Source organism: Meleagris gallopavo, chromosome 2 (assembly GCF_905368555.1).
Source record: "Meleagris gallopavo chromosome 2, MGAL_WU_HG_1.1, whole genome shotgun sequence".
Taxonomy (NCBI): domain Eukaryota; kingdom Metazoa; phylum Chordata; class Aves; order Galliformes; family Phasianidae; genus Meleagris; species Meleagris gallopavo.
The window spans coordinates 78,532,871-78,600,090 of record NC_139405.1 but is presented as its reverse complement, the minus strand read 5'-3'; the positions used below and the strand labels follow the sequence as shown (position 1 = coordinate 78,600,090).

Sequence of the window (67,220 nt, the reverse complement as noted above, 5' to 3'; positions counted from 1 at the left end):
CTTACAGTAAAAGTCGAGCTTAGCAATTTAAATAAGCAAACAAGCCCAAATACTTAATTCCGTTATTTGCTGTTAGAGTAATATGTTCAGTGACAAAAGTTTGTATGGACAATCGCAGGAAAACAAGCATTCCTGGCTTGAAGAAAGATGGTAAGTTGCTGGTCTTTTATGGACTGCTGAACCAAGAATGTGGGAAAGCAAGGTTCGTCAGAAAAACGTGGCATGAAGAAAGCAACCGTATGATTTTGTTATGGATGTACAAATTCACCATTTTAGACAAATATATATATGTTTATTAGCACAACATTTTTGCAGTGTATGACGACTGAATGGATATCTTTAGCAGGTTACCTTGTGTGAATATGCACAAGCTTATACGAACCATCTAGCACTGAGGTCTCCGGGAACTATAGTATTCTGTGCAAAATCTAGTGTACAGTTTAAGGCATGTATTCAGACCAGCACTTCATTTTGAACTAGCATTGTCTTTTGCCCTTAAGATAGAAAGCTATTGAGGGATAATACTAATTATTATACTAAATATTATCTAACAAGTGAATCTCACTACAATTAATTTACAGTAAACTAAAATTCTAAGTAACATAAATTATGTTGATTAAGATAAGAGCACGCTACATGTATCGTATCAAAGGTCCAGCTAATGTAGCATCCTGTTTCCAGCAGAGGTAACAACCTCATTAGTACCGACATGAGTGCAGTAGTTTGTTTCAGAAACAACTGGTTAGAGCACTGCAGGAGTTTGATTCATCTCCCTTAACAGCAGCTATTTACAGTGTCTGTGCCTACATCTCAGCTAACCGTCTAGCCTCCCTACCCAAAATTAGTCACTGGAAGGACTAGAATTATTCATTTCTGATTTGCAGCCTTAAAATGTCTGCTTCTCTTCAGGGTCTGTAGGAGGAACCTGCAGTGACTATCTCAGACAGACACTTACATGACTCCCTCCGCAGGATCTTTGTGCTGCCTACCTTATGCTTTAAAATGCTCAAATATTTATACATGCAGATAGGGTGAGGAAGCCAGCGGCACTGCATCCATCTTCACTGCAAACAAATGCCAGGGAGATGCCTCAGGTGAGATGGCTTTATTCAGATTCATTCATCTGGACATCTAAACCACAGCCTAAACAAACAGAACTCACACTCAGACAGAGAATACACCAAGGAGCTTGCTGGTCTCTGGCAGAGAATGGTGATGAAATGGAAGGATTAACAAAAATGATCTGTACCTACAGTAAGGATTTCAAATAGATAAACTTTGATAAGCTGGGAAAACTACACAATGAAGTGGGCTAAACTGACGTGCTCAGGGAAAGGAAGGCTTGAGCTGGGTTTTTCTGAAATTAAAAATGTAAAAAAAAAAAAAAAAATCTAGAACTTTCATTCAGAATTGGTAGGAAAAGGTTGAGAATTGAGCTGGACAATTGGCCACTCCAGAGGAATATTAGAAATAAGAAAACTCCCATAGGGAAAGGGAAGGAGACCAAACAGTTTCCTGGAACAGTTTCCAAGGAGGCCTTATGTAGTAAGGATGAGCTTACTTGCTTTTTTGCCAGTATGTTGGGGATAAATGGAATAAAACCTGTTTTGTGTTCAGCAGAAGTACATTATATCATAACAAAATGATTTCTTAAGGCAAAATTATTTACTCAATTTTATCGTTCCCTAGAAATACAATAGCTTTAATCAACTTGAACTTTACCTTCTATTCTGTACAGAAGATCATCATTTTATGACAAAGAAGATGTGTACAAGAATTGAAAAGAGAGCAGTTAGTTAAAAGCCAAATGATAGAAGGCTTTGCTGAAAAGGCAGTTATTATACTGGAGAGGAGTATGCCACAGAATTTCTCCAGGTGCAGTGTTGATTGTGGTCTCTGATGTAATATTTTCATGTAGGATACATTGTCATGGGAAAATGTGTATCTCCCACTGAAATCTGGAAATGATATGAAGTTGAGAGGCATCATATCAACATAAAAAAATATTTCAATATTGAGTGTATAAAAAAAGTTCAGAAGGTATAAAAGAGGATTGGAGAAGCATTTGAGGATGTAATGATGTGTAACAATGCCAAGTACAAAGCAATAGGCTTAACAGCAAAGAACAGGAATCTCTGCTATTATGTAGGTTGTCATCAGACGAATATAGAAGGATATCGTGGTGTCAAGGCAATATGAAAAGAGGCAAATGTAACTTCAGAATGTGTCAGAAAGTGTCAGTGCTGTAAGCGGATCTGTTCCTACATTCTTGCTTGAATGGACCACCATTATCTGGTTTGCTTACTGAGATATTTGTCCTGGACTCTTTGCAGACAGAGGTAGCTTCTAACTGTCAGGTTTTACTTCCTTGCTCCTTTACATTCCTCCAACACAAGCCCAGAAGGCCTGAGGCATCTTTCAACTCCACTATGTTGATGCTAGACCCCACAGTGATCAATACATGTTTTACCATCATGCTATAAAAACAGCCCCCTGGCAAGCTCCAGCAGTGATAGAATCATAGAACAGCTTGGTTTGGAAGAGACCTTAAAGACCAGCATGGCTTCACCAAGGGCAGATCGTGCCTGACCAATCTGGTGGCCTTCTATGATGGAGTGACGGCTTCAGTGGATGGGGAAAGGACGGTGGATGTCATCCACCTGGACTTCTGCAAGGCCTTTGACATGGTCCCTCACCACATCCTTCTCTCTAAATTGGAGAGGTATGGATTTGAAGGATGGACTGTTAGATGGATTAAGAATTGGCTGGCTGGACGCAGCCAAAGGCTGTAATCAATGGTTCTGTGTCAGGGTAGAGGCGGGTCACAAGCAGCGTCTCTCAGGAGTCAGCCTTGGGACTGGTGCTCTTCAACATCTTCATCAGTGACATCGACGATGGCATTGAGTGCACTCTCAGCAAGTTTGTGGATGACACCAAGCTGAGCGGTGCAGTCGATACATTGGAAGGAAGGGAACCTATCCAGAGGGACCTGGACAGGCTGGAGAATTGGGCTAATGAGAACCTAATGAAGTTCAATAAGGTCAAGAGCAGGATGCTGCACTTGGGTTGGGGCAATCACAGATATTTATACAAACTGAGGGAAGATCTCCTGGAGAGCAGCCCTGCGGAGAAGGACGTGGGGGTCCTGGTAGACGAGAAGCTGGACATGAGCCAGTAGTGTGTGCTTGCAGCTTGGAAGGCCAACTGTGTTCTGGGCTGCATTAAAAAAGGGGCAGCCAGCAGGGAGAGGGAGGTGATTGCTCCCTTCTACTCAGCTCCTGTGAGGCCCCATCTGGAGTACTGCGTCCAGGTCTGGGGCCCCCAGTACAGAAAGGATGTGGAGCTCTTGGAGCGTGTCCAGAGGAGGGCCATTAAGATGATCAGAGGGCTGGAGCACCTCCCCTGTGAGGAAAGGTTGAGGGAACTGGCTTGTTTAGATTGGAGAAGAGAAGGCTCCGGGGAGACCTCATTGTGGCCTTCCAGTACTTGAAGGGAGCGTATAAACAGGAAGGGGTAACACGCTGGAACAGGTTGCCCAAGGAGGTTGTGGATGCCCCATCCCTGGAGGCATTCAAGGCCAGGCTGGATGTGGCTCTGGGCAGCCTGGTCTGGTGGTTGGTGACTCTGCACATAGCAGGGGGGTTGAAAGTCGATGATCATTGGGGTCCTTTTCAACCAGGCCATTCTATGATTCTATGATGATTCTATGACCTTAAAGTTTCAATCCCTTGCCCTGGGCAGGGTTGCCAAGTGCTAGATCAGGCTGCCCAGTCCTCACACTCACTTTGAACTAAAAGCCCAACCCACCACACAGACCCAAAGAGTGACACACTCATTATTGTTATGTCTCAGAGCCACAGGGTCCCTGCAGTGTCCCCAAAGAGACACAAAGGACATGGTGTGAAGCGTGTGCAGGTCTGTGCTGGAGGAGGTTTTTGAGCAGTGTGAATGCTGACTTCCCTGCATTCATAGGCCTGGGGCTATTTGGGGTGATGCCTTCAGAAACAGACACAAGTTCTCTGTGGATGTGTAGGACTGCCACCCACTATCCTGCTGCAGCATAGACCTCTTCTCTGTCTGTCACTAGATAACACTAATTCCTGATCTTTGTGGTTACAGCTCTTAAATGAGCTCTTGCAGCTTCTTTGGGGATACACTCCTTTTTCCTTTCGTTCCAGAGATCAATCCTAACAGGCTATCAGAAAGAGACTATCAGGTTCAACTCCGTGTGCAATCCTTCAGCAAAGTCTTTTGATATCAACTTTGTACCTTTCAGCTTCCTTGAAAAAGCAACACAAACCCCATAGGTTCATCCCACCACGACACAGCAGTAAATAGGCTGCCACATGGTCCTGAGGTTATATAAGGAACTTCTCAATAACAAAACCAGAAAGACACAAGATAACAATATCTAAAGATCTTGGGGGAAATACATAAGATTCAGAAGAGACTCAGTGCCAAGTACTCTTCAGTGTAGCCGTGGCTCACTTCTAAAGCTGTAAGCAGTGAGGACCTAAGGTCATTCATGCAGAAAGGAAAGTAAAAAGGAAAGAAAAGAGGACAGAAGGAAGAGGGAAAAAAGAGAAGGAAAAAGAAAAAGGGAAAAGGGAAAACAGAAATGGGAAAAGAAAAGAAACTGAAGGAGAACGGGAAGGAGAAGCGGAAAGGAAAGGAAGAGAAGGGGAAGAACAAATGCTAAGTTCCAACTTTTTCAGTGCTGTATGAATAAACTTGAGAGAAGGAAAGTAGATATTGCTGAGTGCTTCCTCCTGCTTGTTGCAGAAATAAAGTGATTTATTCTGCTCACTCCCAGGATCACTTTATGCTTTCACTGACAATTACACAGGGAGAGAAGAGAAATGAATACTGACACAAGTCTCTAAGGCCATCTATTATACTTGCGATCTGGAAGGAGCTACATGCAGCCATCACAAGACAGTCTACAAGGAAAAAAATTACTATATTTCATTAATTAATTCACATTCTGAATAAAAGTAAGTGAAATGCAGACCAAGAGATTGAAATTCAAAAACTCTTGCTGATGTGGAGAGAGAACAGAAGCAGTTCACTGGGACAAATTCCTAGCTCTTGATTCTCTCTATCCTCCTTTCTGAGAAAGCTAGACCCTTGCCAACCAAAGAGCTGTGCTCTGTCACTCTGTTGAATATCCTCTAGTAGCATGTTCAGTTTGAAATTGAAAGGAGACTGATTCAGCTAGTGGACTATATAGCACTACTGCCTGCTCTGAAATTGCAGCAGTGCTAACTGTATTCTCCTGACTTTAGTGGCCAGGTCATACAGAATCTGCTTCTGTTTATAATTATATAATTTCTTTTTAGACTAACAGCATCAGTACTGATAATGTTTTCAAGTTGGCTGTGGATATAATCATGTCTCTCTTCCATGCCTAAGTTAATCAGCTAGAAATGAATCTTGGTGGACAAGTTAGCTAAGATCCGTGTGACGGAGCCCCACGTCTGAAATCTGCAGCATGTGTTTCAGGAGTATTTTTCATGCATGCAGCACTCTGCTCATATAGATTAGATTGTGCAATTGGCCTTTTTTCCTGGTCAAGTAAAAAGCATTTCTCTTTTCAAACAAAAAGAATCCTGCTGGCATGTTCAGAACAAGGCCCACCTTTCCTCTTACTTTGACTCCCACTGTGTATTTTCTTCCTAAAAAAAATGGATAATATTATTTTCCTATGGATACTTGCTTTTCAGTGGGAAGAGAAGCATTAATCACAGGAGAAACCCATTATTTGAACATTTGATATCCAAACTTCTCCCTCTAATGAACTACCAGTATCTTCTACTTCTGCATTGATTTTCAATTATCTGCAAATCCTTGCTGTCACAGAGCTGACTCAGACAATCAGCATTTCACTGCAAAGCAAGTGTGCAACAGTGATGCTCAGGCAGTCTATAATGCTATTCTTTGCAGAGCCATGTAAGCAAAAGAAGCATCTCTACTGTTACAGCCCTGTAATCTTGTGTGTTCTCTTATGTTATACTACATTATCTAATTCAGGAAAATTAAAAAAGAAAAAAGAAAAAAGAAAAAAAAAACAACCAAACAAATAGAAGCAACCTATGAACAGAGCTGTTGTGAAATATGTATTTATAGTTATTTGGAAAGACAAAATGAACTCTCAGAACACAATTATATTTTTATGGCTTGTTCAGCTTGAAGAGTAATTTGGGTTCATTGAGACCTAAATTTATTCTTGAATTGTTTGTTCATTATTTGATATTAAATTGCCTAGTAATACATAGCTGTCTGCTGTTTTCAAAATAGGAAGTCACAGTTCAGTGTGTACTGAATGAAAGGGCTCCTTCTGGAGTATGTTCTCTCATCATTCTACCAGCAAAAAAAAAAAAAAAAAAAAAGGAGAAAACCACAACACAGCTAATCATGCCAGGCAGAAAGACAGCAAATTGTCTTCATGGAATCATAGAATGGCTTGGGCTGGAAGGGACCCTAAAGATGATCTAGTTCCAACCCGTGATGTGGGCAGGGCTGCCCTCCACCAGCTCAGCTGCCCAGGGCCCCATCCGACCTGACCTTGAGTGCCTTCAGGAGTGGGGCACCCACAGTTCTCCGAGCAACTGTGCCAGGACCTCACTGCCCTCTAAGTACAACATTTCTTCTTAACATCTACTCTAAATTTCCCCTCTTTTAGTTTAAAACCGTTCCCCTTTAACCTAACACTACATATAAAAAGTACCTTTCCATCTTTCTTGTGGGCCCCCTTCAAGTATTGAAAGGACAGAATGAGGTCTCCCTGGAGGCTTCTCTTTTCCAAGCTCAACAAGCCCAGCTCTCTCAGCCACTTTCATGTGGAGAGGTCTTTAGACTTTTCATCATCTTAGGCCCAAAAATGTATTTTGTGGCCCCTTCCTTTGTTCTTTAGAGTTTTCCAGCACCATACCTACACTTCAAATTACAGTTTTATCACTGTTTCCTTTCAAGTTCTAGTTGCAAGCTGCTTGTTCATCACTGTTTTGTACTCTTGACTTCTTGTCTTAGCGAATTCTTGAAGATGAGGCAGGAAATAGAAACACAGCATTTGAATTCACCGATGACAGAAGCAAGCTACTAGACACTCATTAATTATAATAATTAAGGGAACGATTAAGGAAACACTTGAAAGACTCTTGTCTTTGTAAATGGTGTACTACAGATTGACTGGCAATACAGGGAGACTGTTGGAGAGGCCTCTGTCCTCTCCTCTTCACATGCCTACGTTTCAGCTGCAAACTTGGGCCAGACTCCGTCCAGAATTTCCCCCACTTCAACTGTTCTTTATTTGTTTTACAAATAACTAACTAATAACACAGGAGCTGTATTGCTGTTTGCCAAGGAGAGCCACCCACGAGGCCCGCCCAGCTGCTGCATGTCTCTCCCTGCAGCACTGCTGGTGTTGGGCAAGTACTGGGGAATCACAGAATCATTGAATTGGAAAGGAGCTTTAAAGGTCACCTAGTCCAACTTCCCTGCAGTGAACAGGGACATCTACAGCTACATCAGGTTGCTCAGAGCCCATTCAGCCTGACCTTGAGTGTCTTCAGGGATGGGGCTTTCACCACCTCACTGAGCAATCTATTCCAGTGCCTCACCACCCTAATAGTAAAAAACTTCTTCCTTATGTCCAATCTAAATTTCCCCTCTTTTAGTTTGAAACCTTTTCCTCTTGTTTTGTCACAGCTAAAGAGTCTGTCCCCTTCTTTATTACAGCCCCCCTTTAGATACTGAAAGGCCACTCTCAGGTCTTTTCCAGGCTGAACAGCCCCAGCTTTCTCAGCCTGTCTTCAGAGGATAGTTCTGCCACTTGTTTTCAGTACACTTTGGGGAATAATGTGCCTCACCTGACAGGGCTTTCCTGCTGAATGAAGCTTGAAGTAAATAATGTCAGCTTGCGCTCTTTGTCTTTGTTAACAATCCCATGTTTTCCCTTATCATTAGCTGTGTACAAAGCTCAATGCTGAAGATGACTGTAGGCTGATTTTCCAGACTGACAAGCAGAAAATTGGCAAAATACATATTACTAAGCACATGTTAGACAGTGTTAAGCACTGGTAGATTAAAAGATCGTAAAGATGAAGTGGCACATCCATCTTCAGACAGTGGACTTTCAAAAGATTATCTGTTGCTGAGTTGTCTGACTGGTGCTCATTCCCCTTAACCAAACAAGCTTTGCACCATCATGCCTAGGAAGGTAGTGTTCAGGTGGGGAAGTGCTTATGGCCCCTCACTTATGTGCATGACTACACAGTGGGTTAAGTGCACAGCCTCACCCCAAATAGAGCAGAGCAGTCCCGTGGGGACAGCTGTCTGCAGAGATTGTGGAGCCTAGATACAAGAGCCAAGATTGCACAGCAACAAGATTGTTTCACCACCACAGACAAAACTCAGCCTATTCACCAGCCCCTGCCTCCTGAATACCTCTGGGATAGGCGTAGGTAAATTGAACTGGGTATGCAGTGAAGCCTGCAATGCTGGAACTAGGGAAATTCACTGGCTTATGGACTTATAGACAGCTACTAAAGAAAATGAGCAGGAATGTTCCCTGTGTCTGAGAGGATGAGTGATGGAGGAATGTGAGTTCAGAAAGGGGAAAGGCTCCTGCACACCTCCTGAACAGCCTCTTCTGCTACTTTGTTCATGGGCAAGATACAGGGCTGGGTGGACTGCTGGCATCACCCAGTTATAGTGTGGCTACCTAGGCAGCCAGTGGCAACAGAGGAACTTGAAAGTCATGGTCCAGTCTTGCAAAGCACCGTATGAGAGATAAAGTTGGAAGCAATTTCCCAAATGTGCCTCATGCCACATTGTAAGCTTGGCCCACTGTGGATCAGGAGTGTGGGATAACTGCTGGTGCCCACCAAGCACAGCTGCAGCTGCAGCTGGAATGCAGTCTGGAAATGTGCCCACAGAGACGGGCCCAAGCCTTGTCAAGATGAGGAGATGAGGTTGCCTTAACAGCCACACAATCAGCCACAAATTATTTTGTTTACAAGGACTGTGAAGGGGAGCTAGAGCCAAGTCCTGCTGAGACCCAACTTGGAGAACGTCTTTGCTGAATGCTTCCTTTGGCTGCAAGAAAACCATGAGTTAATGTGCCACATTAATGTTATCCAGCTTGCTTGGAAGGTTGCTTTGAAGCAGTTCTGATTTACAGCAGGTAATCATCTAACTAATTAATATTTTTTAATTGATGAGAATGAGCATAATCTAGTTATAACAACTTTAGAAGAATGTGACCAGTTTCTACTCTAAAGCCAAAGAGATGACCCTGTAATTATGGTTCTGACAGTCTGATATCAGTCTTGGGCAAAATGATGGGATGACTGATGCAGGATTTGATTCATCAGGAATTAAAAGAGGGGAATATAATTAGTACCAGTTAAAAGAGGTTTACTGAGAATAGATTGAATTCTATTATCTCGATATTTAAAAAAAAATAAGATTGCATGTTTAATCCATAAAGCTAATAGAAAAGTAAAAAATACATCACAACATTTTTCCTGACAGCCCATATGATATGTAACAGATGAAGGAGACACTGTTAGACGGACAGTGTCTGAATGTAGTTCAGAATCTGGAACCTGATGCTCTAAATGGGTGCCATAGGATTCAGCTGGGGCTGGCTTGCAGCCATATCCTGATGTTAATGGTGCTTGAAGATCACACCAAAAGGTGTGAGAGTGTGCATAACACAGACTTGGACAGAGGCAGCTTATTCTTCATGTGTGTTGAGCATGTCCTTGGGGATGGCCTGAGGGCAACTGTAAGCCTGTGGGACAAAACAAGGGGCCAGGCAAGAGAATGGGACAATCTCTCCTCTTAGACAGTGGTTGTGACAAGGAGTGAAGATGGGAGGGAGCAAAGGCCTGGCGATGAAATTTGGCCAGGTGAGGTAATGGTATTTGGTGTAAGGTGGATGCAGAGCTGGTGGTGGCACCAGACCCAGGTGTGATGGCAGCTGCAATATATATTGGCTCAGCCTCTCCTTCTTATTGAGACATAGCTGCTCTGTAATGTGATTTCCCTGCTCTCTTGCTGTTCTTTTCCACCCTCTGCAGTCCCTCTGGCGATGAGTCTTTTTGGAGGAACGTGGCACAAGTTTCCAGGAGAGGCAGGAAATCTGCTGAAGGACACTGTCTCTTTCCACGGAGAACCGTGAAATCCAGAAACTGTCTTAGACTCACCCTCTTGTAGAGAGCCAAAGTGGAGTAACATCAGTTCTACCAGCATTGTAGAGAGACTACAGCTCCTTTAGCGAGTGAATGGCAACCAGACCAGCAACCACTGTAGCTGATTAGGAAAAAAAAGATAAAATGACAACACTTGCTAAAAGGTTTAAAGCGGTTGTCTCTGTTCCCTGGAGCTGTCTATGATCCTTCAGACCAAAAGGACACCAGAACTAAGGTACTACATTGTGCCACAAGAATCTACCACGTAGCTTAAAGGGCAATATAACGTGTTACAGAAGCTAAGATGCTGCATGTTTTTTCTGAGGACTTGAGGGAGTTCAGCAGCAGAAAGAGGTAAATTAGAATATTTTTAGAAATGCAGTAAAGCCATTTTGCATTGAGAAGCAGAATGTTTAGACAGTATTCGGTGCAACAAATGCTGGTTTTCATCCAAGCTGTATACTGTAAAAGGTAAATTACTGATACAACACAAAACCTGTCTCATTGAGTTTGTTGTTCTAATTGGCTAAATCCCAACCAAATGTCTGGAAATGATTGATCTTTCATCACAGATACATTGTGAGCTTCACTTTACTGCACCGTGAGCAATCTTACAGCAGGGTATAGCTATTATAATTCACCAACTTAAGCATCAGGTGTTTCTGATGACATAAATTAGCTTTATGGTTTCAGCACTGCTTTTCCTCTGGTATACTGCAGATGCTGAGACTCTATAGTAAAAACCATCTGTCTTGCACTTTGAGTGAAATCTTGCCTCCTTGAATACACTGTCTTCAGTGGACGTGGATTTTCATCCACTTTCTCCAGTATTTTTATGAACAATTAATCATTCTTCATCACCACTGAAAGAACAACTCCATAATATCCTTGGCCCAGTGACATATCACAGTAAGGATCACACCAAATTCAGCAGTTAGCCCATATTTGCAGGGTGGGACCTATGCGTAGAGAAACAGAAGATCTCCTGCAAGTGGATATTTGCATAGCTTGCTCAGGTTGTTAAAACACAATTGGTGTAGGAACACTTAAAAACATTTCAGCAGGAGTAGCCTGGTTTCAAAAAAACAGCTTCCAATGTACTGGGAGGATATTTGCTATATTTAATTCCATTCTTTTCTGCTGAAGATTCATTTCCTTCAGAAGAAAAGTTCATAACTTGAGATTATTGCCATATTATTATGATATCTATACAACAGAATGACCGATAGAATGGTAAACCATAACTTACATGCAGTGACAAATATGGTGTAGTTCCACTCATTGTGGCCTTTAGCATGACTGACACTAAACTACTAAATATCTTGGTAAATAAACGTTAAGCAAGTACAGTGACGTAAATTTCAATATAAAGTAGCTATGGCAATCTCAAATCAGATGTGAACAGTTGAAAGCCCCCAAATTTCAGCCAGCAGAATGATGTTTGTCAGAAGATCTTCAGAAAATTTTGTAGGCACAAGTAAAATAATCCTGTCATCTTCCTCAGATACACTACACAGAACTGAGGGGGCCAGAGAATGGCAAAGATGAGCTTTTGCTTTCTAATTGGGATAGCAGAGATAACAGACCATGCAGCATTGAGTTTTAAATATTCCACAAATAATTACATCAGTTTGTTCACCTATGTTGAGCCATTCTAAAGATATGGAGGCAATGTCGCTAAAAATTGTCAATGAATCCGAAGGGGATGTTAAAGCAAATATCAGGAATGTCAGTGCTACTTATGTGTATTAAAAGCGTATTATAGGTAATCATTCAAAGTTATAGAATAGCCCAAGAAAGGCTGAGATATTTTCTTAAAAATAAAGGAAAAATGCATGCATATAAAATGAAATGTATGAGCATTTTCCATATTTAGGCCTGCTGGAGGGGAAATGAGGGGGGAAGTTCAGTTTTGCTGTGCACCTCCACAAAGAGAGCTAATTAATAAAAACTTGGTTGTAGCACAGAAGTTAACTTCCCACAACCATTCCTCCATGCTCCCATTCCTTAATGTAATTCACCACATTTAATGTAATTAATTTGGAAAGAAGGAAGAACCATTTTCCCAAAGGAATTTCCTGACTGACAGCTGTTTTACATAATCAGTGCAGACACAGCGGTGGTGGAGCACACTCCAGCTATTACCTCCTAATGGACATTTATTTTGGTCTCCTACTGTTTTCCGCAGCAAGATAGCTGGGGAGATTCAATTTAAATTCCTTCCCCTGTAAAATTAATTCTTGAGCTAAACATGTATGCCGCAGAACCTTCTGCTCTGGGGCAGTGCCCGGTCAGGCTGCCCACCCAAGGATTCCTCAGAAATATCCACATCACAAACTGCACAACCATTCAAAAAAATCCTCCTCAGTGAGAAAAAATGTAGCATCTTAGAGATTAGGCTCAAGGGGAGATTTATCTAGGGCCATAAATACCTGAAGCGAGGAGCAAAGAGGACGGAGCCAGGCTCTTTTCAGTGGTGCCCAGTGCCAGGACCAGAGGCAGCGGGCACGAACTGGAGCACAAATGGTTCCCTCTGAACACAGGTTGCCCAGAAAGGCTGTGGGGTCTCCTCCATGGAGATGTGCAGAACCCTCCTGGATGTGGGCCTGAGCCCCCCTCTCTGTGTGTGAGTGAGGTTGGGCCAGGTGGACCCTCTGCCCTTTTGGGATTCTGTGAGTGATTAATGAGGGCAACCACGTTCACATTAAGAGCCATTAAAGGCATTAAAGAGCATATGCAACTGAAATTGTGAAGTGAAATGGAAGAACATTGTGAAGAAAAAGCAAAATGTTCTTTTGTACTTTTCTACAGTGAAGAGCAAGGGAGACTGAAGGAGGACTGGAAGTTAGTAAATATGTAGAAAGTCCAGCATTCATTTCTTTCTAAATAACGTTTTACTTATTTGTAGGAGGAAAATAATCACATCTTTCCCTCCCGGCTCATTAAATGTACAGGTGGGTTGTGGAATACGTCTCAAATTTTTCCATTTTTATTCCATAAATGCAAAACTGTGTTTTTCAAACCTAATTTTAATAGAACTGTAAACTTGGTATGTGTCCTCCCGCACCATATTGTACACGGACACATTCAGCAGTAGGTGGTGTTCCCAGGGTGGAAGTAAATGTAGTTTAATATGCAAATTAAAGAGGGTTTTCTGAGGAAGGAGAGATCTGTGGGGTTTTTAAGATGGAAACTGGAGAGTACTTAAAGAGGAAAGTCTCTATAATGACAGTAACTGTTTCACTAATTTTTAAATCCTGTACAACCACTCAGAAACATGGAAAATGTACATTCTTTTCCTGTTTTGTTTTCCTTTCAAATATTCATGCAACAAATCATACATTCAAATCATATCCTGACTGTGAAATTACTGTACGTGTGCTTCACTGCTCAGATTTCCCTCGTATTTTCTGAGAATGTAAGCAGCAAGTCTAAATTCCCTTCAAGGTTTTTCAGTTCTTAAACAGGTTTAATCTCTTTTATTAGAAAATATTCACTTTAAATATTCTTTTCAAATCATATCCCAGATTTATAGCACATGGTATGGGATTTTAAAAGTCACAGAATCCTTTCAAAGCTATAAATAGCACTATAAGCTGACATTTTCTATTGGGTTTTATTGCTGTAAGCATTCTTCATAAAATATATGTTCACTTTTCTGTTTTGTTTCTTGATTTCTATGCTACAAATATTGTCTCACACATTCTTTATATGACCAGAGAGCATCACGTGAGGGACAAACGGAGTGTGCTCAGATTCCATCCAGAATGACACTGGCAGAGCATCATACAAACCCTTAGTGAAATATAGAACTGAAGTGCCAATTGCAGCTGAAAACAACCCACAAAATTGAAGTGCCCTAAAGAGCTTCTGAAGAGGAGGGTGTGGGCTTTTCTTAGTGAATGGTGGATTTTCTTTGCCTGTTTACATTCCTGTACTATTCATCAAGATTTGCATAATATACTGTTTGTTTACGTACAATCTGACAAATCCAGTAATTCACAAACAGTGTGCTTTGTTAATTATAGTAGGTGTATTGCCTATTTATGTAGTTGAGCAGCTTGAGCTAAATTGAGAGAATAAAACCAATGAGGCAGGAAAGTCCAATTAAATGTACATTAATCAAATGCCCCCGAATGCCTTTTCTCCCTAACACATTTTGTTGCACTTTATGTGGAGTGCCTGTTAGATGTCAATGTCCTTCTGTATCTGATGCTGTACCTTTGTGAATGTGCAATAATAAATGTCATTCCCAAGCGCTTGTTTTTGGATTTCATCTTTTACAGATTTTATGGTTCATTTAAATTTTAAACCAACCTTCTTTTTAAGATTAATTATAACGCAGAAGTAAAGAAATGGGAAAATGACTATCATGTTAAGAAATGACTATATAAAACACAGTCTGCTTTTGGTTTAACGTTCTTGCAGTAGTCTATTTTCTGCTTTGCACTGGGATAAAGAGACTATTTTCAAAATAGAAAAGCGCTTCAACAGAATACTTAAAATCTGTTCCCTTAATATCTGATAAACATTATTAACCTGACTCAGCTTCCAGTCTAACAGCATAAAACCAGAATAGCTTAGTGGGTGCCCATGTGAAAAGTACATTTTGCTGTATTGATCCATCTCTCAATGTAAGAATGTTGCTCTGAAACATGAAAATTGGGTTTGCTACACAGCAGTTGTCTGTGAGTCAGAGAAAAAATTTCAGTTCTTTGCTTCATTGTAGCATTTTATGTAATAACAGGCAAGAGTTTTTTGTACCAGAAGGCTGAATAAAGATCAGGAGCCAGCAGAGGGGCAGGAGGGTTGTGGAGAGCCAGTCACACATTCTGGCCCTCAGCCCTGGATGTTCCTGTGCCTCACTCTGGACTAAATAAGAATTAGAAAACAGGCAGAGGAGGCAGGAACACAACACAGCCTTGTCTCCTGCCTTTTGGTGTTCTCACCTGTATGCCACAAGTTCATGGCTCACTTCTCTCTATTTCTTCTTGTCTCCAGTGGTCTTCTGGATAGGAATAGAGGGCACATCTTCCTTCCAGCATTTGGGATCTCTTTGAGAGGAGTGACTGGAGTTTAATTCTCTTAACTTGGTGAGACACCTGGCACAAGACGTTGGTTTAGGTTTTTCACTGCTAGACCATTGTAAAAGGAGAGTCCAGTGGCCTTCTTCTCTTGAGTGAGAAATAACCCGATTAGGGCTCTTTGGGCTAAAGGAGTGTAGAATCCAACTGCAGGAGGTGAGCTGGGGGTACCTGCATCTCTGTTGATACACAGCAACCAGAAGAGGCTGGGATTGTAGCCACATTCTTCCTATAAATCAGAGACTGACTTTTTACACAGGCAGATAGCGATGACAAGGCAAAATGGTTTTAAAGCAAAAGAGGGGAGATTTAGAGTAGATTTTAGCAGGACGTTCTACACTCAGAGAGCAGTAAAGCTTTGGCACAAGCTGCTCAGAGCGCTGTAGACAGTCTGTAGGCATTCAAGACCAGGTTGGATGGGGCCCTGGGCATCCTGAGCTGGTGGAGGCAGCCCTGCCCATGGCATTGGTTGGAACTGGGTGGGTTTTGAGGTCCCTTCCAACCCAAATCATTCTGTGATTCTATGATCAGAGCTACCTGATGATGTATTAATGTGGCAACATTAAGTAAGTTCCTGAAAGCAGGTTCAAACAAGTCATCCTTTGTATTCTTTTCTACCTTGCCATTGGCCCAGCTGCTCCCAATTCAGCAGAGCGAGCTGGAGATGCTCCCCTTCCTAGATAGCTTCTGCCACCATCATTACCCTTTATACCCCCACTATCACAGACACACCTCCTTTTCCCCGCTACTTAGAGCCAGAACTTTCCATACTCTTCAGTTGAGCTGCCCATAGGCCAATCCTGGCACCAGAAGTAGAGTTCGCAAAGATCAAAACTAATTCTGTTCCAAACATCTGAGGTAATGGCACCTAGGGCAAGAAGAGGAGAGTTCATAAGAGCTAATCAGAGGACAGGAGATTCAAGGCTTGATGGAGGCAGGAGGCCCTGTAGGCAATTCTGACGGAGATGAAACAGGATATGTGTTTCTGGCCTAGTTAGCATTCCTTGTCAGTAGGATAAATTTTGGTAGGAGACTTAGAGATATTGTTTTATATGGGCATTAAACACTGTGCTCACCTATCACATTCTTCTGGCAATGATCATTTTGCTGTACAGGAAAAAAAGGAGTCTCTTCCTTATTTCTATTCAATATGACTTATATAATTGTTTGCATTACCTGAGGATTCAATAACAGGCATTAATATTGACTATTGAATTTTCTCCAGCGAGAGGATTTTCAGGAGAGGACTTCTGAATTAAGTTAAAAAGGTCTCATCATACAATTTTACATATCTAAAAAGCAATCATCTTTGCTGGTTGCATTACCACAGGTTATTTATCATGATACCAGAGGAACAGCATCCTATGCTAAGGTAAGCATTCCACTGAATAAAGAAGGTTTATTGGAGTACACATTCAATGTGCATACTAGATTTAACAGGATTCAAATCGTGGACGCCAGACCAGTAAATGTAAGCCTTCTGATTGCTTTTCCTGGTTACAGCGGGAGTAGTTTAAAGAACATGACATCCCTTAGTTAAAGAGCATGGAAATTGGACAACTTTTAAGAAGAATAGCCCTAAATATCATTTTCAAATGTCATCTTCAGTTCAAGAAACCCTAAAAACAAAGATTGTAAAAAAATCTTTGAAGAAATAACAAGATAATTTCATTTCCAATTAGTTTCCTTCTACTGTACGAAATTCTAAACAAAAAGATAAGTATATCTTTTTCTTAATGAGGAATAAATAAAAAAAAAAATATACACAGGTATATGATTGTTTTTTCCATATAACACTTTTATGGGATCTGGCATATATATTTCTTTTTAAAAAAAGAAGGCTGCTAGTACTCTGGGTTAATTTGTTTGAGTTTGAAATATTGAACTGAAATAAAATTAAAACATATGCTCTGTGCATATGTTATGCAGGCATGAAGCACTTTATGCATGAAGCATTGAGGTTAGATATTCTTCTCATAAGTAAATGAAGGTGTTTTAAAAAATGTAGATCTGATTTGTTTCTGGGGATACCAGGTTGAGCAGGTTTGCCTTGTCTCAGCATTGTTTTAAAAGCAGACTCTCAGAGAACTTTGAATCAAATATTTGATACAATCCTCTGACATTTCATGATATATGCCATAGAGGCTTTTAAGTTTATTCTTCTATTACTGTATCTTAAAAAAAAAAAGTCAGAAACATTGGCAAGAATTAAATATATGGATTAGTTCATTCTGCCTCCTAGCAAAATAATGGAGCTTGTTACATATTTATAGAGCACTCCATCCACCCCCCTGGCCTTCCGGAAAGGCAGTGTGATTTGTTGTTTTGCAGAAAAGGAAGACTGAGGGACTATGGAACTGGGATGACTGCCCAAAGTCATAGGGTGGATAAAGTAATAGAAGCAAAAGGGAAAAAAAAAAAAGAAAAAAAAAAGAAAAAAAAAAGAAAAAAAAAAAAAGCCTACACATTTCCCATAGCAAAAGAAGAATTCTCCCCAGTACTATTATTAAATTACAACAGAAAATCTTACACTCTCTACTCTCTTCCCTCCCTCATTGTCCAGTAACGTTTTGCCAGCTAAATAGCTCAGTGGTAACTGAAACCCAAACATACTCCTCAGCCTAAAAACTGCCCTGTGCTTAAGTCAACATAATTAAGAAACACTTAAATGAAAGAGAAACAAAAATTAAGATCTTTTTTCTCCAGAAAAATAAATACTGTGGGACTCATTTCCTTCCAAATCCCTACATTAATGTACTGATAATGGAGCATAGCCCAAGGTCTTACTACAGAACAACTGAAATTACCATCTCTAAGAAAATTTTAATAGCATCTTATCCCATTGCTTGGTTCATGAACACCAGGTGACTCCAGCTCATATTTTAGTACAAAAATGGACTCATTGTTCTCTTTACAGTTAACCAGTCTTCAAGCCTTGGCCTGCACAGGGCTGTATGTCTGTGCTGGTGTCCTGGCCACGTCCACCTTGTAGCTGGCAGTATCCTGAGCTCAAAGCTAAGCCCCAGCACCTGGTGTCTTTTGCTGCAGGAAGGCTTAATTTTGCTAAAGCCCTAGATGCCCACTGCTCTGGCATTTACTGAGGCAAGGAACTCACTGCTTTTTAAGGAAGGTCCCACTCTGTCTTCTCCCTGCACCTCAGGCCATCTTTTCTCTCTCCTTTTCTGCATCACGACTATTGGGAAAATTACAGAGAAAGCTATGCCTGATCCTATGGCAGAGGACTGCAAAAAGGAGAGCATTAAATGCAAATGCAGCTGAGATTTCTCCTGGAAGTAATGGGCACACTGGCAGTTTCTGCAAATAACTAGTGGTTTGAACACCTATTTTAGTCCTGAGCTCATGCTTGCAACGTCTGTGCAACAGTTCAAGTGCAGTCACTGGCAAACAGAGGTCCTTAAGTTTTGTCCACATAGAAAAGGGGATTTAAATTTGTTAAAAATCTTTATCAGGAATCCAAAGTCAAATACCTGCCCTATAAATTGATAGGAATTGTGTTACTTCTGGTCTAGGCTGGCATTAACTCAAAACTTGAGCAGGAAATCATTCTATTGTCTTTGTGTTTGTTTGTTTCATTATTCAAATTAACAGATGCACTTACAATAATTTGGTATTTTTTCTGTCTATAATATACAAATCCTGTGGAAGCCTGCCAAAGATTTTCTTAGCAACCAAGCCTCTTGCCTGATACACATGATTAACTACAACAGTCTGCTAAAAGCTTAAAATAAACCTGTCTTTTTTATTTAGAGTTTCATATAGTGAAATAAAATTAATTGGTAATGAACTTAGCACAGTTTAACGAGAATTTATTTATTTTTATGGAGGCTGAGCACTCAAGAGACATCATGGTAAAAGCAAATGTTGCCATAAAGGCAAATCTGCTGGGATCAGTCCAATAACTGTGAGCTCAGGTAAAGTAAAAGCATTCACCAGGGAATGGTATTGGCTGTCCTGTGATTAATATGTAAATCCTTTCGTTCCTGCTTAGCACATAACATCACCGTAGAAACCATCCTTCTTCAGCAAGCAGTTGTAAATTCTGTTCTGAAACCTTGACGAGGCATTTCTGGTTCCAAGTGAGTAAATATTTTGGAGAGAAGCATACAGACTCTGAGCACCACTTTCCAAGTATCTGGAAGGTGAAGACTAATTGTTTTCAGAAAACAGAAGTTGTAGTTGCTAAGTCTTCGAATTCAAATAAAAGAAAATATAATAGAGTACCACAATCTCTATCGTTTTTCTAGAGAATCCTTTTAATCTTTGCTTAGAATGCTCCCCATTGGTTTTGAGGTCTTTGAACTAGACCCACAGAACAGAATGATGGTATATAAAAAAGTAATGAGCCAACCATCCACATATGCTGCAGCTACCCAAAACCTTGCAGATATTTAGCTCTCTCTAGGTTTTAGACAGAAGTAGCATTTAAATACCCCATTTCACAGAATCATTGAATTACAGAATCATAGAATCATTTCTCCAACAGTCTTTGATTAGACGTTTTTCTGGCACTGAGAAAAAAGAGCACAACATAGCAACTATTAAGTAGGAGGAAGAAAACAACAAAGGAACAACAAAATGCAGCATTAAGCATAATCAACTGAGGACCTTAAGTAGCCCTTTGTTCGGGTCTTTTAAATGGTTTATGGGCAATGGCAGTTTTAGTGATCTCATAGGAAGGATGACTTCTCTAAACCTGCTTGTTGAAATTTAATGATATGCCTCCAAATGCAATCCTCCTGATTTGTGTCTGCTGTAGAAAACTACAATATGTCACCATAACTCTTCTCTTCACAGGTGACCCGCAAGATCTATTGAAACAGCTGCAATGAAGTGAGGTGGAGTGACCAAAATGACCAAGCTGAAGCTTTCAGCAAGTTAAATGCTCTTAAAGCTTTGCAAAGGTATGCAATCTAGTGAAGAAAAAATAGCTCCTATTTTTATCCATTTTTACAGCAAAAAGTTATTGAAAAAATAAATACTTCACATACATTTGAAGACAGAGTATGTCAGTAACCTGGAACTGAGTGGCTTGAAACCATTAGGTGTTCACATACCCATCATACTGGTGCAAAATATTGGGATTGAGAATCATACTTGCCTGAGCATGCTAATAAAATTCAATGACCAATACCAAGTGCCCTGTTACTCATGTCTGCTGCCAGGGAATGGGGAAGGGCATCCATGGCAGCACACTAGCATGCCTCAGTACACAATGCTTTTGCATGATGCCATCTCTAACCTCTCTACCTTTATCACAGAGTGTAAAATGCTCTTGAATTAATGGTCTGTTTTGGTTAAGATTTGATCTGTGCCTAAACTTCTGAATGAGTGCTGTAGAAAATGGTCTCATAAGTGGGGAATCTCTTTTCAGCTCCTCATCTCCCACAATAGAGATGTCTGTCACTTCTCATGGATCTCATATGTCCATAGGTTCTGGATTGTGGATTAATTCTGCAGGGACCACGAGAAAAAAACAGCTCCTCCATCTGGTATTTGCTGGCTGGCAGCAGAAAGACTAGTTCTCTGCAATAAGAGCATTGCTTGAGGCGGGAAGAGAGGATAACTCAAGCTGAACCACTCCACCCCTAGAGCCAACTGCTGTTAAGGATGGGGAAGGAGTCTCTTCTTTTATGTACAAGGCAATAGTTCAGTTCTCATTAATTTCAATTAGAAGTTGATGAAGTTCTTTGGTTTATTACACTGTCATTTGCACTACATTTTCAGATTGCAGTAAGACATTAAATATTCTCACAGGCGGTAACTGTTCACAGGGGATTTTACTCAGGGCAAGACACGTAATGAAACCCAGCTCATTATTATTATTAATTATTTGTATTACTTTACTGCTTAGGAGTTGTAGCGATGGATCAAGACCTCATTGCATGATGCACTAAGCTGGAACAAAAAGGCCATTACTTCCTTAATTGTTACAGATCTAAGGTCCTTCATGGCATAGCCCAGCTTAGGCGCCTGTGTTTGGACATTCTCCTTTCCAAAAAGCCAGCAATGCCCTCTGATGACCCATTCAGACTGCTCACCAGATGCTCAGGCTACCGCACAGTGCCACCAGAGCACCCTTCCTCACAGCCAACTCCGAGAAAGCCCTTGGCCTGAGGCCTAACCCCACTCACAGCAGCCCTAGGGGACCTTGGCCCACCTCTTGAAGCCTCCTTGGTGCTGAGCAGCGATGGCCTCTCACAGAAGCACCTCCCACACCACACCGTCTGCACAACAATGCAGCTTGAGAAACAGCAGCTCTCCTATGCAGAGCAAGCACTGAATTATTTTTTCAGTGTTGCACAGAACGGCCTCTGGAAGAAAAGGCAGTCATGTTTGGTACCTGGCTTCGCTGCAGAGGTTCTGAAAGTCCTTCCAGTCATATCAGATGGCTTTCCCAAGGCAAAACAATGCTACTGGCTCTCCATGGTCCAAAGCTGACGCAAAGAATTCAGGGGAGGCAGGCAAGAATAATGCAGAGGTTTCACCCTTAGACTATCTGTAGATAGTATGCCTTTTAAATGCAGGGGAAAAAAGGTGTGCAGAAAACAGTTGCCAAAACCTTAGCACTTTGCTGTCAGCCACCCACATCCCAAAAGAGAATGCTTCATTGGAGTCGTTTTAACAAGCACTGTATGTACACTAAAAACTGCTCATTCCTCTGTCAGAAACACCATGAGCTCCTAAATGTCTGATTTCTAAGGACTGTCAGTTAATCTGACCACTGGGTGACTCGGAGCACTTGGCACCTTTTGAGCCCCGACACTGGAGAGGAGCCTGAATGAAGGACCTATGAAAAGATGGGGGAATTCTGTGAAAATTCCCTGCTAGTAAAACTGGGAATTCAGCAGTTTTATGAATTAAGACCTTTCAAAAGTATTTCTGAAAGTGTAGACTCCAGATTTGCTGGGATATGAACATGGGAAGACAGTGGATTTATTCGATCCATCTTTATCTGGCCTAGAGGCTTCTCTCGTGTTGTGGTGTCTGATTATACAAAAGCACTTTGGAAGTCTCATCTTCTCACAGACTGAAAGAAGGCAATACAGTAGTTTATAGTAATGGAGACTCTCTTTTGACATATACTGTGAATTTAAATGGCCATTCAATAAGAAGAGCAGGCAGATAAAATATGTAGTTTTATATAAGAACATGAAAGGCATTCAGAGAATTACAAAATTTACCATGCCTCTGACAGCCTATGATTGGTCCTAATAAATACAACAAAATTGCAGATATGAAATTTCATTATTAAACAAATGAAAGGAGAGACATACAATCAATAGCCATAAGAAAATAAGAAACAATCAGAATTTTTTTCAAATAGTTCAATGCGTCTTCAATCATATCATGCCACAGACTTGGTTGATAAATGCAAAAACGCCAGTTTAGGTTACAAAATATATGTATATACAAGGAATTTCAATAATTACCAATTATACTTCTGCACAACTGCAACTAAAATTGTAGATAATAAAACCAGTTAACTGATGGATCTCAGGCATCAGTGTGCAGAGGGAATCATTGCCAAGGAAGTGCATTTGCAGTGTGTTGCCACATCTCTTCATGTTATTCAACTTTTATCAGTGAGCTGGAAGGAAATACAATAATGCTGATAAAGTTTGCCAATAAAGCAAAAATTGGAGGACTGCTAAATAACAAAGAGGACTGCTCTTCCCTCCAGCAGATGTGAGCACAAGAAAGCAAAGAGAACTCATTTACAGTGAAGCCAAATAGCTACATACTTGGGAAAAGAACATCATTTGTGCTTGTGGGAGCAGAGATTATGTCCTAGGGAAAAGAAAAGAAGTTGAGGAGTCACAGTCATTGGTGAACCAATCATGAAGCTTCAGCATATGGTGATGGCTTAAAGGGCTCACATGATCTTTGAATGCATAGGGGATGGCATGCTGAGTAAGAGCAGGGGCCTTCTATGAGCTCTGCATTTGACACTGTTTACTTGAAAGATAACATTTCTGGCTTCAACTGAAGCAGTGGGAAATTGTTGCTCATCACATCAGTCCTGTGCCCTCACATTAGCTGGATGCAAAAGGCACTAGGCCTGTCCATGTGAAAAACAGCAGGGCTAACAGCAATATGTTGGATCTACAGGTCCCATTAAATATCAGCGATACATGGGATTATGATATATTTGAGTACATTTAATTATTTAATTATACACTTAATTATGATATATTTGTGTAATTGTCATAAAATTTTAATAAAGCTCCTGATCAAATTACCAGATCTTTGGAAGTGCAGCTACATTTTCATTAGTGTTTTGGGCAAACCATTATAATCAATAATAATAAATAATAATAATTATTAATAATTAAGAGATAAAGCACAGAACACATGCCTGGGCCCTAGCTCCCTTAGCTTTGAAGATACTCTCATCGACATTCTATCATATCTCAGAATCACCTCTAATAATGACTCTAGCAGACACCTGCACCAACCCACCTCTGCCTGACAAGCTCCTAAGGAGAGAGCCATACAAACCTGGGGGGTGAAAGGACAGTAAGGGATTGGGTAGCCTGCAATTCCAGAGGAGATAAAGGCAACTTGCCTAGTTTAGCTTCCTGAAGCAAAGCAGTAGTTGTCCATTGCAGAAATACCTTGGAGCTAGCGGAGAGCCAAATAAGAACTATCAGGGTAATTTTGGAAGTCGGAGACTTTTTCATCACTGAAACATCAAAAACAGCTGGGTAGAAAGAAACAGGGCACAAAAGCCAACCTATGTTAAGACTGAGATAAATCAGATTAAGTCAAAGATTATATGACATAGTTTCTTGTCTGAGCAGAGGACTGGTTTGTTGATCAAAAGGTTCCCTTCTGCTCCTATGCTGTTATGCTGAAATAGGAGGTTAGGAGCAAGAGCACTTGGAGGTTATATGGGAGCTATTCAAAGGTCATAACGTGGAATAGAAGGGAAAATTTCTGGTAAAAAATAAATGAAAGAGGCTTAGGAGACCAGAGCACTATTGGGTTTTGCATGACTGCAGTGTCAGATTGAGGTGGAACGGAGAATCTCTAAAAAGCAGAAGGCTAGAGAAGATAAAGATGTACAACGTTGGGGCTGCTTTGAGGCTTTTCACACGCATGCACTGATTCTCATTGCTGTTTTCTTTTCTGCACAGAAAGCACAAACTGCAGGTAGCTTATAAGCGGTGGAGGGCCCAGAGACAGGAGCAAACATCTTTAGATCCCTGAGTTTGAAGCAGGTGAAAAGCTGCTGTATGTGGGACAAACCTCCAGCAAGAGGTGTGCAAAGAGTGTGCTGGTAGGAAAATAACCTCATCTGCTGTTGAGGCTGCCTTGAGGGTGCAGCCCCAGCCTCGACCTTTCTTAAGTACCAGAATTCTCTATGCTGCTTTGTCCTAGAGGGGCCTGTGAGGTGTCCAGGGTCCCCAGTGCTGTAGTTGGGCCTCTGGAGTAGGCTCAATGCCCACAGCAGGGAGCTTCATGAGAAAGAGAAGATGCCTCATGCCATAAGCAGTGAGTCAACACAGGAGCTGACCTCAAGCTTAGGTTTGGTTTGTAGCCACCTTCTGCTTCACTAGGTCAGTGTCTGTGATTGCTTCTCTCACTACTTTCAATTTTTGATGACCAGGAGCCTGCTCAGCTCCTTAAGAGTCACTATGTGAGGTAAACCTCATATTATGTACAGCACATACAGGCCCCCCACACGCTGCTCCAGCCATGTGGCCTGGCTTGCTTGGGAGTACTTTGGGACCACTGCTTGCCCCACAGATCAGTTGCCTGAGTGCTCTTAGACCACCTTTAAAGCAAAGTGTTTAATAAATGGTTTTGAAACAAAGTAGATGAACACATCTGAGATCAGTAGGTAACTAATTTCCTTCACATTTAGGTTGTCCTTCACTAGAATGATCTTAATTCTAAGGTCTTAGTCCCTTGAGCTTTGAGAGGAAGAAACTCTCAGAAAGGATTAGAAACATTCCTGTTGGTTAGTACTTCCCTGGGCATATCACTGTTCTTGTCATGCAGAAGAAGAAACACATGTACAAGAACTTATGGTTAGAGAGGCTGCCACTTGCCACGCTGGCTTCCATGTGAAGATAGATTAAAACACAGCACCCCAAGTCTGAAACGTCTGACTACCAGCAGAGTAACTGAGCTTCTCTGAAGGTACCTGAGCCAGAACTTCTAAGCAGCCCTAAGAAGATAAGATTCTGTGTGCTCGTTTCCATTCTGTAAGACAGAGATGCTGAAAACACAGATTTATTTCACTGACTACTTGTATTTAGCCTATCTCATGCAGCATTCAGTGTACAGCATGAACTAGCTCTAAACTCAGAGTCACAGTGGTAGAGACTTAAAATATTTTCCTGAGCGATCCAAACCACAAATTGTCATCTCCTGTCAGGAAAACAAAGATATTACTGAACAAAAAGATTACAATATGGAATCTGTATTTTGAACCATCACTATTTTATCATGTATTTTTGTTTCTTAAATCTACTTTCCATTTCTTATAGACCTCCTTCTTCAAATTTTCAAGGTTTTTTTCCATAACAACAGGTTTTAAAATTGTAGCTAAAAATTTCATGGGAATTGTGAGACTCGGTGGCCCTGAAATGAAATAAACTCCCTGAGGTTCAGTATCACAGATGTAAACATGCCTGCCATAGAAGTCTATCCAAATAAACATGAAGACTGTGAGAACTAAATTTTCTTCTGACTGGGTTTTAATTACGTAACTAGGAAAAAAAAAGAAGACATTTTATAACATTCTAAAGGAGATTTCATGTTTTCAGTGTGTTGCAATGAAGTTGCAATCTTTTGTAGGCAGAGGCATAACACAGAACCCCACCAACGTAAGGTTATGTTGAGTCTACTGAGTATCAGAGCCAACCTAGAGGTTTAATCTGCTTGGTGTTATAAAAATCTCCTGTGCAGGGATGGAAGAAGAGAGAAATGACGGGTTGGTGATTTCATACTTAGGCACTTCTGCTAGGCTCCATTCTATTCCAGCTATCACTGCCACCCTTGAGTGCTTCACGGTGCCTACAAAAGCCTTTGCAAGACATCAGAGGATGGGTTTACTTTCCTCATATGAGCTTTTCCTTTTCCAGCCCTCTCTCTCTGCCTGTGCCAGTCAGTCTGCTTGCTCCCATTGTAGGGTATAAGTACATTTCAAGGCAGCAAAAGATGTGATGAGCGTGGTTAAAGATCTGGGTCATGATCTGCACACTCACTGAACAGTCCCTTGTCATCTGCAATGGCAGAGGATAGGCTCCCTGGAGCTCTACAGTTAATTAACCTCATAAGTATAAAATATGAACCCACATTATCAGGATCACACTGATGCAATTGCACAGAGCAACATATAAACAATCATAAATAAGGAGCAAGAGAGAAGGAGAGAAGGTAAGCATCCAAATGACTATTCTGTTGATGTCCATTCATCTCCATGAAATTATAACAGTTATCTGGACAAATGAGATGCATCCAATTCTAAAATTAATCACCCTTTTTTTTTTTTTCTTCTTTCCCCTTTTTTTTTCCTCTGCAGGGAAGACACTTATTTACACAATTATCCTGCTTACATCACCGTGAACCATACACTGCCTCAAGCTGGGACAGAAAAAGTCAGAAGCAGAAAAAAACAATTAAGAAATCTAACAGCAACTTTCTTCATTCTAGAAAACAACTCACATCACCTCTCCACCTCTTAATGCTGAATGCTTTTAGCATCACTTTATCAAGCAAAATAACCACGCAGCCACATCCTCTCAGATACAGCTTACGAAAATGAAGAAGAAAAAAAAAATAGTAAAAAAAAACTATGTATGAAAGAAAGATGATAGATGTGGCTCCAAAAACATCACTTCCGCTGTAAAGCAGAAAGCTGTAGGAGAGGATTATCCAATATCTCTCTATAGGCCCAGTGACCAGTCATGCTGCATGAGAAAACCTGCACCTCTAAGACCACACTGTGAAAATGATGACTTATGTATCAAGACCTTTGTGGCTCGAAGCTGAGCATTCCAGTTCTTCTACCACCTTTATGAGTAAGGCACTGCTCAGCATTGCAGAGCATACTCATCTTCCAACATTTCTCTTGGTGATTAAGGCCATCATAGCCAAGGCCTACAAGTCTATAAAGAGGCATCTTTTGTCAGACATTTGTATATGGTAGATGATGTGTGGTAGCACACAGGATCCCAAATATTTAGAACAAAAAATATTCAACGAATGGACCTAAAATGCCCAGGTGTGGACAACCCTCATTAGCAGAGTGTGCAGACATCTGAGCAGATTTTAGGGAAGTCAATGGTGCCCTCTAAAGGAAACTCATGTGACATACAAGAGTTCTTGACAGTCGAATGCACTGCCCATATGGCCACTGTATGATCCATAGACTATTTTGGAATGGCAATTTAATTAATAAATTGACAAAATACAGAGTCCTTTATATCACTTCTGAATCTGAGAAAGGCAGCCTGTGTAAGGTTCACTGGTTTGGGTTTTTTTTTCCATCCTCAAACATTTCCTGTCCAGGGTAAGAAAGTGTTTTCATCCCAAAAAGTACATAAATGTTATTGGGAGCATGACCCCAGATCACAGCTCAGGAAAGAAAGCTAAAATCAAACAGGCTCACAAAAGTGAGAGTGTGCCAGAATGTATTTCATAAAGCATTACCCAGACCTAAATAACACAGAACAGCAGCAGGTACAAGCCTGGGAATCAGAGGTGTAAATAAATGAGCACCAGGGAGGAACCAGAGCTCTGTAAGCAGTGTCTTGTATCAGCTTTACCCATCATGAGTTTGCAGCTCATGAAGCGCCTACAAAATTCAACATATTCTCATTCTAGAAATATGAAGTACCATGGACAATATGTTTCAAACTTCCACTATTTACAAGTTAGAACTGTATTTAAGCAGAACTCTCAGTAACAGCAAATTTAAAGACGACAAGTTTTGCTGTAAGGAACTACACAGGCAACACTTAAATCCTGAGCCATGAGCTCCGACTGAGTGCCACAGCCAAGGGCTGTCATTGGGCCAAACAGGGGAAGAGCTCCTGAACTCTGAAGTAGAAATCTGCAGATCTTATATCATAGAATCATAGAATGGCCTGGGTTGGAAAGGACCACAATGCTCATCCAGTTCCAACCCCCTGCTATGTGCAGGGTAGCCAACCAGCAGACCAGGGGTTTAAGAGAATTTCAGGATGACAACAACCTGCTGCCCAGAAAGATTCATCCTACTTTGAATTCAATAGGCACTGCAACACTCCGCTCCTCAGAAAATCAGGACCATTTGTTGATTGCCACTCATTAAGATGAGGATTTACTGTACTAGGCTTTGGATGAACTCTAGACCTCAGAGTGCAATTTATAATTGAGAAGAATATGGAAATATTTATATTGCACTGAATCAAATATTTCTAGTGAATGCTGTAAATGTTGCTCGTGCTACATAAATGGTGGATGTTTTTCCTGGATTGCAGGATGCTGCGATTTATCAGCTTGAGCAAAACTGCATCCTGTGCCATCATACGTGGTGGATTCAGTGAAAACAAAATCCATAAGAAAAAAGATCAGAAGACATGAGAGTACTCTTAAGAAAACATTTAATCCTATATTTGTGCGTTTCTTTGAAAGAAGAAATTACACACTGCAACTCATTCCAGGAGAGAAAACTGGGTGAATGCCTTTTGCATTCCAGTATTTGAGATTCAGACAGAGGATGCCTATACACACTTGAAAACGGAGCAGTGCCATCTAATGAAAACTCAGACATTTTTAGTCTAACTTCTGCCAGCAGTGACGCGGAGAAAGGCTCTGTGCCTCTCATTTTCTCAAGGTTTCCACATGGGTGTCATAAGGTCAATAGGTTCAGAGAGCACGCAGAGACAGACTTTCAGTGAAACCCAGGCACTGTGTCGTGGTTATTCTGTAAGATGGGTTATGAGACAAAGAAAGCTATGTAGCAAGCAAACAAACAAACGACTGCTTAAATAAGAATCGTGTCCCAGGACCCAGAAGCTTGCTTCACACAGGCAGTTTAAGGTTTAGTTTGAGAACTCAAACCCACATTTAGCTTTATAGCTACAGGAAGGTCAGGTATAGGAGTTCAGTTAGTGCCCTTTGACAATCCAAACATCATTTCTTCATGTTGACTACTAGTAACTGACTGATCTTCAGTGAATTACAGAAGATGGGTTATCCATCCTTGCCATAAGAATTACTAAGCAAAGCCAAAAACTTTTTAGAAGCTTTGCAAAACACAACAACATGTAGCTTGAGTCCTACAAACTCTCACGATACCACAGTGAACAGTAAAGGAAACATTTAAGACTGGTATAAGTGGAAAAAGAAGGGAAAGGTCTAGGATGTGGGAGCAGCAGATGGTTCAGCAGAAAGGCTGTAAGAGCAGCTCCTGCATCAACAGCTGATAGAGATCCTGTCACAGCAATATGCAGCTTTTCAGGTTACTGGGAATATAAGGGCAGCCTATACCCAGGCTAAAATGGAGACTTAAGCCATTAAGGGGTGATGGTGGGCACATGAAGACCAGCTTGGAGCTCTTGGCAGCTCAAAGAAGATGAGAAAGGACCAGAAGATCCTAACAACTCTCAGAAGCGAGACTGGAAGAGCACGAAGGGGCATTTCCAAACCCCATTGCCTTCCACAGCCCAAGCAGTGACCAGGGAATGCAAGGCCGCCCTAGCAGGCAAGCCTCATGCTCTGGGCTGCTGCAAGGATCCCTGAAAGGCCAGCTGGGTATAAGAGTCTTGGTGCCCAGTCAGTGGACAAGGCTACTTCAATACATCCCTGTTAGTGTTTATATGTGGTAGTACAGACAAAACTAGTTTCGAACCATCACAACCCCTTCTTACGAGGCCTTGTAACATTACTTCAACCCACAGGTGAGAAGAGACACATAGCTGGTAGGAAGTCATAGGGCAAGGAAGGAAACCCAGAGAACAGAGGAAGTGAAGGGAGTTGAGGGAGAAGATAACTGTTGTGCTTAGGTGAAGTAACAGCCAAAACCAGGGAGAGCAAATGATGGTCAATAGGGAGGTTATGAGAGTGAAAGAAGAATGAGGGTTCTGGGGCAGTGGGAATATTCACAGAAGTGGCAGGAAAAGGTCCTTAAGACAAGGTTAGAGCAAGATGTTTCAGAAAACAGGAACCTGGAGAAAAGTCTAATAGGGTACAGGAGGGATATTGCCTTACAGTGGCAAGAAAGAGTTGAGTTAGCATTTGTGCCCTAAATACAACACACTCATATTCAAGAACAGATGGCCGCACAGGAGGTATCTGAGGCAACTTTGTCTAAGTAGCATGGAACAGCTTTGTGCAAAGGACTTATTAAGGGAGCATTAATAACAGTGAGACATGGGAAGGATGGCAGAATCACAGAAGGACATAGGCTGGGACCTCTACAGGCCATCTGGTCCAACCTGCTGCTCAGAGTCAAGAAATAATATGAGAGGTGAAAAATTCCCTTATGTCTTCACAGATATAACGTTAAGCCATATCTACAGGCCAAGTCAAACCTATCCTTGGTTTTCTATGGCTGATGTTCCTCTCTGAAAGCAATGGTCATATGTTGGTGGAATCACTACTCTATTCTCACTGCATTCTTTGCTGCAGAGCACAGTATTTGACTATCAAAGCAAATACAACAGTCAGTCTGTGGCTCGCTCAAAACAGACACACACACACGCACACACAGAGCAAAGACATGAACCTACATTTCAAACAAACTGGCTGGTGCTGAGCGAAGTGAGCCATACCTGTGAGAGGTATCCTAGCAACTCCCAGCAGCCAGAGGTCCTGGCTGACAGTGCACACTGATGCAATTGTTCTCCTGCTGATATCAAAACTTTGCAGTTAATCAAAGACAGAATTCAAAACAGGAGATCATATTAAATATGATCCAGCAAAAGAAAATTTTATAAATGAGCAAAGTCACTCAGGGTATCTCTTACGCTTAAAGTTGTATCAGGACAAGAGAAGATCGGACTTCATGAAGTCATGTAGCTCAGGGAACAAACCTCCCTTCCTGCAGTGATTCTCCTGAGGCTGTTAATTTTCACAGTGTAGATCCTTGGTAAGTCTTGGCTTTAGAGCGCTATGTAGAATTTATTATTTTATGGAATACTAAAGGCTCACCCCGAGGACTCTCGGTCTGCAAATATCCACAAAAGTCCCACTGATGCTCTTCTAGCCATTTGCCTCAAGACATTTTCCTAATCAGATTTCTACTCCTAACATGCCAGATCAGATATTCTTCCATAACTCCTAACAGAGCTAATAGACTCCAGGCTAGCAGAATTAGAGCTTCTGTCTTAGCACCAGCAATGAACCTGAGGCTACCAAGTAGCCTAAAGCACATAGTCTCCAAATTTCCTCATTTAGAAGCATTATAGATTTGCAATTAACCTCTCTAGGCATGTATACAATAGGCAAAGCAAAATTAGAAAAACAGAATTTATCAGAGTTCCAAAAAATCACTTTCTTTGATTCCTTACTTAGCATAAAGACACTACTTTCAAGCTTTTCCCAGCTCACTATCCTTACCAGTGTAGCATTCTTCAGGCTTCACTTCAGGGTTGTAGATTGTAGGAGGACTTGGGATGCCCTTCACATCTCTTCTGCATTACAGACGCAAGATTACTGTGCCTTTCCCTCCATCCTATTCAAAAAGTCTTCTCACATAAAATTTTCTTCTGTCAGGTGTGTCCTATTACCTGATCAAGTTCATCAGGTGCTCCTCAGTGGGAGACCATTTTGCCCAGGGCAGTAACCATCTCCTGTGTATTCCAATAAAACAATTTAACAAATTTTAATGATCATCTCATATTAGAACGGAGGATTTTTTTTTTCCAGCACAACAGGTTTGACAGCCTTATGATCTGAAAGTCTAACAAACAATCTACAACAGTATAAACATCAAGTTATCATCACAAATCATCATTAGAACAGCTTACATTTGTGATTCATTTTATCCTCCAAAATCAAGTGTTCTGCAAACACTTAACCACTGCTAAAGCAACATGCACACTACGTGGATATGGAAGTCAAGATCAGGGGTAAAAAGGACTAATGTACACTGATGAACCCAATCACAATGTGTATAGACCCTTATAAGACCTTGCAGAAGTTGCTTCCAGACAGTGAAAAACTGTTACTTCTCAACATCAGAAATCCTGCTTCCACATGTTGAGAAGGATCCAAGAATTCCACCCTCCTGCTCCCTCCGAGACCCAAGTGCTTGATTTATACTTCTTAACTCTAATGGCATTTACACACAAGTAATACTAAAACTATAAATATAGCAAGAAAAGACAATAAGCTGTAGAGACAGAAAGCAATCGGGGAAAACAAAAAATATACCTGTGGCACCATTCCCAGAAGATTAATTTATTTTCACCTTCCTAGAGGATATACCTTTTTTGTGCAAGCCAGCACAATGTTTGCTTCAGGAAAGGTCTGCTAACAGAATGTGGACACTTGTGAACTTAAGAGGAGGCTGATAGTATGAAGCAACTTAGAAAATATACATTTACAATTGAAATAGCAGAGCACAACAGTTCAGCATGATAATTAGAATTTGCCAGACGTTAATGGGTCACTGTGCAAACAAACCAACCAACCCTGCATACACTACGTGATCCTTAATAACCACAGCAGCTACATCACTGTGTTGTGTCCTGTAATCCTCAGCCACAGGAAACAAAAGCAAACAGCCACAGCAATATCTTCATGAACACAGCCCCTTAGTCTTGAAGGGCAGTACTCATCCACAATTAAGACAAGAAAGTTACAAGATAAATAACCACTCGCCTGCATACACTTAACATGCTTACAAGCTGACTTCTGCCTCTCAGAACGAACATTGTATGTCCCCAAACAAGTAACTGAGGAAGAATAACACAGACAATTAAACACACTCCTTCGGGTCAAAGTTAAACTTATATTCTAACTCATAGTAAGTAAAATGAATGAGCTCTCTATAATTTTATAATCAACATAAGCAGGTTCACACTGTAAGCACACAGGTGAACATAGGTTGCTTTTCACTTCAGCCTGATTAAAGAGAATGGTCCCACACACACCCAGTCTGAATCTGTGACTAATTTTCTTTCTGAATTAAAAAGCATCTGAGCAAAGAAAGTTATTGCATGATGCAGACACCAGCCTTTCTTTTCAGAAAAGCCATTGTTTCCACAGAAATCATGATTCAAAGCATCTTGAAATCATAATAATCCCCCTCTGTATTTTAGTATGTCTTAAATCAGGCTCATAGGGAGCATATCAGAGAAGCATTTAAAAATCTGCCACTCCAGTAAAGAATGATGACTATCATGTAATTATCTGGAATGCCTCTGCTATATACTTCACTGCTTACAATTCCAATTTATATACATGCACCATGCAGTGAATTTCATGACTAGCAATGTCACTACCAAACCCACTTTCATTCCCCCTCCCCGCATCAGTAACACAATATAAGAAGTCAAAACTTTTTGTTAAAGATGATCTCCACATACAAATTTTACTTATCTGTTTTAATAAAAGCATTTTGTTAAAAAACAACTTACTAATGATTGGAATTTTATGTAGAAAATTCAAAAATTACAAAAAATGGCATTATATAATAAATATAACCTGAAAATATTGGACAACCTGGACAAGTTTGTTTACTAAGATCTCCAGAAAAGCTATGCAGAAAAGAGATCAGCTGCTCCTGAGTTAGTTGTATTTCTGTTGAGGTTCTTCTGAAATAACACAATTGCAGTGTAGAGTATTGTCTTTCTACCTGAGGCTTTGTGCAAGTTAAGTCTCTTCTATCAATTTCATGACACTGATGTTACATAGACCTTTTCCTGATACAGTTTACAGGCTCTTTGAATGCCTAGGAAAGCAAATTGAAGCTTAAAAGCAATAAACCAAACTAAAAGCAGTGTACGGTGAGCAGCCTACTGGTAACAAAATACTTCCTACACTGGCTAGCCAGAGATGCACACCTCCTAGCTGCCCTGAATGCCAGCACTGCCACTGAAAAGCTTGTTGCTTTCTCAGCCAGCTAACTCTGTCATAAATAATTCTCCTTTGTGCGAAGTATGATTTTACTGATCTATTACAGATGACACATAAGTCTCAATAACCAAGAGAGTGATAGCAAGAGAAAGCTGTGTGCAAAAGCCAGCAAGAGAGCACAAAGTGTCTATGAGTGCATGTAGGTGAAGGGGGCGCATGAGCGTAAGCCTTTGTAACACCTTCCCTTCCTACAGCATCCCTACAAGCACTGCACTGACAAGCCTCTGGCACCCCAAGCCACAGCTGCACAAGTCAGATGGGGCCATGTGGCAACAGGGACCATTAATCTGGAGCAAAGGTAGGGCCAAGAGCGTCTTCTCTGACTTAAGTGGCAAGACAGTAGCTGTCTCACCTATCAGCAAGTCCCTCAGGACAAATTCACTGTCTTACTGCCAAAATAGTTACTGCCAGATCTCCAAGGTCTGTATTTAGATGTTATCTTTTAAAAATAAATTTCCTGCATGTATGTTAGGCTGTTCTATCAGAGCACATCTTTCCTCTATACAAATATATCCATTTAAGTAAATTACTCCTTCGTAAGGCTTTACATCTGAAATATCTCAAATCTGTATCTAATAAATATTATGTGAAAATATTTATTCAGTGTTTATATATGAAAAATATAAAATATGATCATTGTAAGACTACTTCTTCAATTTCATCTTCTAAAGAACCCAGGGTTTTAAAAGCTGGCTTGCTTCCAGCGTGTTGCAGACGGTGTCTGTTTAGGTTTCTTCCTTCACTGAAAAGATCGTCTTCTTTTACTTTGATTTTACTGTTTTTATCAAGAAGGGTATTACTTGATTCCCAATCTATGTCAAAAGGTGTCATATCCTTACTTTTAGGGAGGAGGATGGTATTGGCACTGCTTCCGAAGAGTTGTTCCATTAAATTGGACTTCTTTTCTTTCTTACTATGGAAATCTGCATTTTCCTTCATGTTTTCTTCTAAAGAGTCAGCTTTTTGATTAAGCCAACTTGGTCTCCCTGATACTTTTCCAAAGGAAGGTACATAACTACCAAATGTTAACTCATTACTTAAATCTACAGTCCTTAAATTTCGCTGCTTCTGCCCTTGTGCTCTTATGGCATCCTCCTGGCTGTCCTCTTGGGGAAATCCATTTGTAACCTTTCCTGGAATTTCAAAGAATTGACCATTTTTTCCTTTCTTCTCTGGAGAATCAGATTTTCTCAGTGTGTTTATGAACGATGTTTGGGAAACAAGTTTCACGTTCATTACATTTTGAGTTTCTCTATCAATTTCATTCATTTTGGCAAGCAGAAATTCACTTTTTCGCCGCTCTTCCAGCATTTCAGTACTTTCTGTCTCTATTTCAGCTTTGTCTGTTTCCTTTTCCATCTTTGTTTTATCTTCTTTATCCAATAAAAAGCTGCTTTCTTTTTTCATTTTGTCACATTCTTCTTTTTCCCACTCTGTAGGAAGTTTAAACATTAGTCTTAGTTTTAAGCTGCCTTTATAAGAATATTTTGAAGACAGAGCAAGCAAAAGCCATTGAGTATGCAATCTGTTCTTTTATGCACAGTGTGGTATTCCCATTTTAAAAAAGAATTATTAAAAAAATTACAACTAAATCCACTACATTCTCTGCTGAGATACAAAGGTATGCTATCATTTTTTATAAAAGGATTAGGACATTTTTCACATTTTGGAACATCAGGAGAAATTCATTTCTGCCATTTGCCTTCTTATTTCTTGGCTTTGACGAAAAATTAATAACACCACTGATTTTAACAGTTCCAACTTGCACTTTGGTTTTCTTTGTCAGCACCACAGACACTGGGATATACATATTTTACTATAAAGGGAACCAATCCTGTAGAGCTATAAGGCAACAAAGTCACAGATAGTCATTACTGTTTTCAAGTTGTGCATGATTTTAAACATTCTGTATCTGCTGCACAAGGCACTTTCACACAAGGGTCTCATGTGCCACTATACAAATACAATGAGAGCACCTGTGCTAACACCAAATGGCAACCTGCATAAACAAAAGGGGCATGTGAGGTGCAACACAGTAATTAAACTACTAACATGTGCAAATGTTTATGTGTACAAGAAAAAGAAAGCTTCTAAGAATTTATCTTTACAAAATATTTTTTTGAAAATATTTTTCTAACAAGACACAGTAGATATGTTAGGTCAAAAGCTGAATACAGCTACGTGGCCTATTCAGCATATTGGCATTTCCTTTTGAACTCTAATTCAAACTGCTGATTGATGATTTCACAAAGTTCCATGCTATCTAGATCAAGCTTACAGAAATAACTCTATCAGTTCAGTTTATATATATTTTCAATCACATTGCATTTGAAAATATCACGACAAAAAGTAAAGTAGCTACCTTTCGGTATGCAAGGTGGGCTAAATATCAGCTTATACAATAGGAAAACATGGTCAGAATCATCTTAGCCAGGTAACAGAGCAAATCCTTGGCCTGCTTAAGTTGTGCAACAATGTGAGTGGAAGCAGGGGAATTTATGTAGAATTTAGTTAAAAGCAGCTATAGAAGTTTAGATTTCTTCCTTGTCACCTACATTAACTGCTTCAGTTAACTATAATCATTGAAAGAGTATTTTAACACGACAGGATGTGGTTTGTCTATAAAAATCTTATAAATATAAGCCACTAGTATGTTTTGAAAGCCAAACGAATAAAGAAAAAGCAATATTAAGATGTAAGGATGGAAACCGATATTTCTTAAATGGCCACACTAAATGATTCACACAAGAAGATAAATTGCTATCTTCAATGATATGTTGGACTGGATGATCTTGTAGGTCTTTTCCAACCTTGGTGTTTCTGTGATTCTGTGATATAAGTGAAGTAAGTACTGAAAAAAGAGGCCTTATTAAGGACAGCAGATTTGTGCTATAGACAGTAGTTTGCTACTGTTACCTTAATAACATCTAGCAAATCAGAGATAATGCCTCATTTATTTGCTATGTCATCCTTGTTTTGTAAAGCAAAATCTCTCAGACTTCAGTATTTTTTGCTGCTTCATACTTAATCACGTCTGAGTACAGGATTGAGATTACTCTATATTCCATTTCTCTTTCTGATCTCCTTGCATAACATAACTGAAAATAATTTTCCACTGTAGTGATCTCTGCAAAATCATTTTGCTCTTCTTGCAAAAAAAAAAAAAAAAAAAAAAAAAAAAACCAAAAAACCAAAAACAAAAATCCTAGCAGTCTTGCTTAGTATTCCATGTTGCATTTTCCAGCTTTCAGCTGCCTATTTTCTTACCATCACGTAGCTTTTGAAACCTCTCCTCTGAAGTCTGTAGTTCCTGAACACATTTCAGTTTCTCTTCCTTTTCTTTGTCTTGCTCTTGTTTTAGGAGGTCTGCTTGCTCTTTCCATTCCTTGTTTTGAAGCTCCTTTTCCTGAAACAAATTGATACAATAACAAACTGATGCAGAAAAATAATCAAACAAATAATATCATACAATCTTCTATTCCATTCTGAAATTATGTTCTGTACTGCTAATCATAAAAATGAGCAAGACATCTAAGCCAAACCAACTCTGACAACTCAGGGATTTGGCCTTATTATCTTAACACCTTTAACATTCACCTGAAACAAAACTAACAACCAATTCTTTCCAGTATTACACATTTCAGGAACACTGCTGCTTCAATATCTGTCATAAAATAAAATTGTCACTGTGTTAGAAAATTTTCTTGAAAACTCAGTAATTGACCTTAATAGAAGCCAAACCCCACTCCATTTTTGTTTAAGCAAACAAGCAATTAGTTACCATAGCCTGACTTCTTACTGAAGTGAGTAGGTTGTAGATTCAGACAGTTTCACAATGGTACTTAAAGTTATGGAGTATCAAGTAACCAACAGAGAAAGAGAGAGGTTCATTCCTGGGTTAAAAATCGGCTAATAAGTATATATACACACATTTAAATTGAAATATGCTTGAACAGCTATTAATGTCAGCAGTAAAAAAATTCACTAACATAAAAGCAAGGAAGAGAAAGGCAGCCTAATCCAACAAGTGGATGCTAATTTTGAGGCTTGTGCCTATTTCTCTAAGAAAGTGTATTTTACTTTATATAGGAGTTTATTTTACTTTAAAGTAAGTGAAATAGACTACCCAACTTTACTTAAAGCAACAACTGGATTCCATGAGCTCTGCTTGTACCTCCTGTGGTTATGGAACTCACACACTGAAGTGCTGGAAAATACATGCACTAAACTATATCCATAATCACAGAAAAGATTCTGGAGTAGAACGCACGAAGGAAGGAGCCAGCCATGAAAATACTTCTGTCCTATCAGGAAGCCAGTCAGACCATCATGAGAGTATTATTTCTTACAGATAGTCCTAGCCTTATGGAAGGAAAGTGCATCAAATTTGTACTAGAACCTGTCTAATTTTACCTTACAAATCTCTAATTCTAGCCTGAGCTCACGGAAGCATTAGCAATACTTCTAATTGTACCATGATTACAGGAAATAGGAAAAAAAAAAAAACAACAACAACAAAAAAAATCCAACCACACTCACAAAGCTGAATAAATGACAGAAGAAATACCAGTACTCTGACAATAAGAGGAAGCATTAGATTTATGGGTTGTGAAATAAATTTGCAAAGTAAAAGAAACCATAATTAAGACTAAAACAAAAAGAAAGACAAAGCAGCCAGCACTGTTACAACAGACTGCTCAAATAAGCTTTAGAAGTAAAGAAAAGGAGAAAAACAAAACGAAGTCTTGAAAACTTCAAAAAAAATGGCAGTGGCAGAAAAAGAAACAGGTAGAGTTAGTGGCCATCATTAAGACAGAAAATATGGTGAACTGTCACAAAAAAATGGCACACTATTTCTGGAAGGGCAGAATTTCTCTTAAAAACCAGAATGTTGTCTAAATTGTATTTTCTGTATACTTATATATTTTTCCTAAAAAGCAAGCCGTGCATTCAATATTCAGTCTGACAGGTGAATTATGGGGAGCAAGTGTCAAATATTTTCTTTTAAATGGGACTCACTATTCTGGAAAGAATCCTCTCCTTCTTATCTACTGCATTGTCACAGGCAAATTCTGATTCTGGAGGAAGTTCTACAGATGAGAAGCATCCATTGGTCTGCACTCCTTTTGTGAGCTGTGCTCCTTTTTTGATATTTTGGTTGTTGGCTGTAGAAAATAAAAACAAAACATATCTTCACTTTAAAATATCCCACTGTGTCTCCATCCCTGATTTTAAAGTATTTGCAAGCATGGAAGTGGAAAGTGTTGACGAATTTCACATAACTGTTTCCAGCACCTGTTACATGTTAAATAAAAAAAAAAAAAACACAAAAAAACCCCACAAACAAAAATCAACCAATTAAACAAAAAAAAAAAAACCCAGCCCACCTGTAAAAAAATATTACAAGAAGAAAAAAAATAAAGCTACTTATAAAATCACAGCATACTGAATATTTGTTAAAAAATTAGCCACAAGATATCTGTTTTCATCTTCTTGCTTGTCACTGAATTCAATGAATTCATATTCAGATAAGTAAACTCATTAAGTTAAAATATACTTGTTCGTATCTTAAAAGCACATAAACTTATTTCTATTAAATAACATATTTTCATACCTGAACTCAAAAATGGATTAATAGTAGAATCTCTACACTGAAACGAGATAGATAGATAAATAATGAAGTGCTTGAAATGTTGGCATTAACTATTTAAAACAGTGCCAGAAATTCCTTCTTCTGACAAATAGATTCTACTGATCCACCAAAGACCGTCTGAGTACACACACAGACTTACATACATAAATGTATATTTATGCTTGTAGCATAAGGCTCGTGGCTGCCTTGTCGCTCCAGAAGAAAATCACTACAGTGATACTTTTGGAAGATGATGTTCTGGGACATATGTACTCTGATGCAAAATGTACTGCAGCCAATCTGACAACATTAATTTGAGTTGGGGAAAATTATAAATAAAAAGCGTTCCCAAAATACAGCAGTGACATTTCATATTTTCAGTCTTCAGTTCACTGTCATGTAGACACTTACAACCTACTAGAAATTTTACTGAACAATCTTCTGGTTCTCCTTCATCCAGGAACATACGATACGAAAGACGTTGACAACACGGAAGAAATTTGAGGTTCTGCTTCTGCTGCAGTTACAGGAAAGTCATCCTGTGCCCTTCTTTTGTAATGACTGCTGTCTAGAAAGCAGTGCAAAAAAATTAAGTCTTCTTGGACAAGCAGTGATAGGGTCAGTATGATATACACCTCGTAAAGTTTAACGTCAAAGTAGCGGTATTAAATTTTTGCCTTTTCTACTTTACTTGTTACCTTTCTTTCTTTGAATAACATCCATGCCTTTTCTCGGTGATACCTTCAGCATACGATTAGCATATATATTTTTTGCATCAAGTTCTCTTTCTTTTTCCTGTTAAGGAAAGAGACGTAGCAGAAGGAGTCAGTAATGTTTCACTCATTGGCGGTAAATTAAAATAAAAAATACACATTGTAAATGGAATTTAAGTAAGGGCATCAACAGTTTTGTCCAATTTTCAAGGAGAACAATCACATTCCTAACTTCTCTTGTGCTCAAAAATTCAAATAGAACTTTCCTGTACTCCTAACTCTCATTAGCAAAATGCTCAGGGAAAAAAATGTTGCAGCTCTGCAGCAAAAATTAAAGTAAATGCCAGTGCTTCCATAAACTTGAATAAGAGTTGTGATGTGTATATAGATTGCACAAGAAAATTTCTGTATGGTAGACTTAAACATTTCAAGGCTACTTGTCACAGGTGTGTTAATACCATGAAGCAGTGTCTCACTGTATCATACAGTAAAAAACATATTCTCCTTGTTATATTTATTAACTAAAATACAGAAATGACCAGCGAGTTACCAGAAGCCACCTGATAATGAAAATATTTTCAGAATATCAAACTAACAAATCGTGCTTAAAACATTCACTGTTAACAAGCAGACTTTTGATCACTAGTGCTGCATGCTCAACAACTGGTAAGGCAACAAACTGCTGCATCTTCATATGTAAGAAAGTTTCAAACATGGTGTTTCCTTATCAAGGCATTTTCTTTATAAAGGCAAATTGATATTTGAATAGAATACAGTGCTTTCTGAGTCACAATTTTACAGCAAAATTCAGAATTTTGGCAACCAAACTGAGAGCAAAATAAAACTCTGCACAAATTTAGTAATGTATGTAGATCTCACAACTAATCTTTACACAAGCCTACTGAAATCCAAGTACATGACATGGTACATGGTAACATAAATGGGCTGTATATAGCTGCAGATCTGATTTAAAACAAGTCTCCAATATCTAACTTTCCAGTAAATCTTGGGGTTTAATAACCATTCTTGGCTATATACTTGATCTTGCTTTTCTTAACTAGTGCTAACAATAATGATAACACGGAAACACTGCTGCTCAAAAACAGGCTGAAGGGTCAGAGCATAGAATTTTTCCATTTGAGACAGGAAAAGAACTCCCCTGATATAATCAAGTACATTATCAGAGAGTGCAACCACTGCTAAAATATGTAAACTTGATGACAGGTACTTCCAAAGATAAAACACCAGAACACAGGTACCAACTTGCACTGCTTCACAACTCACCTTCAGCTTCTGATTCAGTTGAAGAAGCTCTTCTTGGAGAGCTCTATTTTTGTCTTGAGCTTCAAGCACCTTTTTTTTCTTCAATTGTAACTCTCGTTGAAAACTGCTACCACTTAATTCCAGATTTTTCTCCAGATCCTTCAATTAAAACAACAAAATAATACTTTTAAATAACCAAGAATACTTTTTTTTTTTTTAAATAGCCAACATGGTTAAAAAAATAACAATAAACAAACATCTTGGATTCAAAGATCAACTCTGCCACTACTATAACACCAAGCACATTTAAACCCTAATCCTAATGCTTATGGGGGCAGACACAGCACTTGCAGGTGCTGCTGCTCATCTTTCTGGAGTAGTGAGAGGCAATCTGGGACACAACAGTACCCTCTAGCCAAGATTCTTGAGACAGGCAGAGAACACACTTATATCTCTCTAGTAAAATCTTGACCTGATGGTTTAGAAATGAGACACCTCCTGAAGAGGAAGAAGACAGGAAGTAATTATAATCTACTAGAACTGTTGTTTTGTTTGCATACTATCACCTCTCAACAATTTTAAGTGAACCTGTGATGATGAGAGAAGGAAAAAAGCAGACAAAAAGATTCTCCCTAGAAGGGCACAACTTATTTTCATATATTCTATTACTACTACAAATACTGAATATCCAATCATGAAACTCCAGGTGCCAGATGGTGACACTACAGGGTGATTTGAGAAATGTAGCCATTCCTACTGGAGGGATATTCCTATTATTTTGGAATTTATTTCATGAAAGCTTACTTTCCAGTTTAACAGATATCAAAAATCTGAAGTTTTATCACCATAATATAACTTATAATTAAGTACAGATACTTACAATTATGATGAATGTAATTTCAGCTAAACATGGTATTGCATATAACTACCAAATATTGCTAACACAATATTTTTTAAAATAAGATCAGTTTAAGACACATCTTTAAATATTTTTGCCAATAAGACTAAAACATATAGAAGAAATTCTTAAAATGGATACCCACAAGAAAGTAATGAAGTTTATTTTGCTATCTAAAAAAATTGCTTTAATTTTCTTCAGCTCAGCTCCCAGATGTGAAGAATTGGGGACCAAAAAACAAACCCACTACATGAATGAAATCCGTAAGACACAAGAATACATATGTATATATTTTTTTAAAGAATATGTATATTTTTTATTTATATTTTTTATTATATATATACATTTTTTTTAAAGAATTGTAGTACCTGGTTCTCTGAATATCCTGTAAATGTTTAAGAAATGCTTCTTCTTCAGAAGAAGGAGTTAGACTGCATAAAGTTACATTATAGCTGCTTGCATTTTTTAAACATCGTTCCTAGTTCTAGAAACATTCAGAAGCACAACTCCACTGCATTTACACCCACACGTAATACTTAATTTGTAAACAGCAATTTGAATGCATGACTACTGAGTATACAACTACATAATCCCTTCAGGAATAATTTTTGCACATAAATAGCACCAAGTAAAAGAAAGATTTTCTACTTGCTCCACCACAGTGAAGAAAACAAAAACAACCCAAGAAAACCAGAAGCCAAACTAATACATAAAAGTCACTTAAGAAATATCTGAACAAATATTTCAAAAGCTCATCTCACCTTAATTCTTTTTTCACTCTCCTCTAGTCTGCTCTCTGCATAGGTTAGTTTCTTAGCCAGGTCATCTCTTTCAGCAAGGTGTTTATCTGCAGACAGCTTTTTCAGTTTCTGCAAGACAGTTTTTGTTCGGTACAGTTCATCTTCTGAATCTTTTAGCCTCCTCTCAGTGGCACGTTCCCTCTCTTGAGATTTTCGTAGGCGCTCCCTTAATATTCTAATCTCATTGTTGTGTTGAGCAATGAGCTGAGAAATTTCATTCTCCGTATCTTCAAACTTATTCAAGGCTTTCTCCTGCCTGTGCTGAAGCCTCTTCAGCGCCCTGTTTTCCTTCTGCAGCTCATCTAGTTTGATATGGAGTTCAGTCAGTTCATTTCGGAGCTCATTGATTTTCAGCAGCCTAGCAGAAAGGACTCTCTTTGTAACAAGATCTATATCTTTTGCAGGAGAATCCCTAGTGAAGCTTTGAGAACGGAAACCCCACCGTGTCCCTCTTTTGCTTGGTGCATATTTGGAACCCAACTTCTTTGTGGCTAAGAGAGGAAAAATAAAAAGCATGTTTATTACAAGACAATGCAATTTGTGGATTCAGACATCCTTCTTGGAATGAAGTTCCGCCTGAAACAATTCTACAATACTCAGCAGAAACTGCAGCCTTCAAAGCAGAAAATAAAAAGCATATACATAATAGCATTATGCTCCTTTCCATAGATTTAAAAAAAGGATATTATGTCTGTGATTTACTGCAAGAGGTAATACCTGCAGACATCAACATGGAAGCATTGCAAAGTAATCATCTATAAATTGTATCAGAAATAACAGACATTTTATTAATATTTGATTACGTTTATTAGCTTGCTTAAGATAGAAATACTGTACTCTTACCCATGCAGGACTACCAAGTGCTTTTAAAATTGCAACAATTAGCTGAGAGCTAGCTAGTTATGTATTATGCAAGATGGAATTTTCTCAGACAAATGCAAGTGTTTTCAAATCCACACTGACAGATAAAACTGCAATTTTAAAGGGTCAAAAAAGCCTCCAAAGCAAAATCATAAATCCTATGAAAATTGAGTTGTCCCTTGAATAACTTATTCCTGTATCACAAGTTATTTTTCACAGAGTATCCTTATTTGATTACTAGTATCCATCACTTACATTTTTATTTGCTGTTATTTTATTACCATCGCTGCAGATAAAAGCTAAACATCGCCGTTTCTATCTTATTTGCATCTCAGGCAATGCTGAAAAGAATAAAGCACATTACACACCAAAAATACATCTTAAAACAACTGAATAGACAGACAGCTTAGTGGAAGAAATATTCTGAGCACCGGTTTATGCGCTACAGAGGCTTGAAAACCGGTATATAGAAATAATGCAGTTATGCAAACAGAGGTGTGTATGACAACAAATCTTTCCTTCCCTTTAATACTCACCATACTTCTATTCTACAGATAGAATTTCCAGCAAAAATAACTACTTGAAAGAAAACAGGAAACAAAATTTTTCTTCCCCTCCTCCCCACGAATAATACTTACGTAGCATTCAGGTATGATAAGATTAATTAATACAAGTACTGCAGGAATCACATCTTTCCTTCAGACAACTAAGCACACTCCCATGAACCTCACAGTCTAGCCTTCAAACCCCTACTTGAATTTCTCCAGATTAAGAGCAGAACAGAAAATTCCAATACCAAGTCTGCACTTTCAACCACACAAGCTGGGGAAGAGTGCATTTCAAGAACGCCACTACATTCACCAATACAATAATTGTATTTAATTTTAGCTACACCAAAGACCAACTCATGTCTTTGCCCATTCCAAACCAAACAGAGCAGTGGAACTGCAGTTTTTGCTTCTCAGGCACCCAACCTACAACTGCAATGCCACTTCTGAATATAGAGAAGGTCAACAAAATGCCAGGATCTGGAGAGACACTCTCCCTGGAAAACTTTGCCATCAGGGATTTGCAAATGAAACAGAGTATTTGCTAAAAAAGGCAAGATATGCTTTCACTTCATCAGAAAACGCATGCAGCTATTTAGAACAACCTGTCAAAATGTGGTAGAGAGGCTTCATAACCCTACCTCAGTCTGAAGCTGTATAACCATTCTTTTCTTTTTTGCTGGGATGTTTGCTTTCCCCACAGTCTAAATCAACAAATCAGCTCATGTACAGCAGCTTGAGGTGTGTGTGAGGGAACTCAGAGTCAGCTGTATTTTAACCCTCAAAAAAGGCCTTTAAAAACACTCTTGAATTTCCACTCCACAGGCACCTAAACTCTCACCAAACATTTTTTTCTGTCTTGAAACATTGCTGATTGGTTTTTTGGTTTGTTTTGTAACGACACCTTATTATACAGGAAAGCTCAGACAAGTACTCAACAGAAGGATCTTCTTTTTTTATACACTGTGTAGTACTGCCTTGTCCTGGGTCTTCGTGGGCTTGTTCAGCCTGGAGAAAAGAAGCTGCAGGGTGACCTCATTGCAGCCTTTCAGTACCTAAAAGGAGCCTACAAACAGGAGGGGAGTCAACTCTTTAAAAGGGTTGATAACTGCAGACAAGGGGAAATGGTTTTAAGTTGAGGGAGGAGAGATTTAAGTTGGATGTCAGGGGAAGTTCTTTATTATGAGAATGGTGAGGTGATGGAACAGGTTGCCCAGAGAGGTTGTGGATGCCCTGTCCCTGGAGGTGTTCAAGGCCAGATTGGATGGGGCCCTGGGCAGCACGGTCTGGTATTAAATGGGGAGGTTGGTAGCCCTGCATGTGGAGGGGGTTGGAGATTCATGATCCTTGAGGTCTCTTCCAACCCAGGCCATTCTGTGATTCTTGTCAAAGATTCAAAGAGAACAACAGCAAGATGCAACAAAAGGCTAGTTTAAGAGCTGCGCTTTCCTGTCAAAAGAAGCATGAATAATTCTGAAAACCAAAACAAAAATCTCCCTTTTACAGCAGTAGGTTAATCTCATTTTTCTACTGAACAGTTAAGAGTTTACCTGCCACCTGCAGTATAATTCACACAAATGTTATTAGTAGATTCTTAGAACAGTACATTTACCACTTTTATTCCAACTTTCAGAGACTCTTTGGAGCAGTTACAAAGGAACAGTTTCTATATCTACCTACCTTGGTAGTGCACAAGACTGTCTGAAGCTCTTGTTTTATGATCTCGCTTTTCATGGCTTGTAGATGGATAGCTTAGAGTAGGCGACCGGTCAGATGAATGGGAAGCATTATCTTCATCTGAATAATAAGAGTCACTATTTCTGTCCTCATTCGATCTTCTGTCTTGTTCAGAATCTGAGCTCCTTACCCTTTCTCCCATCTTTTAGATTTTGCAGCTTCAAGATTCTTCTCAAAGACTGTTCATTTTGACACAAAGGACCTTTTAATATTCACAGCAGCAGAAGCTGGATTTATTCTTTGTGTTTATCATCTTCATCTCCAAAGTATGAGATCTTTGTAGTTCAGCTCAGCAAACAGAAGTTATCATTCCAAATGCATTTTTCTGTAACAACTGAGAGAGATAAAAAAAGCGAGAATGGTTTTGCTGTTAAGAAAGGTAAAAGAACTGTAAAATTACTCAGAATTCCTATAACCTTATGATGAATAGCTACATTAGTCTTATTATTTATATTAAATAGGACAGATGTCACTCTAGGAATGGAGCTAGTACCACACTCAAAATCTTTAGGCAATGAATTGCCTCAAACTAATCAGAAAATTATTATAGCTGAATCTAGAATAAGAAATTATTTCCAGACCAGAGAGCAGATAAGCCTCTGGAAAATAAACCAAGTGAAAGCCTGAAGCTATTCTGGAAGCTAATATAAACATGCTGAAAAACTTTCTAACCCAAGAAATTGACAACTTATTCATATGACTAGAACTGAAGTGGTATTTGCAGATTTAGACTAAGCATTCCATATCTCAACTTCTCACACTCTGATAATGTTAAATGAAATGCTTGATTAAAAAATAAATAAATAAAAAAAATTGATCTGAAGCTTGTCCTATCCTTAATGATCACTGAGATCCTACCTGTGTTAGTGTGCTCCTTACCTTGGGAAGTACTCTTGTGTCCTACAACTCTTAGTGCATCATGAACTGCTTCCAGAACTGGTAAAAGCACATAAATTTGTGTCACGTGCTTTACATGCATTAGCATGCACAGTCTTTTAAACGTTTATTTTTAAAGTAACTGATAGAGAGACCACACTACTGGTATATGGCAAACATGTTTATATATATATTACATGTTTTACACCTGGTATATGGTAAGCATTACCAGGTGTAAAAAGGGAATGACTGCTTCTGCAGACTGTCTTTTGATGTAAACTGAAAAGTCTAATCTGTACATAAAAATCACCTTTTTGCATTTTTCAGACACTGAGAACATTGAAGCAAATACACTGGAAGTTTTCCTTGCCTTTCTCACTCGAAACTGAATCTTCTCATCTGTGCATGACATATTTGACTGACTAAACTCAGCCTCCTGCACCTTCCACTTCTCTTCCCACAGTTCTCAAGTTTATTTCTCCACCTATTTCCCATTGTTCCAACCTCAAGACATCAAGCCTCTAAAAGGCAAATAAACAGTACTCACACCAGAGCCCAGCACTCCCACCTGCTGAACGACATAACCATTTAGAAACAAGACAGGAGCTCAAGTAAACTATGCACAAAAAAATTGAGCTGCTTTCAATCAAATCTCTTCTACACTGCAGGGCATATGACATACCTATAAATGAGCTGCAAAATTTTCACCATATTATGTCACTTTACTATACCAATAAAATAAACTTAGCATGCTTTTCTGGCCTTCTGTTCCCCTGTCTATACATGAAGAACTGCACAGCCAAGCAGAACAGGAATATCAACTGCCAAGACAGTTTTCATCACAAATTCAAGCTTTCCAGCCCACTACGTTGTTAGCACACACAACTCTGCCTCCAGATCGATTTGCCCCCATAATCTATATGGCAGGAATGAGATAAATAAATATTCCAACAGATTTCTAAATTGAGAAGCTGCTGGGAAATAATTACTGAATTATTTGGAAGAGAGAGTTTTTCTTTACATGCGGATTAACGTCCTAATATCATGCTTTTTGAAGACCTAAGTATTTTTAAAGAGGTCAAAATAAATCAGATGCCTGAAACTTATGTCAAAGAGTAGTCTGATGAGAACAGAAAGAAGATGAGCAATGCTTGAGATCACTTGCCCTAGAGATTCCTTAACGTGTGCTGGAAGGAGCCAGTTGTAGTGAACATTCAGATGATCAGCAATGACTATTTTCTTTTGCTTTGAATTTGTGAAGCTATCAAAAATATTACAGAAGTATACACCTAACCATAATTGTATTTCCCCGTTTATCTGTGAAGGTAACAAAGATTTCACAAGCATTAATGAGTGCAAGACTAAGATCACATAAGACATTTGAACTTATGAGAACACAACCATAGTCCCAAGCAGCTCTGTTCCTCAATCCTGGTCTCACAGAATTTGTTATCTCACTCCTTGATTCCAAACTGAAACACAGACACAGTTTTGGCAACGTCCTGTTCTTTACAGGGTACACAGGTAAGACTGCTTTATGCCTGCCTCCACAAGATAAAATCTCGGGTGATAAAGAAGATAGAAAATAAGATTTTACTATTTTAACATTGGCATATATAACATAAAATCTAAAGATAATGCTCTATAGGGCTGTAACAGGCATCAAACTACTTCAGTCATCCTGACTGTAACGACATAAAAACTGTAATTGTGTTTGCAGCCTATAGCAAACGTGGTGTTGTCACTGCTTGCAAGAAGCCATAGGCTTTATTTTTAGCTATCAGAATGGGCCACAGGACTTGTCAGGCGTTGTCTGGACTCATCTTGGATGCCTGAAGCTTTATTTATTTAGCTGCAGGAAAATTAGCTAACCACCACGCAACTTATCTAACTAGTTTTTGCTTAGCTTTGTACAACTGTGTACTCTAACACCTACAATTTGATTTATAACCAACAGATAGCAATAAGCTATTCTGTGCAGAGTAAACTGTCTATGAGCCTTGGAAAAATAGAGTATGGAGGATCACAGGCATGGGATGACTGTAGGGGCCATAAAGTACACAGGGCAACAGGGGGCCTTGCACTGTAATAGCTAACCAGTGGTCAATTAACTGTTGTTCACCAGGTGATACAGCCTCAGGAGATGGGTAAAATCAGTTCTATAAGTAACAACACATAGAACAAAGGACAAGTTCTCAACATGTGTAAAACACACCATATGTAGTAACTTCAGTTGTAATACAGAGCCATGAAGTGCTGAGGAAAGAATAAGGTTACAGAGTGTTAACAAGCATAAAAGCAATCCCAGGTGGACACATGACAAGAAAGAAACCATCAGCATACTCTCCCTTCTTCCAAGAGAGGATGTGGGATGCTGACCCCCCCCCCTTTCCCCGTCCAGACAAAGCCTTTCGGGTCCCAAAGGAAGAGTCAGTCGGTGAAGAAAGTTTGGTGTCAGAGGTTGTACCTCTATCACTGTAACGTGTTGTGTTAATATCTGGACTAGTACTAAGCCTTTGATTAGGCCATTAAGATTTTAATTAGATTAACAACCAGTTCTCAGCTCTGTGTCAAACATATGTTCCCTTTTTTGCTCACAGCAATAGGCTGAATGAAACAATCTGGTGGGAAGTCAAGCAGCACAGTCTGCCCTGGAGTGCTGAGGTGGGCACCCTGGTGCCAAAGGCACCACATCCACAGCTGTTAACATCAGCACACCTAACCTCTGTAGCAGTAGTAACTTCTCTGTTGGGCATCTATCTTCAATGGTGCGTGCCCAGCCCTACTTTTGTCTGCCACTAGGACACTGAAGGATAGAAAGGAATCTCTGTGCATGATTTTTTTTCTTGAGAAGAAAGCATATATAAACCAAAACAAGTGGTACTGCATTTTGGGAAAAATGTGTCTGCGATTCAATTATCTAGATGTCTAATTATATACAAAATAAGAACATTCACTTTCACTTACTAACTTAAAGATGATCAGTCAGTAATTTTATAGTCCTACAAGTACTCACTGAGCAGGCAATAACCTTTTGGAAAAATGCCTTTCACAACGGTATTTAAAACAGAAAAACTATTTTGTGAAGTAACATGTAAAAATGTATCCACTTCTGTACTGGATGCTCCCTTTCAAGAATATTTTCATAGAATAGAAAAGCATAGAATTGTTTCAGTTTGAAGAGACCCTTAAAGGCCACCTGGTCCAACTGCCCTGCAATGAATAGACACCTACAGCTACATCAGGTTGCTCAGAGCCCCATCCAGCCTGACCCTGAGTCATGGATGGGGCATCCACCTCTCTTAGCAACCTGTGTCAAGCATTACTCTGACATATAGCGAAGACCAGTAATTTCTGATGCTCTCTGGATTTTCTCTGGAAAATGGGAAAAAAAAAAATAATCAGACTGAAAATAAATTGGGAAAGTGTAACCAATGGAAGCTCCCTTGAGGAATCCCCAAAAATACTTCCAAAGCTTCAATTCATTTTGAGTTTTATAAATTGGTAATATCATCACATTTTCCATACAAAACAGGAAACCTCAGTCTGTCAAGCTTTGCCAGATGCCATTTTCCACCAAATTTACAATACAATTTGATTAACATTAAAAAAATGCAGTGTTTATCTTCAGAGCAAACAAATCGCTAGAATAGGCATTTGGATTTTAATTTAGTTGGCTTAAGGATTACTCAATTAAGAAATTATTTGGTTCATTGACTTTTCAACTGTTACCAGCTTGCTTGAGTTATTATAAAAATAACCAAAACTTGCTTTAGTAAAATCTACAAGGACATTGGTTTTGTCCCCGTACATCTAATGATGTGAGGAGAGAAATGTTGTGAGTTACTGGGGGAAAAAAAAAAAAAAAAAAAAAAAAAGTCTGAAACAATAAAAGGAACACAGCAACAAATCAAAGCAGAACACCCTGTCAAAGCCAGAAGAAACGCCACACACGCTTTTAGAAGCTGAATGCATCGGGATCAGACCAACATAAAATCTGTGAAGTCTGGGACTTGTACAACTTCAGAAAGCTCTGTTTCCAGAATTTCACGCCTGTTTGTTTCAGCAACGATCTGTTGCTACTGATTACATATTTTGCCTTGAAACACATAGTTAGTGGAAGGAAAAAGAAAGAACCCAACCCAAACTCCTCGGCACGCAGTCGGGCTGCGGGTCGCTGCGGAGCAAGGGACGGGGCAGCGCTGCACAGGGCACAGCACAATCCCAGGGATGGCAGGGGGCTGCTTGCCAGCTCTCATAAGCACGATAGAAAGCAGGTTACGGGGAAAAATAAATAAAAGAGGGAGAGAAGGAGAGAGGGAGAAAGAACGTCTCGGAAGTTCTTCCTGCCTTCACCGCACACACGGGGCTCCGCAGCGCCGTCCTGCCGGCACACGGCGCAGGCGTTGACCCCTAGCGGCACGGAAGAAGGCAAGAAAGCAGCGTTCGGACAGAAACGCCCACCTGAGTGACCGGAATGCCGAACGTCCGAGCGAATCGCTACCAAACAAGGCGGCCTCCCTGCTCCTCCCCCATCTTTTCCGCGTCTCAACGCCGCAGCTCTGCCAGAGCCCGTTAAGGAACGCACCGAGCGTTACCTCAGCCCAACGCTTTCCAGTGGCCGCCCCTCACGCCTCCGGGGAGCGTTGCCATCTCCCGCCCTCCTCGGCTGATGCTACTGCTCGGCCGCCCCCGCTTATCCAGCTCGGGCCCGCGGCCTCAAGGGCTCGGCCCTTCTCTCAACCCGGCCCTGCGCTCCCTCACCTGCAGGCCGGGCCCGCCGCCCTGGGCCCCGCTCCCCTGCAGGGCCCAGCCTGTGCGGCGGACGCGGCGCCGTTGCCACGCTACGCTTAAAGGAGCCGCGGCGGCGCTCGGGGGCTATTGACAGCGGCTGCCCCAGCAACGGAGCGCGGAGGGAGGCGGGCTCTCCTTGTCAGCTATTGGCTGACCCCGCTGTCAGTTTAACGTCTCTGGCGCCTGATTGGTGTTAGTGGAAAGCGACTGCTGCTCCCATTGGACGGAAGCTAAATTTCGGCTGCTTGAGTGGCTTAGCCACTGCAAGGGGGGCGGGACGAGGGCTGGGGGTCGCGGGTAGCGCCGGATGCATTGATTCCGTCCTGCGGTGCCATAGCGGCGCCTGAAGGCGGCGGGAGCCCCGCGTCGGGCCCGAGACCCTGCCCCTGCGCCGCCATCTTGTTTGGTGGGGGGAGGTCCTGTTATGGAGGGAGGCGTGGAGAGCAGGATCAGGAGGTGGTGCTGGCTGTTCCTGAGGGAAGGGGCACCCTGCCTAGTCTCGTCACTATCTGCTTGCGGCTTGCAGGTGTTGTTCTTAGCTGCCTTGAGATAACCTTTAATAATGAATGTACTCAATCAGACTCCTTATGGGGAAAGAGAACAATTAGCAGACCTTACCTCATTTAACTTAATAATGGAGTCTGTTATGGTAACCCAGTGATGAAAACGGCGTAGGAATCCAGATAGAATAAAATAGAACATTTTGTATGAAAGTTGTAGGGAAAAAAAAAAAAAAAGATTGTGGATGAATGGAAAAGATTCTCAAAACTGACTTACTCATGTTGACTGTACACAAGAACTCTTAATATGCACTACTGCATTTCTTGAAAATGCAACTTAATGAACAGGCTGGGATGCAGCTGGTAACATATTGGCAGAAACTCCAGTAAAAGAGATGGAGACATTTGCAAAAGCACCAAAGCACTCGGGAGGTGCAGACCTGACACAGAGTCTCCCAAGCTCAATAGAGCTTTTGGTTTTTTGACACCGGAATCACAGATAGCAGGCAAGCCGGAAAACAACTGGTCTTAATTTCCTAATTTTGATTATCTTCCTAATTGCACTTACTATTTTTGCTGTATTTGCACCTCTATTATGAAGTCGATTTAAAAAACAATAAAAACTACTGTGGATCATTTTTTTAATTCAGCCTCCTGTAGCTTTGCGTAGCTCACCCTTGTGCTAAACAGCTAAAGCATATAATTCATCACAGCAACGCTGGCAGAGATTCATTCCTGTCCTTCAAAAAGATCCAGGGAAATGCAGAATAACAAAGACAGAATAATTTTATTGTTTGCAACTGGAGGAAATGTATTGCCTGTTTCTGGCAGCAGGCCAGGCCAGACTCTGAAATGCTGTTACTGCTGTAAATGGGATAAAAGAGATTCATAATCCATCTCCATGCCTACTCTAGCTAAGAAAATTATAAGCAGAGAAAGCAATTAAAAAAAAAAGAAGAAAAAAAAGAAAAAAAACACAAAGAATTATTGAATTTATTTTTTGTGTGTGTGTGTGTTAATAATTCATAACCTGATTATCATGACTAACCCTTTGGGCTTGGTTAATAACTAAGTAATCATTAGTTATTGAATGTAAATAATAAAGGAATTGAATTTAGGCATTATATATCTTCAGTACCTGTACTGAACACAGGATTTTTGTTCAGAACAATCTAATCAGGCTTCTCCATCAGCTGCTCCAGCCAAAATAATGTTAACATTCCTAAATCAGTTGCTGAACTGGAGTGAACTCAGATATTGTGCACTACTGGCATAGGAATTAATCAACGGACGTTTTGAACCTGTTAATCTGAAACCTACAAATACTGTGTTCTCTACACTGCATGGTACGGTAAAGATAAATGGTATGACATTTTGGATTCCCTTGGCTGAGACATGTGAATCACCTGAGCAGAAAGTAATGTTTTGCAGTTTTCTTCTGTCTTTCTAAAGCCAGACTGATGCCATAACTGCCTGCTTGGATGGAGATGTTGTTGGAACAGTGTTTCATTCCAGAGTTAGAGAGGGAAGCAGAAGCACATGTTTTCATATGCTTGAAAGCAAAAATGCCACTGCCTCACAGCTTAAGGGAGAGGAAGGCTGCTTTAAAGAGGGGGATGGAAACCTTCAAAAACTGAAACAGATCACAGTGTCACAATGTTTGATATTCCCAGAGGTATCAACAGTGGTGAAGCCTGCGTGATTACTGGAGACCTTGCTCTTTTAATCATTACATGTAAATATTGATGGGAAATCCCTGATGCACTGAAAAATGCTATCGATTTCAACTGCACTGTGGAATGGCTGTGGCACACTGGGTGGGAACTGTTATAATGACTGTATCTAATGTGGTGGATAAAACAGATTCCCTCAATTATCAGAACAAAGATGGTGTTTGAATTTGGAAGGGGAAAATCTTCATGGTATTGCTTTGAATGTCATAACTTAGTGATGAATTGGGGACCTAATGAATGCATGATGATGTAAATAAGGCAGCCAAATTGATATATGTAGATAGTATAGGTATTAGGAGGAATTTTTTTAATAAGAGGGCTGTGAGGCGATGGCCTGGGCTGCCCAGAGAGCTGTGGGTGCCCCATCCCTGCAAGTGCTCAAGGCCAGGTTGGATGGGGCTCTGGGCAGCCTGATCTAATGTGTGGTAGCCCTGTCCACGGCAGGGGGTTGGAACTGGGTCAGTTTAAAGTCCCTTCTATTTTGGTATTCTATGATTCTGTGATTCTATGATATACTGCCTTAACCGGGAGTAAACCATGATGCTGAAATTTGCTCTGAGATTCTGACTTAGACACTCAAATTCTATAAAAGATCCAAAACTGAATATGAAATGCCAAAGAACGTCCCTTTTGGCTTCTGCAGCCTTCAGATTTTCTGACGGAATCATCTTGGGCTAGAAGATAATACTGCCTTGCACACTGGAAACAGATGCATAAACATTTACACACCTCTCTTGTGTATATATGCACCAGACATAGGAACTTGCATCTTCACTGTTACAGAAAAGCTGTGTTCAAAATCCAGGAGCATATACTAAAGAGAGTTTGGCTCAGATCACTCCTGCAGATTTGGGTGAGCCAAGAGTGCTAGTAGCAAAGTAGATCTTTGCTCCCTCTCTGTGCTGCTGTGAAGGTGGTCTGTGATGTGACTGAAATCTTTCTATTAAAGCATGTATCTGAATATAGTTAGGGTCCAGCTGAAGTTCTTTACCATATGTTACATTATTTTCCTGCATTAATGATACATTGTGTGTTAGCATGTACTTCCCTCTGCTCTTAATTATCTGCAATTCTACCATCAAAATATTTCAAATTCAAAAACAAATAATTGTCAGTCTCTTTTGATGCTATAAATATTCATGGTCTCCTTGTACCTCTTAATGCATTTGTCAAAATAAGCTATGTTTTCATTGGAGGCTGGCTGCCTTTCTTACTGCGTGCTCACCTATCCTGAGAAACACGAAGCCCGAGATCTCTTTCAGAACTTGTCTCCCATGCCCCAGACTCTAAAGTGACATGACGTCTTTCCATTGTTTCTTTTCTCAAGTGCTCCTGAGTCATCTACTGAAAAGTCACTGCTCACCTTCTATGCTTTACTCTTGTAATTCTTTTAAAGAATTTCTATTGGTGTCAGTTCATGTACTATGACTGGTTGCAACCCCCTTCAACACCGTTTTCTTGAGCGTTCTCAGCCTGCAATGGCATTAGAGCTGCTGCAGCATTCTTGACATCCCTTTTGTGTCCCTGACAAACAACAGAGAATGGGCTCCTGTGAACTGAGCTGAACTTGAAGATGTATGAAAGAAGCACTTTTGGCGATATTCATGGTGAATTATTTTTAACAATACGATTTCCCAAGCCTGTGAAATATTGGAATATTAAAGAAAAAGATAGTGCAATTAAGGAAACATTTATGTGTACTTCACAGCACTAGCTAGAGATTTCATTCATTTGTCAACCATTTTCTTTTAGTACACTTTTATTTTCAGTTCACAACTTCCTTGTTGAGAAATGTTAGGTGAAGGATAATGAAATAAAATAGTCCATTTCTTCAATAAGAAGCTCTCACTGCTCATGTTGTGGGTATTTGTCCCAAAATAAAGCCAAGCAAAGCAATTTTTGCTTATGGGATAGCAGCAAACATTTTATAAGCAATTTAAATAACAAAAAAATCCTGGGAAGGTGGAACAGATGCTGAAAAAAAAACATTACTGACCGTCGGACTGGAAAAAGTTATGTGAAGGGACATCCAAGAGGATTTCATGCAGATTGTTCACAATTTGGTAGTTTTATATTAAATGCTGCTTTTGTTCTTTGTTGGCTTTAGTAATGCTTTTCTAGATAATCTCATTTTGAAGGACAAACACGGTATTTGTGAATGTATTTCTGCTGCTTTGTACAACCTATGATTTCATATTCACAATATGCATATTAGTCTTTGAGAAAAAAAAAAAATGCAGAGACCAAATAATTCTGACAAGTTCTTTAATCAAAAGCAATGCATGTTGCTTCTGAACATTTGTCTCTTTTGACTTTAAATTTCATTTCTATTGCTAGGATAGCAAATGAATTTAGTTCTGGCACTGTAGAGCTTAGTGATACAAATTATCTTGTAGAAGAATAAGGTCAAATGTATCTTCCAAGCCAGTAAAGAGAATTGCTGCTTTATCAAAATAAATTTGGCCTCAGTGTTGAATGTGACTGCTTTGAAGACATTTTTATTGTCAGAGTTACACAAGCATAGTACTGGGACTAAGAAAAAAAAAAAAGTGAAGATATCTTGATTTTTTATGAGTGTCTGGTAGTCACAAAGGATTAACTCACACCACTTTGAGCCACCTGATCATATCATCAAACTTGCATTAAATTTTAATGCAAAATGAACATGTCCAGTGAGGGAGGGAAAGCACAAGCATCTCTGCTCACTGTATTATATTCCATAGTCTTTGGGGAAATGGAAGGTGGGGATCTGTACACTCTTTCAGTTAGAGGAGAAAGCTAAAATTTAGGAAACCTGGGCGTGCCTCTGAAATCTGGTTTGTTACAGGGTGTGAACAGATAGGTGAGTGATCCTCAAAGATATTTCCCAAGCTGCTCACTGCTGTAAGTTTGAGATACTTCTTAGTGAACATATGCCTTGGAACTTTGGGCATCACTGGATTAGGACAGCAATTTGGAAGCATCATTCTTAACTTAATTACCTGAATTTGTTAAAATCCTATTTAAGGCAAATCTGAGTCTTTACAGCTTGAACCAAATTAAATATTGCAATGTTTGCATCAGCTTAGTGGAATTCTCTTTAGTGGGATTAAATATCAGTAAGCCAACATCCTTTTCACATTTTCAGAATTTGTAGTAACTTTGGTGGGAGGAGAGATGAGGTTTAACAAAAGCAAGTGCAGAGTCTTGCATCTGGGGAGGAATAATTGCATGCACCAATACAGGCTGGGGGATGAACTGCTGGAGAGGAGCTCTGCGGAGAGGGACCTGGGTGTCCTGGTGGACGACAGGTTGGCCATGAGCCAGCAGTGTGCCCTCGTGGCCAAAAAGGCCAATGGCATTCTGGGGTGCATTAAAAGCGTGGCCAGCAGGTTGAGGGAGGTGATCCTCCCCCTCTACTCTGCCCTGGTAAGGCCTCATCTGGAGTACTGTGTCCAGTTCTGGGCTCCCCAGTACGAAAAAGACAGGGATCTCTTGGAAAGAGTCCAGTGGAGGGCCACAAAGATGGTGAAGGGCCTGGAGCATCTCCCCTATGAAGAAAGGCTAAGTGAACTGGATCTGTTTATCCTTGAGAAAAGAAGACTGAGAGGGGACCTGATCCAGGTCTATAAATATCTAAGGTATGGGGGGCAGAGTGGCGAGGCCAGACTCTTTTCAGCTGTGTGTGGAGACAGGACAAGGGGAAATGGCCAGAAACTAGAGCACAAGAACTTCTTTACGGTGAGGGTGACGGAATGCTGGAACAGGTTGCCCAGGGAGGTTGTGAAGTCTCCTTTTCTGGAGATATTCAAGACCCACCTGGACACCTACTTGTGTGACCTGGTGTAGGGAACCTGCTTTGGCAGGGGGTTGGACTCGATGATCTCTGGAGGTCCATTCTGTGATTCTGTGATAATAAGACCTAAAGTATTCTGCTATTCATACTGTGCCTCCATAGTGTTTTTCAGGGATGATTTCTTTGATTAAAACTTCTTTGTGGATGTATTTTCCCTTTATATTTTTATAACCGTGACTGTCAATCCTCTTCTAAGGCCTAGTAAATTATGCAGTCAATCACTGTGTGCTCAGAGTCAGTCATACTCACCCACACTGGGTGGTTGAATCTGCTGGTCCAGGGAAATGGGAATGGTATCACACTAAATCACCACAGCAGTTTGCCTCAGTACACTGTAAGAACAACCTCTAAGTCCTGGTTCCCCGAGACTACATGTCACTTGCTGAAAGAATGCTATGAAACAAACTGGAGTAGTTCTCAAAAAACAGGATGCTGAAAGTAGCCAACCTTGTGGTTTTAACTGAATGGTAGTTCAAAGGTCATTTCCAGCCTCTGACAAATGCAGCTGCATACCTATGCCAGGATGATTATTAGGTACTGACTGATTAAACACAATGTGTAACAAAATGCACGTTAGGATACATCTTGTGTGATATATAAGCTTTAATATGAACCAGCAACACACCATTGTGAAGAGGGCAGCCATGGCATCTGGGCTGTGGGAAGGGAGGGGATCCTTCCCCTGTGCTTAGCACTGGTGGGATGCATCTGTAGTGTGGTGTCTAGGCCTGGGTTCCCCAGTAAATGTTGGAGAGAGTCCAACAAGGGCCACAAACATGATGAAGGGACTGGAGCTCAGTAGAAGCTGAGGGAGCTGGGACTGCTCAGCCTGGAAAAAAGGATCTTATCAATCTGTAAAGAGCTGATGAAGGGAGTAAAGGAAATGGAGCCAGGAGCTCAGCAGTGCCCAGTGACACTGGATGTACTTTGAAAAAAAAGGAAATTCCATTTAAACTAAGAAAATGCATTCTACTGTGCAGGTGGTCTAACACAGGAAATTTACAGAATCACAGAATGGCCAGGGTTGGAAGGGACCTCAAGGATCTTGAATCTGCAATCCCTTGCCACATGCAGGGCCACCAACCTCCACATTTAATTCCAGCCCAGGCTGTCCAGGGCCCCATCCAACCTGGCCCTGTACACCTCCAGGGACGGGGCATCCACAACCTCTCTGGGCAGCTATTCCAGCACCTCACCCCTCTCTCTGTAAAGAACTTCCCCCTGACATCCAACCTAAATCTCCCCTCCCTCAACTTAAAACCATTTCCCCTTGTCTGCAGTTATCAACCCTTTCAAAGAGTTGACTCCCCTCCTGTTTGTAAGCTCCCTTTAGGTATTGAAAGGCTGCATTGAGGTCACCCCGCAGCCTTCTTTTCTCCAGGCTGAACAAGCCCAGCTTCCTCAGCCAATCTTCATAGGGGAGGTGCTCCAGTCCCCTGATCATCTTCGTGGCCCTCCTCTGGACCATCTCCAGCAGCTCCCTTTTTGTACTGGGGGCTCCATATTTGGACACAGTACTCCAGATAGGGCTTCACAAGAGCAGAGTAGAGAGGGACAATCACCTCCTTGCTGGCCACCCCTCTTTTGATGGAGCCCAGGATACCATTTGCCTTCTGAGCCACAAGAGCACACTGCTGGCTCATGTTAAGTTTTTCATCCATCAGGACACCCAGGTCCTTCTCTGCAGGGCTTCTCTCAAGGACCATTCCTTTCAGTCTGTATGGATGCCTGGGATTCCTCTGGCCCAAGTGCAAAACTCTGCACTTTGCCGTGTTGAACCTGATCAGGTTCACCCGGGCCCACCTTTCTAGCCTGTCGAGGTCCCTCTGAATGGCATCCCTTCCATTTGCCCAGAGAGGCTGTGGAGACTCCATCCTTGGAGACACTTGAAACCTAATTGGATATGGTACCACACAACCTACTCTGCCTGAGCCTGCTCGAGCAGAAGGGTTGGACAAGACGATCTTCTGAGGTGCATTCTTACCACAGCCATGCTGTTGATTCCAAGGAATCAGAATGCATGTGATGTATGAGGAGTGCCGGGGCTGACAATTGCCTTCCTGTGATATGGGTTGGCTGGCAATAATATTTTACTCCTTGCCATTCTGTGTGATAAAAGAGACCTGTGGGTTGTTGTTGATTTTTTTTTGTAGGGGATAGGATGAGGTGCTTGTACAGGAGGGAAGCAAGCTTTGAAAAGAGTGCTCCTAAGAAGGTTCGTTATAATTGGTATTTTCATATATGGAGTGTTTGGTTTAGGACCTTTTACCTAAATGCTGTCAGTTAGTTTGCTGGCCTTCTTCTGATGGGGTTCCATTCCTTATTGCATTTCAGCACCCAGTCCTGTAACTAGAAATTTGATTATGCTTTCTCTTCTTAGGTGCATTTCATGTTAAAATTTGCATTAACAAAACTGGACTTTTTTTTTTTTATCTCAACAAATGACTGATCAGTTTGGGTTAATAAAATGGTTGCCTTTGTTTTTTCCATATTATCATGGAAATGTGTGTCGTAATGCAAATTTTATGTGCAGTAATGCAATGTTTTCATCAAGGTCACTGATAAATGTATTGAAAAGATTCATGCTAAAACAGTTCCCTCTAGGAATAATAAAATATGCAGCCTCTAGGAATGAAAGCACTTCACTTAGAGCATATTTTTGTGACAAAGCAGTTAATCACTTTAAAAAAATAACTGTATATGTTACATTCGTTTTGTTTACAGCTATTTTTTTTAAATGCAAGATTTGTCATGTGTTTGGTAAAATCACTGTTTCAACCACTATCATCATGAGCAGTCTAATACTTAGTCTCATTAAATGATACCAAATTTGTTTGACAATCTGAGTTCCTGGGAAACTATGTCAACTGATGCTTATAAATCCATAATCCGTTAATTCTTTCAATAGCATCCCACTTCTATTAGTTTGCTTGATACTGTTTGCTAGCTAAAGCTGTTTGTCAAGCTGCCTGTAGCTGCCCAAGCAATTATATTTATTGTATTAAGATACTGGTTCCACGTTAACTTTGCTGAGTGGCCTGGCAACAGAAGTGCAGAATTCCCACCAGAATACCTTGTTTGCAGTTTCCCAATCAGCTTTCCATTTCCTTAAGGGCAAAGGATACATTTCTGCTGGCACAAGCCGTAGCAGCGGGAGCTAAAGTCTCTCATCCCCACTCGTGCAGCGTGGGCACCTGCCCAGCGTCCCTGGTGTCTCTCAGTCCTCTCCACGTCGCTGTTCCTCCTAGGGAGACCGGGAGACGGGAAGAGAGGATGCAGACACAGCGGGCAGCAGTAGCGCACAGATGCTCTAGGTGGAGCTTCAGCACTGGCAGAAACCTTCCTCCTCCTCTTTCTCCTCCTCCTCACGTTCCTGTAGCTTTCGTCTAATTCCCCTTTAAAGCTGGCTTTATTGCTGGGCTGTTTCCTTTTCGTTTTGCTTAATGAGGAAAACCTTGTGTCCGGTATCATTTATCTTCCTTTAAAATTAATGTGCTAATGTAATGGCAGCCAGCCAGTAGGCATGGAAGAGGTTTCCACAGCAGTACTTTTCAGAGAAACATCATAGAATCATAGAATCATTCGAGTTGGAAGGGACCTTTAAAGGTCATCTTGTCCAAATTGCCTGCAATGAGCAGAGACGTCTATAGCAGATAGGTATAAAAGCACTCTGAATTATTCTGAATACCTCAACCATCCATTTCACAAGTATGCCTTGACCTGTGCTAGTGGGGAACTTCATCTTGGCACAACACAGAGGTCTCTGCAGGCAGCAGGAGACCTGGCCCAGCATGACATTTGGGACCTGGGGTCTGCACCTGCAGCCCTGAACCAAATCGCTCTGGGAGCCTCTCAGTGGCACTGGTGGCCAGCTCCATGACAGTGAACTTCCTCAGTACTCCTGATGATGTTCCCAAGTCCCTTGTGGAGATGCTGCCCACAGGATCTGCTTTTACAGTGAACTTAGGCCCCTAGATTTTACCTCTTTACTGCTGTACTTCTTTACGTCCCAGCCATGGATGGCCCTGTGGCTACAGACCAGACTGACAGCTACAGGGTCTGAGCTGGCCTCATGACCAGCCCTGTTCTGCTAGTCTTTTAGGGGCTGTGGAGCTGAACTCAGCCATCAAAGCCCTGCTGGCCCCACTGTCACCCTCAGGAATATAGTAACCACATTGGCAATGCATGCGGAACAAATGCAAGCTAGGGGGCCATAGTGGAGAACAGGTTGAATAGGTATCAGTGATGGGCTCAGTCTGCAATAAAGGTCCTTCACATGCTGGATAGCATTAACAAGATATTAGCCAGCAAGTCCAAGAAAATGATTCTTCTCTATCTGCACAGTTTTGAGACTGCATCTGAAGTAGCGTGCTTGGTTTTTAGATCTCAGTAGAAGAAAAATGAGAACATGCAGGGAGTTCTTTAGAGGATCAGCAAGGAACTGGAACACATGACACAGAATGAAAAACTGAGACAGCAGACCTTGCTCAGGAGAAAATGTGTTGATGTTTGCTGTTACCTATTTGGAGAGTGTAGAGAAGATTCCCAAGGTGCCCTGTGCGAGGATGTGAGGCAGACAGACAGACATTACAGCGTGGGAGATTCTGACCAGATGTTGGGTAAAAAAAGTTCACCACGATTGTGATCAAACCAAGGAACAAACTGCCCAGAGAGGCTGTGGGATCTTTGTCCTTGGAGATATTCCAGTCTTTACTAGAAGCAATCCTGGGCATCTCAATCCAGCTGGCCATACTTGAAGCATATTGCCTGATTGTTGATGTTCAGAAGTTCCTTCCAAATTGTTTTACTCTGTGAGTCTGTGATCTTAAAATTGTGCATCTGTTTCCAAACTGCCAGAACTCCTTAAGTTGTGCTATCTCCCATCTCATGCATGGAGGTTATTCAGCGGAGTGCTAGCTGAGTAAGGGCAGAGCTATGCCATGGCCACATTTTCACAGTGAAGAAGTCAGAGATGCTGGACTCTTGAATAGTTTAAGTGAATAAACACAGCTTCCAAAAATAGAAACACGAAATGTAAATATGGAAAAAAAAAATCTCATTTAAATTATGTTACCTTGTTAATTCCATTCATTTGATTTGTGGCAGTAGTACCAAATGTGAAATCCTGATCCCTCTCAGGCTGCATGTTATATACACCGTTATGACTTTAAGCAAATATATTTTTATTAGAAGTGGCATTTCATTTACACTTTTGTGATTGAAAACCCTTTTGAAAGTGAAAACTTAAATACTGGAACCAAACTAAAGAGTTCTTTTAATGTTTGACTGATTTTCTATAACAGTACATATACCTAATTATCTATTCCCTAGCTGTGTTCATATTCCTCTGTATTAAGATTTATGGAACAAAATGACAATAAAGATTACCCAATTTTCTGCATACAGAGGAAAGTATTTACTCCATACATACTTTTAAGCAGGTTTATTGCAAACCCTGGAAAAAAGAGTATTTTCTGTGCCTTCCAGGTTCAGAGTGACATTCCTAGAGGGTGAATATAATCCAAAGCAACCGAAAATGCCCTGAGATCAGGCTTTCTCTGTTTAATCTATTAGCCACTCAGCTGTAAAATGTATTATCTGACACACAGTGATAATCAGCTTAGCTGTCCACAATCATATTAAATATGTTCAGTTTAGCCTAATTCGGCACTGTGAGGAGACACCCTGATGTCCATCTGGAACCCTTTTGAAATCAGTGCAGCTTTGTACAGAGGTGGACACACCACCATGAGCCTCATGGCTTTGGTAGAGAATATGTTGTCCAGTTTCTTCTTTGCTTAAAATCCTTTCTTCTGCTCCTGTTCACTCACTTAAGAAATGCAACATTTGAGTGAGCCCATGCCCTAGAAAACAAAAATATCCCTGTAGCAAATCGTCCAAAAGTTTGTAGGTTATAATGGAAATGCCTTGAAATGTCTTGTTTAATGAGATCTGCTGGAAAAACACATTTTATAAAGAATTCCCGCCCTGTAATTTTCCATATGTTAAAACAACATCTTTTAGTATGTTGTTAAAACAACATCTTTTAGTATGTTGTTAATAGTTCATTGGAATTTGACAATCACTGTAATCTCTCTTTAATGACTGGTAAAATTAACAGCAACTTGAATAATCAGATTTCACTTCAGTCTGCTGAAAGCCTCGACACTAATACACAGGTGAGGAAGCAGTCACTGCCTCTTTCTGATACCTCTGTGAAGTCAAAGAAATCAAGACTCCATAAGGACAGATCTTCTAAGTCATCTAGTCATCTCTCCACTGTGGCTCCAACTGTTACTGGAATGAATGTGTCAACTCCTTTTGCTGTATACGGAGCTCCATCTGCAGCTCAGAAACCACAAGCTGAATTTTAATCAATATATATAAATAAACTTTATGTGGATGGTAAATGTGGTTGTCATCCCTTGGCAGTCACATTCAATAAAATAGTAAAGTTATTTTAAAAAATCCAAAATATTTGGCTTTTTTTTTTTTATTATTGTGAAGTGTGGACAAACTGAGTTGGAAAGGAACAGCTAAGGCAAACATATAACTCAAATGCAGTTTTATATATCAGCATCAATATCACCATCTGCTAAATGCAACAAATACAGCATTGGTTAAAGTGCAGGTCTACCAGTATTGGTGGGTGATTCTGAAATAAGAATTGGTGTATACTGCTTGTGGTAAGAAAAGAAAAACAAGCAAAATGCTTTACATTTTTGGCTTGACTTTCTGTTCTATTCTTATTTTTTCACATTTTTAAGCACAATCACAGTCTTCAGCTCATCAGTTTCAAAACAGTCTGCTCAGGCTTCTCCTTAACAATTCTAAAATGTCACAGAAGTCTATATGAAGGGGATTTCTTGTGCACTGTCTGATGGCAAATTACATTTGCCATTGGAGTTGAAGTTCATATAACCTCTAACAATATGGGTACTGGTGCTGAGAAAACTGAATAGGCTTGTACCATTTCCACAAGGTTTAAATTTAACCTCGTTGCATGATTGGCTTACATTTCTAATCCGATATATCAGGCTAAATATATCCTTTGAAGACAATTTCTTTCCTTGCAAATAAACACTGCAGGCTAAAATTGAGTAAAAATGTAAATTAAGAAAAATATTAAAATTAATTATAGAGAAATTCATATTGCTGAAATATTGACCTGAAATTGTACAAACAGAAGGCACCTGCAAGAGAGAGAAGGCAAAAGAGAAAAAATAAATTCGGAGCTTAGAATGTTTGAATATATATTTATAGAGGAAGATTTTCAGAGGCTGTCAGCAATTTCTATCAAAGATTTACCTTTAGAGGCATCACTGTTAGCTTTCAAACCTTTCATGTTTTATTACTGCATTTTAATCACTAACTATAAATGGAGTCCCTGGATGATCCCCAGGAGCTATGAATCATTCATTATAACTAAAAAACTCTTTCCCTCCTCCCATTAAAACAAACAAATACTAAATATTTTCCAGAAAAATTAGGACAACAGAACCTTTAGGAAAAAAAAATATTTTGGGAAATGCTGTAAATCAATACTCCGAAAATCTACAAGGTCAGAGAAGGAACCAACAAGAAGGAAGCTGAGATTAAGACCGCTTGTAGTTTTTTGTTTTCTCCTCAAGCCTCCTAAATTCCTGGAGAATGTGAATATCATAAAACTTATTTTGTAGACAGACATAATTTCAATTTAATAAGTCCCTGCTAGTATTTTGTATTTAAGAGAGCTGCTCCTAAGCAAGAACCAGCTCTGTAGCACTATAAACATATTAGTGCAAGACATAAATTTCCATGTGACAAGCAAAAAAGATTTGCTTCACATAACAAAGGTTCGTATCACTGTTGGAATTCAGTGAGGTCTAAACATAGGAGAAACATTATAACCCAGATCACTTGGTTTTATTTATTTGCTAATGTAACTTGTACCAAAAGTATAAATAGCCCTTAGTTCCTGGGCAAGTTCATGGCACTGTTTTTGATCAACCTCACAAGAAATTTGTTCTGTATCCCTAAGGGGTTCATTCTTAATTCATGCACTCCAGCTTACAAGAGAAACAATATCTTCAGGCATGGACTTTGTTGAATTCAAGTCCCATAGAAATGAGTCTCAAGGGTACAACATCTAAATGCAGCTTTCAGATGAGACAACTCAGCTCTGGAAGTGCCAGAATCATGGAGAAATGGTAAAGACGCCGCTGGTAAAATGAAGTGTGAGCAAGGTGGAGGTGTCTGTATGTGTGAAAACTGTGATTAACAATTATCTACTGCTTGTCATGCTTGATGGCTGCATCCCAGTGATTGGCAAAATGGAAAGATTCCCCCCCAAAATACTGAGGTACTATCAGTTAAAAAATGCCTTTAAAAAAGTACAGGTGCTATACACTAGGTTAGCTGCAGAACTCAGAACCACCACAGGTTTCTTGTCTCATTGGTTTGTATGGCACTCACCGTCATACACTGAAGAGAAGCCTGCTGTTTGAGTTCTGTAAGGTCTTTGCTGGACCTTGTTGCCCTCTGACTCAGTAGTGACCTAATGTATCCCTGGCCCTTGCTTCCAATGCAGCCTGTTTTGAAGTCCAAAAACTCTAAGAAAGGGTTTATTTCACAGCCTTTTATTTATACTTCTGTGAGAAATACTGCATC

The 67,220-nt window shown here is 40.1% G+C and overlaps 1 protein-coding gene across 4 annotated transcripts; it reads right to left on the bottom strand.

Moving 5' to 3' along the window:
* Nucleotides 1-33,834: 33,834 nt before the first annotated feature.
* On the bottom strand, nucleotides 33,835-52,629 carry LCA5 (lebercilin LCA5). Of its 4 annotated transcripts, none has more exons than XM_085217742.1 (8): nucleotides 52,474-52,629; nucleotides 46,777-47,167; nucleotides 43,649-44,178; nucleotides 42,011-42,148; nucleotides 40,712-40,808; nucleotides 39,401-39,546; nucleotides 37,649-37,787; nucleotides 33,835-35,814 (listed from the first exon to the last, which is right to left on the bottom strand). In XM_085217742.1, the coding sequence occupies exons 2-8, from the start codon at nucleotides 46,973-46,975 to the stop codon at nucleotides 35,015-35,017; spliced, it is 2,049 nt and encodes a 682-aa protein (XP_085073868.1). In that variant the 5' UTR covers nucleotides 46,976-47,167; nucleotides 52,474-52,629; the 3' UTR covers nucleotides 33,835-35,014. The 4 variants fall into 4 exon arrangements, with proteins under 4 accessions (XP_085073868.1, XP_010706005.2, XP_010706007.2 ...); XM_010707703.3 differs by having other exon boundaries at nucleotides 52,174-52,628; XM_010707705.4 differs by having other exon boundaries at nucleotides 52,298-52,628.
* Between the last annotated feature and the right edge of the window lie 14,591 nt (nucleotides 52,630-67,220).

Excerpts from the sequence above, each read along its gene's own strand:
- LCA5 (XM_085217742.1), bottom strand. The coding sequence starts at position 46,975 with ATGGGAGAAAGGGTAAGGAGCTCAGATTCTGAACAAGACAGAAGATCG. Across the intron at positions 37,788-39,400 it reads AGAGGATTCTTTCCAGAATA|GAAAAGGAGCTTCAAAACAA; the intron begins GTGAGTCCCATT and ends AATTTGTTTCAG. Across the intron at positions 35,815-37,648 it reads GTTTCAAAAGCTACGTGATG|AGTGGGAAAAAGAAGAATGT; the intron begins GTAAGAAAATAG and ends AACTTCCTACAG.